Source organism: Tachysurus fulvidraco, chromosome 1 (genome assembly GCF_022655615.1).
Source record: "Tachysurus fulvidraco isolate hzauxx_2018 chromosome 1, HZAU_PFXX_2.0, whole genome shotgun sequence".
NCBI classification, from domain to species: Eukaryota; Metazoa; Chordata; class Actinopteri; order Siluriformes; family Bagridae; genus Tachysurus; species Tachysurus fulvidraco.
Genome location: NC_062518.1, coordinates 32,500,504 through 32,572,592, shown reverse-complemented (window position 1 = coordinate 32,572,592; position 72,089 = coordinate 32,500,504). Strand labels below are relative to the sequence as shown.

General features: G+C 38.3%; 2 protein-coding genes across 5 annotated transcripts in view; both read left to right on the top strand.

The window, feature by feature from the left end:
* exoc6b (exocyst complex component 6B) overlaps positions 1-8,738 on the top strand; it is an 83,401-nt gene extending 74,663 nt beyond the window's left edge. For 2 of the 4 annotated variants that reach the window (XM_047811254.1, XM_047811247.1), the window contains 3 exons: positions 5,250-5,362; positions 5,530-5,541; positions 7,413-8,738. In XM_047811254.1, coding sequence (XP_047667210.1) covers positions 5,250-5,362; positions 5,530-5,541; positions 7,413-7,539 — 252 coding nt within the window. In that variant the 3' untranslated portion in view covers positions 7,540-8,738. The remainder of the gene's footprint in view (positions 1-5,249; positions 5,363-5,529; positions 5,542-7,412) is intronic. The other 2 variants (XM_047811256.1, XM_047811253.1) reach the window with 1 other exon arrangement.
* A 17,653-nt stretch (positions 8,739-26,391) lies between these two features.
* LOC113635190 (cytochrome P450 26B1) lies at positions 26,392-45,184 on the top strand. The gene is made up of 6 exons (XM_027134475.2): positions 26,392-27,295; positions 36,117-36,341; positions 39,646-39,921; positions 40,066-40,221; positions 41,101-41,382; positions 42,798-45,184. The coding sequence occupies exons 1-6, from the start codon at positions 27,092-27,094 to the stop codon at positions 43,188-43,190; spliced, it is 1,536 nt and encodes a 511-aa protein (XP_026990276.1). The 5' UTR covers positions 26,392-27,091; the 3' UTR covers positions 43,191-45,184.
* The last annotated feature ends 26,905 nt before the right edge of the window (positions 45,185-72,089 follow it).

Sequence of the window (72,089 nt, the reverse complement as noted above, 5' to 3'; positions counted from 1 at the left end):
GAGTTCTTTGAACATACCACCAGAAGACAGGAGCTTAAACTCTGTCAGTCTTGATAACCTCAAAAGATAACCTTTGACCATTTGGGTCTGCTATTCAAACTGAAATATGGCCATCAACATTGGGACCCACTTTCCCTCTGCTTCAAAAGCTGATAAATCTTGTTATCTCCATCATACTCAGCCTTTATGTTGAGTGAAGTTTCTGTACTTTTTCTTTTGCCCCCCCCCCCCCCCCCCATTCGTTTTCCCCGTGCTCACATGGCCCACACACACATAGGCATGCTGAGTGCTTCCACTTAGCAAAGACTTTTGGTGGAGTCGGGGGGAGTTGTTGCAGGAGCTGAAGCTGTCAATCCAGGTCAGTGTTCAGATAAAGCATCAGCGTTATTTAGGCAGCAGGAAAGAGGTTTGAATTGGAGATGACCTTGTTGACTGAAAGGGTTATGAGATTGACTCATCTGGTGTCAGTCACTGACATTCATCCCTAAAGCTGACAGCAGAAATGGCAACCATTTACTACTTGCTGCTTAAATCCATTTTTAAGGGCACATACAGTGCCTTGCAAAAGTATTCATACCCACTGAACTTTTTCACATTTTGACGCGTTACAACCACAAACAAAAATTTATTTTATTAGGATTTTATGTGACAGACCAACACAAATTGGCACATAATTGTAATTTTTTTTTTTTTTTTTTTTTTTTTTTTTTTACAAATAAATATCTGAAGTGTGTGGTGTTCAGTATGTGTAGTATTTGTATTCAGCCCCACTGAGTCAATACTTTTTAGAACCACCTTTCGCTGCAATTACAGCTGCAAGTCTTTTGGGGTATGTCTCTACCAGCTTTGCACATCTAGAGAATGACATTTTTGCCCATTCTTCGTTGCAAAATAGCTCAAGATCAGTCAGGTTGGATGGCGAGCGTCTGTGAACAGCGATTTTCAAGTCTCGCCACAGATTCTCAATTGGTTTTAGGTCTGAACTTTAAATGGGCCATTCTAACACATGAATATGCTTTGATCTAAACCACTCCGTTGTAGCTCTGACTGTATGTTTAGGGTCATTGTCTTGCTGGAAGGTGAACCTCCGCCCCAGGTTTTCATCTAAGATTGCCCTGTATTTGGCTCCATCCATCTTCCCATCAACTATGACCAGCTTCCCTGTCTGTGCTGAAGAAAAGCATCCCCACAACATGATGCTGCCACCACCATATTTCACATTAGGGATGGGGTGTGCAGGGTGATGTGCAGTGTTAGGTTTCCGCCACACATAACGTTTTGAATTTTGGCCAAGAATTTCAGTTTTGGTCTCCTCTGACGAGAGCACCTTCTTCCACATGCTTATTGTGTCCCCCACTTGGCTTGTCGCAAACAGCAAACAAGATTGTTTGTGGCTTTCTTTCAACAATGGCTTTCTTCTTGCCACTCTTCCATAAAGACCATATTTGTGGAGTGCATGACTAATAGTTGTCCTGTGGACAGATTCTCCCACCTGAGCTGTGGATCTCTGCAGCTCCTCCAGAGTTACCATGGGCCTCTTGGCTGCTTCTCTGATTAATGCTTTCCTTGCACTGCCTGTCAGTTTAGGTGGACAGCCATGTCTTGGTAGGCTTGCAGTTGTGCCATACTTTTTCCATTGTTGGATGATGGATTGTACAGTGCTCCGTGAGATGTTTAAGGCTTAGGATATTAATTTATAACCTAACCCTGCTTTAAAATTCTCCACAGCTTTATCCCTGACCTGTCTGGTATGTTCTTTGGTCGTGATGATGCTGTTTGTTCACTAATGTTCTCTAACACATGTCTGAGGGCTTCACAGAACAGCTGTATTTATACTGAGATTAAATTACACCCATGTGCAATTACACCCATTTACTAATTAGGTGACTTCTGAAGGCAATTGGTTTCACTGGATTTTAGTTGGGGGTATCAGAGTAAAGGGGGCTGAATACAAACGCACGCTCCACTTTTCAGATATTTATTTTTGGACACCATTTATAATTTTCATTCCACTTCACAATTATGTGCCACTTTCTTTCAGTCTATTTCATAAAATCCCAATACAATACATTTTTCTTTGTGGTTGTAACATGTCAAAATGTGGAAAAGTTCAGTGGGTATGAATACTTTTGCAAGGCACTGTACTGTCAAAACATATATTTGGTTGCCCCAGAAAAATCACATAAGACACGTACCAGGATTTGTATGGATTCACTCAGTTCCTTTTATGCCCTAGTGAGGGAATATGTTCTATTTTTGAAGTCTTTGATTTAGACAAATGATACGTACATACCTAAGGTGATACCGAAAATGGAAAATGTGAAATCATATGGAGGTCACATTTACAATTTTTACTTTTTATTTATTTATTTTACAATTCACAAGACAGGATCTGCTGCTAATGTCTTGGTGTGAGATTCCACAGCACACCTTTAGAGGTCTTGTGGAGTTCATGCCTCGATGACTCGGAGCTGTTTTGGTGGCAGGGAAACAATAGAAGTTTAAGTGGATACTTTCTTGCTTCTTACATCATAGGAAAAAAAAAAAGTGATGTACTGCAACTGGGAAGAAAGTGTGCAGGTAGCTTTTCTAGTGTCTAAATTTAACAAAAACATTTCTGTCAAACATAGAACATGCACATAGGCAACCTCCTCTTTTTGTTCCAATGGGTTTGAGTGCACGTCTGTGCTGAATGTTGCAGGAGAGCACACCAGGTTTTTTAAATGACTCTAACTCTATCGGTAAAGTGTTGAAATGTAGTTCAAATATGGTTCAAATGTCAGGTATGAGAACACACTGAACGAGACGCATCAATATTTCTTTGTGCCGGTTGATTGACAGCTTAGACTCTATTTGAATGGCAGTATTCGTACTTTGTAGTAGAGGTATTCTGTACCAAGTATCTGGATTTGCATATTGTTCTGTCTTATAGTTTTGCTCTAAGAACCTAATCTCTTGTTCAGTTCACACTGCTCATGATTCAGCCAATTAATTTAACAGACATCTTAAGTAGGTTGTATGAGCTTTGTTTAAGGGCCTTTTAGCATTACCAGCACAATATGGCATTATAACACCTGTTTGATTATTTTCAAAGCTATTCGTTATCTTTCTCCGAGAGGGTTCCTGAAGTTGGTTTATAGTGGAAAAGGGGTTTGTTATTGTTTGCTTGTATGGGCCAATCATTCTATTCTATGGCACTTTATTATTATTATTGTTCAAGATTAGGTTCAGCTGAACTTGGCCTGTGAATTCCCTCCGGCTGCTGGCCGAATGCCAGAGAATGCACCAAACAATGCTAAAATCGAGAGGCCAGCCAGAGGTGAGAAACAAAGCGCAGGAGATGAAAGCAGAGATAACGGCAAAATTAATGGAAAGAAAGTGTGATTGTAGGGAGGACAGAGGAATGGACGGTTGAACGGAGGGACGATCAGAGGAGAAATTGAGAACAATAGGTATGCATGTTTAGTTGTAGAGGCAGCATTATTACAATAACAACGTCCGACAGGTTATCTTAATTTAGCCACTGACGATGGAATAAATGCTGACTAGTCAAATTTGTTTGATGGATATAGTTACAAGTGCATATGTATTTATCCTGCATCATTTTCTGTTCATTTCAAAATGTGTTCTGTGATTTAGAACATGCATTATGCTGCAAATCAAATCATGTGTTTTCAAAGTACTGTCCAAAGGGCAACAAATCTGGGAGAATAAAAACAGAGGGTCAGTTTACCAGCCCCTCTAGACTATTAACAAGATTGGTAATTCCCCTAGCGTTCCAAACAAATAAATACGGCAGTCAGAATAACCATTAAGAGCCTTTAACCAAATGCCCACTTCGCAGTGAGTGAGAGGGAGAGTGTATATGAGGTAGGGGTGAAAATGAGGGCACGAGGGAAACAAGGTCAACACTTCTGTGTGCCACGTCATGTTTTATTTTGTCTTTTTTTTTTCCCCTCTCTCTCTCTCCATCATTCTTTCTTTGGGAAGAATGAGAGGAAGTGATAATCCAGTGCCTGTCTCATCCACCACCACCATCCCCCCCTCCCCAACCCAGCTCACTGTTTGTTCAGCAAGCAAGGAAAGTGGGGCCGATAACACCGCCACAGGGTCACGCTGAGGTGAGAGAGAGAGAGAGACGTGTAGAGATACCGAATGGAAGTTCATAAGGAGGTGAAGGCGGAGGGAGGGAGCTCAGTCGAGAGTTGAAACCCAGGTCATGAGCGCAGTCAGTGCTGTATGGAATGCACACATTTTTGTTTGTGTATATGCAGGGTTATGGATGACGGGAAAGCCTGATCTCCCTGCTGCTTCTTTTCCTTCTACTTCTCATTCTCAATTGTGAATATTATTTTTTGATGGATTTACAGCTCATGCATGTAGGAGGAGCTAAAAGAAATGAATCCGAGATTTGTGCATGTAAATCTGACTTATCACACTCGGACATGCTGGTGTACGTGTGTTATCGTGTCTGTGCGATTGAGGTGAGGCTGTGTGAGTAAGGAAACAGACGGAGATGTTTGGAGATTGCCTTTTTATGTTGTGTACTTGATCAGACAGATTTGTGGTGATTTATCTTTGCCTGTCACACATGCATAAACAAGAATGTTTTCAGTTCAGGACATGGACCTTTTTCCATCTGTGGTGGAATAAATATGTCTTTAATTGTCTGCATGTATGTACATCTGATCAGTATCAGTGTGTGGAGAGGGCTGAGTTGTTGGTGCTGGTAGTGTACTGAAAGTCATCGGGTTTGTAAATGACCGTAGATTTTAGCTCAATCCTGGGTCATTATCGGGTCAGGCCTGGGTCACAGGCAGACCAAAACACCTCCACTCACAAGGTGAAAAAGCGTAAATGGCTTTTCTCTCTTTAACCGCTCTCCATTCTTCAGTAATCCGCTGTTTTGTCATGTTTGTCTCCCTTGTGCCTTCTCAGTAATCTCATTTAAGAGGCCCAGCTCACTTATGTAACACTGGGAAAACTGAACTGCTTGCTTCAGTAAGGGGCGACTGAATGGAGTCGGAATGAACTCGATCTGCTTTGATGCACTCAAATATTTAAAAACATTTTTTAAATTAAATTCCAATCTTTCTGCACTTTATAGCCCTGTAATTGTGTCCAAACAGACCCAATAGTTTTTTATCTATCTGTTGATATCACAGTAATAAAAAGTAAAAATAAAGAATGGTTAATAATGCTCTATGAACACATTCACTCTTTCTAAATTTCCCTTTTTGTTTTTCTAGCTGTTGGATCTCTTTACGCAGTGGGATTGGTCTACATACCTCGCAGACTATGGACGTCCAACCTGCAAGTACCTGAGGGTCAGCCCTCATACCGCTCTGGCCCTCCTGGAGAAGTAAGTCACATATAGAGCCATGTTGCCATCACAGAGTACTTTTTGATGAAATATCTTCCACATGTTCCATATGTTATTCTTTTCTTATTTCTTATATCTCTCTGACAACATCTTTTCCCCCTCTCACATCACATCACATCCCTCGCTGCTCTTCTGGTTGTGTGCAGGATTTCTCGAGCGTGAGTACTCTGGTGTCTGCACATTGTGTGTGAGAAAGATTGCGGTGTGCAATTCAGACGTGTTGATTCTAAAATATTTGTGTGTGTGTATGCATTGTTATGCCCATGGTGTTTATTGTGCACAATGGTGAGTCAACATTTGTTTTTGCATGTTTATAGAACAGTTTGTTTGTTGGAGTGCGATTTCCTTTGTAACTGTCTAGACCTTCTCATGATCATGCTTACTCCCCCCTTTTCTCTTTCACCCCTTCCTTTTCTGGGACCATCGTGAATTCTCTGGTTACAGCATTACACACGCTGATCTTGATCCCATTTGAGCTGTACTTACCCTGGCCAAACCCTCTTGACCCTAAAGCTCAGTGTAAATGATCTGTATTACTAAACCCTGAGCTGGCCACTAACCAGGCAGAAACAGTGAGCCTTGCTGGTTCAAAGGAGCTTTGGAGAAAAAAAAATCTTTACTCGTGAATGTAGTTTTGGAATTATTTATTCATGTTTGTTTTTACGCGGTCAGGCTTGAGCTGTACAGTTTTTCAGTATTATGCATACAAATTTGATGTTTCTTTATATGAAACACAGTAGTCATTTCATATTAATGCCATTAAGTAAATGAATAAATTAGAAGATATTCTAACCACAGTGGCGTCGATGGTTGTTTTAACATGAATGTTACGCTTTGGAACATTGTGTATGAGCACAGTGCACAGATGAGGAGGTGGGTCAGGTGAATAGACTAGGAAGAGCTGCAGGATCTTTCTCTAGGTAGAAATAGAGAGGCTACAGCTCACTGCACCATTATTGGAAGGTAGATGAACAGCAAGTGTTTTTTCCTTTAACGATGGTATGGTAGCTGTCATGGTTTTGGTATAAACAACTAAAAAAAAACCCACACAACTAAAAACGATGACACTATATATTACAGCTACCTTGGATTCCATGGCCAGGATTGTGTGTGAAGATTTTAATGATACAAATCAAGGCTCTTAACACACACTGTTCACTTGTCCCTCTTCACACTGCTTTCAGCAAACTATGATACACATCTTGCCTGCTTCCTCGTCATCCATATTTGGAAACACAGATCGCTATCCACATTTTTACACACTCCCAAACGCAAACATCCTGTGCTACGTGATGGTAGTGGCAGAGATAAGAGGCAGATATTTGTACATGTCCTGGGGCCACAGATACGCGAGGTCTGACACGATGTCCATCTCATCTAATAAGCCACAGTGAAGTAAAAGATAAGTGATGTGTGAATGAGATCAGGACAATTGAGCAGACCTAAAAAGGCTTTGTTACTGAACATAACTCTGCTTGTGTCCGTTATGAACTGTTTGAAGACCAAAAAACATGAAACTAATTGATTCTATAAAGCTAAGTATCATCTGTCATGCTGGATGTAGATGAGATGTGAAATGGTTTAAAATCGTGGGTCCGATTGGCTGACTGAAACCTCACTGTGAGTTCAGTGATCCACGAAGAAGCCATTTGTTGAAGTGCCAGGCAGAAAGGATTGTGCTGATGATCCAATTTTTACTTCCACTCTCCATGAAGCTCCAGTCTGTGCCTCACCTTTGAGGTCTTTTTGGGACTCGAGTCTTAATTGAAATGCATCTTTACCGAGCTTAACATTTTATTCTATTTTGTCTGTTTATATAATCTCTCTCTGTCTCTGTCTGTCTGTCTGTCTGTCTGTCTGTCTGTCTGTCTGTCTGTCTGTCTGTCTCTCTCTCTCTCTCTCTCTCTCTCTCTCTCTCTCTCTCTCTCTCTCTCTCTCTCTCTCACTCTCTCTCTCTCTCTCTCTCTCTCTCTCTCTCTCTCTCACTCTCTCTCTCTCTCCCACTGTTTTCCTGTCTCATTCTCTGTAGGATGAAGGACACTAGTCGGAAAAACAACATGTTTGCTCAGTTCCGTAAGAATGAGCGTGACAAGCAGAAGCTCATTGACACCGTTGTGAAGCAGCTGCGGAACCTTATTGCCAGCCACCAGTCCTGAGTCCAGTGGCATATTAGCTGATTTTCCCGAGAATTCCTTGACTAGTCACTACCAGTAACTGCACCTACACCAAACACTGTTTTTGCGTTGTAAAAGAGCAGAAAGAATAGAAGCAAAGCAAATGTAAAAGGCAATTGAAAAATAGGGTGCCATAATTTTTTTCAAATTAAGTATTTGTTTTACCCAAATGGTTCCAGCTAATCCAAGTTCTGCAGTCTTTTGTCTCAGACTTACAATGTCTTCCTGACAGCATCTCACTGGCCTCAGTATTAATGAACCTTCAGTCTGCTCTCCTGTCCTCCTACAGTTAAGCACTAAATGTTTTATGCCTGTCTCTATGAGACTTTGGTTATTACCTTCACATATCTGTACGTTTGACAATAGGGACTTTTAGGGACAGCAAAACCCTGTAGTTTATTAGGGAGCTCATTTAACCCATCTAGCATGAGTTCAATTGAAATGTTGCAAAATAAAAACGATGACACTATCATTAGCATTTCTGCAGTAGTGCAATGCTGAAAGTCCCTAGTTTATTTTTAACCATCCTCAGCAGAGAGAAGTAAACTGATGTATCGGAACATGCTGTATTTTGTAGCCTTACGCCACTGTGCTGTTAAGGTTGCTAACTGAGCAGAAACACCGTCATTGTTCTCATTTCTGACAACACTGATTCTGTAATTTCCTTTAAATAGATAAAAAGAAAAAGGAAGAATCAAGCTGCAAATGATTTCTGTTATGGCCTTAACCTCCTGCAGAATCTCTTATCAGCTGCTGTTATTCTGTACAGGCTAATTATCATATCTAGATAGAGCTCCTAAAAGGAAAAGCTCAGTGTTCTTGCCTGTATAACGAGTGTGTTTGTGTGTGCGCGCGCTCCTTCTTTTGGGCTGTGGGTTATTGTGGGTCTTTATTTAACTGATGGGTTGTTCTCATCAATTGGGTGCAATATGACTATTTTTCAAAGAGGGAAGAAATCATAAAATTTTAGGAATGTAAGTAAAGTTTTTTTTTATTTTATTGTTAACAAAGGAGTTTATGGTGTTAGTTTTATTCTAGATTTATGTGCTCTGTGTGTGTGTGTGAGTGTGTGTGTGTGTGTGAGAGAGAGAGAGAGAGAATCATTCCTACCCCATTTTGTGTGTGCGTGTGCATAAACCCCAGCAAATAGTGAAGGGATAGAAAATAATCAGAACCTAAAGGGAATCATTCTTCCCAAACCATCCGTGTGTGTGTGTGTGTACAGAATTTGTGGGGATTTATAGAGCAACTTTATTCATTTTGTTGTCTATTCATTTTGTTGATGGAGACAGGTGCACTGTACAGAATGTAATGTTAAACCACTAATGAATGACCTTCCTGTACTAATAAAGTCTAAAACAAATGCCAAACAATATCAAATAAACCATTAAAAAAAACACAGCTGAGTAAAGGCTCTTTTTTCTGCTTTTTAGTGGTATTTAAATAACATTTGTTTATGCATGTATCTTAATACGCATGTCTATAATTTTGATGTCAATTCACAATCAGGAACCTGTGTCACTTATGGTTCAGCTGAAGAGAGGATAAAAATGGTCAGAGACTCAGTGATGAGCTCATGTACATAAGATCCCTAAGTGGAAAATGATTCATGACTTTTTAATAAACTTCTTCTTACCTATAGTCTGATTTCTTGCTTATAATATTTTGGACTTCAGTTTTAAATGCAGTATTTTTTTTAACCTGTTGTAGTTCAACCCTAAGCTGAAAAATGCTGATTCTTTCAAAGTAATGAGCACACGAGTTGAATAAGTGTCATGCAGCTGAACGATGATGTCTTTATAAACTATTTTGTCAATCAAAGCTTTAACTTCAATCAGTTGCATCGAGTCTGTATTTATTACTGATTAGAGAGCTGTACTCTGATACATTGTCCCACCTTTTAGCATACTGTTATTTTATATAATTGAAAATTATTTTGTGATGGAATAAAAATGAAACCAAAAAAATTCATTCTTTTTTTTTATTTTTATTTTTATCTTTATTGTGATACAACAGCCAACAAAATTCAGGTAGAAAAAACTCGTTTTGGAGAAAAAAATGCAAACACAAGTAAATACATACAAGTGTATATACTCTTTAACTAACGCCTTTTTAAAACACCTTTTGGATTACAGCACTTCTATTTCACACTCTACCATCACAACACATCCAGATTTTGCAATTTTATTCCACTCTTCATTTCAGTAATGCTTCATAGCTACCAAATAGTGAGAGGATCTCCGTGTACAGCTCTCAAATGTATCGCATGTGTATAAATAGGACTTCGAGCAGGACTGAGCCATTCCAATGATCATCGTCTATAGAAACTATTCCTTTGTTGATCTGGATTTGTGCTTTGAATCAATGCTGTGCTCCCAGGTGAAAATTTTTCATCAGTTTCATTTGTGTAAAAGTGGCACACAGTTTACTAGATTGTTAAATATAGATGTAGATGTCCAATATACAGTAGATGTCCAATAGGAATATAGATTGCTGTTAGGGGCTATCCATGAGCCCCTTATTCATAAATACAGCAACATTCCCAGCTGAAGAGAAATGGGCCATAGCATGATACTGCCACTGCCTTGCTTCACCTTTGGTTATTGTATTAATTAGGTGATATCCTGTCTTGTTTTTTATCAAACATCTTTTATAAACCTTTTTAGAAACTTTTTATGCTCAAACACCTTGAACAGTGGTGGCTCAAGTTTTTTAGGTTTTAATTCAATTTTTTTAATTGTTGTTTGGGCCCTTGATCAAGGCCCTTAACCCTCTCTGCTCTAGGGTCACTGTGTCAGCTGCCTCTGCATTCTGACCCCAAATTCCTAAGCTGGGACATTTGTAGAAAAGTTTTCCAGTGTGCTGTAAAGTATGTGTGGCAATAATAAAGGCCTTCTTAAATAAAAGCTCAGGTCTCACATTTTGTCCCATGGTTTGGGGTGATTTAGCCCCTGGATATGTATGGAATACAAGATATTGTCACAGGCAGAGAGGAGCTAATATTTGTCAGACATTCCAGCTGTTCTGTTAATGGTCTGTAAAGGTTTCTTGGCATTCTCCTGCAGAGTTTTTATCTTGTCCTTTTCTCTACTTTGGAAAGACGTCCTGTTCTTTGAAAGAATGTCCTTCTTAATTTGGGGTTAATCAGAAGCATTTAATTGATGCCAGCTGTATGATCAGTGCTTTTTGAACATGAGTTTGAATATGATTGTTTTTTTGTTTGCATTTTGTTCAGTCACTTGCTCTAGTATTATATTCTGTATTCTGTATGTATTGTGCAGCCAGAGGTATGTCTACAGTTTTATTTGTTTTGTTTTTTTTACTTCCCTTTTTCATTTTTGCTGCATAACATTAAAGGTAAAAGCTGACACAATTCTTGGTTTATTTATTTATTATTTTTTCAAATCATATACCAACTTATTAATATCTACTAGGAGTTCTCAAAACTTTTAGCGCCAGGGACCTCTTACACTTAAAAAATAAATAAATAAATCATAGATTCCCTTAAAAAAATAATTTTATGAACAAATTATGTTCAAAAAATTAGCCCCAGTATTCATGTACATTATTTTGTACATCATTTATAGTATATTTAACTACAGATAGTGGGTTGTAGTTTACACAAATGTAATCACACACCCTTTGATTGTCCACTATGAGCCAAGGGAGTTCAGATGGCTCATATGTGACAAACTTGCCTTTGTGGTTCAGTATAGTTTTTAAGTAGTTCAGTTTTGTGTATTTCCCAGTGTAAAAGTGGAGACTTGCCTGTTAAACAAAAACAAACTGCACCTATAAAATTGTTAACATTGTAGTTGCGTTGGTGAAAGACTAAAAATAGAAGTTCCCTTTAAAGCATCTATGTACAGTACTTAAGTGCCAAATTAGGTGAAAAGTTAAACCTAGAGTGGGTTTTCTTTGTTAAGTAAAAGCTTTTGAATTGTGAACAAAATCTTCCAGTCTGACATCTTTGTGCCAAACAGTAGCATGCAGCTATAATAGTATAACTACTAACAGTACATAAAACCCTTAATATACCCATGAAAGCACAAGCCATTTTGAAGATGCATAACTCTGTATCATGCCTGTGTGTTCTACAGCAGTAGGTAAAACAAAGATAAGTAAGAGGAAAAAGCTGCTAGTCACACATCCAAGTGTCATTAATTCTTGGTAATAATTTTAAAAGTCTACTAAAAAGCATTTAACTGGAACCCAGTAGAAAAGGGAACAGATCTGTTTTCAGTGCACTGGGAAATGGCTTGTGGAAGCAGGAGAGCCAATGGAGTGTGGATAAGATAAGGGTGATGTGGTCATATTTTTTCTGGTTCTAGTAACTGGAGCTTGTTTATGCACATACTGGAACATCCAGACAGCAAGGCATTACAATAATCCAACCCAGACGTAATAAAAGCAAGAACAAATTTTTCTGCATCATGTAGTGACATTGTTCATCTTAGCGATATTTCTGAGATGAAAGAAGGCTACCTCAGTATGATTATCTACATGAGCTTCAAATGAGACACCGGGGTTAATTATGCCTAAGTCTTTTACTGCTGCACATGATGCAACTGAAAGGCCATCCAGAGTTACTATGTACTCATAAAGCTTAATTCTAACTGCATGTTGTCCCAGCAGAAGTACTTCTGTTTTCTCAAATTTAAGTAGGAGTAAAAGTAAGAAAGAAGTTAATAAGCAACAACTGTCTAATGTCCTTTACACATTCCTCAAATGTAAGACTTTAAGGGATGGTTTTGCTGAAACACTGTTCCATGTGTTATCAGCAAAACAGTTAATACCAATACCACATATAATACCACATATACAAATACATATACCCAGAGTTAACATATATACGGAAAAGAGCAGTGGGCCAAGAACAGAGACTTATGGAACACCAAACATAGACAACGTACCATTTACACCTATAAACTGATAATGATCAATCAAATAAGCCATGAGTTGAAATTATTTGTGCTATATAAATAAATTGTCATTGTCATGAGAGGTCAAACTACATTATGTAGTTTATTTAAAAGAATGTTATGATCTGTGGTGTCAAAAGCTATACTATGCTCAAGCAACACAAGCAAGGAGTCAGAGGCCAGTAGCAGCCCATTTACCACTTTAGTCAGTCCTATCTCAGTACTCTGAAATCTCAGCCTAAATCCTCACTCAAATGATTTAATAAATTTTACTGCATTGTATGTATCAGTAATATCTGCTGTGCTACAACATTTTCTTGGATATTGGATGTTGAGGTTTGATATTGGCCTCTTGTTGGATAGCTGACAGGGAGGCCAGGATTTTTAATCAATCTGTGATTTGATAAATGCTAGTTTAAAGAATTTAGGTTTATTTTTTAAAAATGGACTTGATTGCTTCTGACAGTATATTTGAAGAAATGTGTTGAAATGTACAGTTGAACTCATTCATTCATCTTCAGTAAATGATTAATCCTGTATGGACTTGTTTTGGGTCCATGCTAAACTGGGCACAAGGTGTAAAAATTCACCACTGATGGGATGCCAGTACATTGCAGAACACCATGCACATCCACTCACACACATTCACACCTAAATGCAATTTGCCATTTCCAATCCGCTTCAGATGTGCAAATTCCTGCTGAATTACAGCAGAGTATTGGGTTAAATGATAAACATGGGGGCAAAAAACCTGCATCTGAATTCTCCGCCATTTGTAATATGAAACTCCTGGTTTATAGTAGTTTATTTTATTTATTTATTTAATTTTGTTTACTACTTTTGTCAATAGACACGTCACAAAACACCTCCACAGAAATCACTTAACAGAGTACGTATATTTAAATTTGGATTCATAATGTGCAAGCCAGTGGCAGAAAAGAAACTGTGATGGCATGAGGATGAAACTTTCAGAAGATCAAGAGTCAAAAGAGAACCTGTTCTTTTCTGTCAGTGGATAAACTGAATCTGAAGAACAGTGAAGTTATCTGCATGGTTACTGTATTTTTGGTCTCACAACCATGTGTTTATTAATGAATATTAATGGTAAAACTGCTTCTGTTAGCTGCTAGCTACTTATACACAATACCCACTAAACTGTATATATAGAGCACATAGAATGGAAAGGATATTTATTTGATGTTATAACTGAAAAATATGCACCAGTGTAGAAGTGAATGGGCAAGTTAAAAAAGTTTCTTAGCACTGGAACTTATTACACACACATACACACGCACACACACGATATAATCAATAGATGCAGTCATCAAAACTCAATGGAATGAGATGAACTTGGATCACGTCCACAGTTTCACTGAACTTAGAAATGAGTTCCTGCTCTTGCCCCCCAGCCTCAACACTTTGGGTTGTTTTCCACATTTTGAATAGCTGAGTGCTTTATCATGCACATCGCATTCTGCTCTGCTTTGGTTGTTTGTATATGGAGAGCATCACTGGACTGTAACTAGTACAAAAACAAACCATTGTCTCTTGCACTTGTCTTGTTGTGCAGAAGCGATAGCGCAGTCCAAAACAGTGGTGGTAGTATTGCGTACTGTGGGTGAGTCAGGCTAAACTATTCTATTCGGACTCATTTGAGCACATCATCCTTTTTTGTGAGAGATCAGTGAGAGAACAGCACCAGCAAAGTAGTGGTGGATGAACTCTGTGCTCTTCCTTCAGTTCTGTGACTGAAGTAGGATTCTAGCTTAGTCGTTTTTGAGACCTTTAAATCAAACACTTGACAAATGTAATTGGATTCAGTGTTGACTTGGACAAGATTTATTGCATTTGAAAACACCTGGTGTTGCATTAAATTTCTCTGTTTTACAAACCTTTGATTATGTACATGGGGAAATTAGTCTTTCAGTTTAATATAGGTTTAGAAGGTCTGTATTCAAGTCATGGCCTGTTTCAGGTGATTTGCAACAAAAGTGAAAATTCCATGTAACTGTTCTGAAGAAGAAATTAGTGTGAAAATATTTATTCTCAGGAAAGAATGTGTTCTCTAAAAGTACTCTCGTCAGCTTTGCGCTTCCTATGAATCTCAATTTTTGGGGACACATTTTTGAAGAATAAGATATTTCTAGATATTAATGAAGTTAATGAAGGTTAATTCAACTGTTTAATATTCATGGCAAATCAACAGACAGTTCAGAATTTTTCAGAGAATTCCGAGAATTCCAGTGTCTTCTTTCTATTATAGAGATGTTACATTTATCTTAATACAAATTTAATGTCTAATATTTACATTGTTAAAGTGTTTCAAATGCAACACCATTAAACAGTTTAGAGACAGTGACACAGTATATTTGTAATTTTGCCTGTATACCACAACAGTGGAACTGAAATAATGCAATCAAAAGTGTAAATTTTCAGCTTTAAATCAAGGAATTTAACAAAAATACTGCATGTAGGGACACAAAAGGATGTGAAATGCATATTCCATTGGGTTGAGGTCAGGTATCATTTAAGAATGTTCAATTTCTTTGTCTGAAGAAGCTATAAGAAGCTCTTGGGTTAGTTTTGTGGTATGTTTTGGTTCAGTATCTTTCCTTCCTCCAGTTTTCAGTATTTGACTGAAACTAAGCAGAACGTAAGTACAGCTCTATACATTTCAGAATTTATCCTTCTACTTCTATAAGCACCAGTTAATTAATCACCAGTGTCCAAGCTCTATTATCAGCTATACATGCTCATACCATCACACTGCATCCACCAGGTTTGACCGATGATGTAGTGTGCTCTAGATCATGAGCCATTCCTCTCCATTGTCTTCTGTTACCTCAATCTGCTACAGGTTAATCTTGGTTTCATCTGTTCAAACAATCTTGTTCAAGACCTGTACAGGCTTTTACAAACTTGATTTCTAGTAAAGTATAATTTCTCTGTGGCCTTTTAGACCATTTGGTGTTGCTGAGCTTAATTTTTTTTTTTTTTTAACGTTCTGTACATATTCTAAAAAATATGTAAAAAAAATTAAAATGTAGCTGTGAAAAGATTGGTTTGTCAATCCTTATTAAATAACTATTTATCATCCACATCACTGTTTAAGGTTTTATGATGTGTCATTATTTATTTCTTTTTTGATTTATAATTGTTGCTATTTTCTTTAAACACTATGCCCCATTATACCTTAAATATGCTGCTCAAAGGAGAATTGTTCACGAATGACAGTATGGATAGTTACTGCTCCCTTCACATACTGTATGTAACCTGCCTACAGTCAACATGTTCACCTCAGTGACAAAGCACCCAGTGTAAGTTTTGATCCTCTGTTATGAAGAGGCTTTTCATGGTGTACATAGATAACTGTTTTGATAATCTCTATCAGTGTCTCTGAGCCCAACATTTGCATGCTATTTTTAAGTACAGTACAGAAATGTGTCTGGGTTTATGTCCTCAGGTTTACCTCCACTCTTTCACTATACTTATGAAAATTACAGGCACATACCAGCCTTAATGATCCTTTTTGTTTCTCAAATAGAAATGGGTTAAAAATAAATTTGAGGCAAATCACAGATTTCACTGAAACTCAAATCATACAATCAGTCATTCAACATTTAAATTCATGTGACTCATTCATGTCCTATACCTGGTTAGGATCTTATGAATGTTTAGTTGTTGGATGAAATTTGGCACATGTGCTGCTTTTTAATTTTCCTGCAAATAAATCATTTCCTCTCGATTTTTTACTGTTTTTGTTCAATCTAATGCTACTCTGATGCTTAAAACATGCAAGAAATCCGTCACTGTAAGAAAACAAGTTCGCCGTACATCACATCCTTCAGAGAAGTAAAACATGTCTTTGAAATGTTTTTACAGTAATTTAAAAACAGAAATTACCCCAAAGATTTGTTGGATTTCCCAATGACATGTTAAGGCATGAGACTGTCATGTTGCTTAAAGTGAAAAAGAAATCTCATGTTAATTTTTTTTTAGCAGATACTATACTTCTTTCCCTTACAGTTTCATTCTAACATTTATGAAGCTCTATTTCTGAGAAATGATTTGACACATGAGCTCACAGAAATTTCCCCATGCATTTCATTTCAGGCTAAAATACTGTTTATTCTGCACTTCCTGGCTGAGTGACACTCTTGAAAGAACTTGCACATGTTCCTGAGCTAACACTCTTTTCTCGTTATGTGACCTCTCTCTGACTCAGAGGCGCTGTTTACAAACACACATCCTTCATTGTTTAAGAGGAAAACTGCCTTCTGCCTTTTTCCCCCTGTATGTTAACCCACACATGTTCCTGACTTGGACCTTTCTCAGCATGTGACCCCTCTCTGACTCAGAGGCACTGTTTACAAATGCAGTTCTGGCTGTTGTATAAGGATGCTGGCATTGCCAAAGCTGTATAAGACAAGCAGGAAGAAAGAGAGGAACTTTTCCATTCTAGAGGTGAAGTCGGACAGTTCCTAACAGTCCCTAAAAACAGAAATGGTAAACTGTTGAATTTATTTCGTTAGCAGCTCTGTATATTTATTTCTGGACTGGTGTTATACTCTGGGCTTTGGCAGTGTGAGTAAAACAGATGAGTTTCCATCACAGTAGCGAAGCTCTCAGAGGTCAGAAGAGGTCATCGTCAGTGACGATTGCATTAGTGTCCTTGACATAAGAAAATGTGCAACACAAATAACATTGCGTGCAGAAGAATGCTGAACACACACTTAACTATCGGCTCAGATCCTCAAACAGATGTAGATACGAACACACTTTTTTCAGTGATGGCAAGAGCAGATAGTGTGTTCTCTCGCAAATCCTTGTCTCAATAGGAAGAGGGTTAAAAATAACCATAGGTGTGTTTGTGTGTTCATAAGCTGGCGACGGAAGTACCTGGTGTAGGAGTGTGTGTGTGTGTGTGTGTGTGTGTGTGTGTGTGTCTGTGTGTGTGTCTGTGTGTGTGTGTGTCTGTGTGTGTGTGTGTGTGTGTGTGTGTGTGTGTGTGTGTGTGTGTGTGTGTGTGTGTGGGTCAGATGAAAGACCAGACAGTTGTGGATTAGACAGTTTTTGCATACGGCTTGCTGCAAGAGATAACAGATAAAGGCTCAAAGGCTCAGCAGTATGCAGTTTATGTACCTACTAAAGGCCCTGTGGCTTATAGTGAGTGCTGTGGCGGCTTCAGCTCAGAGTATTAGTATGTGATTTGAATCTTGTCTGACTTTGGTCTACATGCAGTGCAATGAAGTGGATGTGTTCTGTTTAGTAATATGCTTTGAAATCATGGTGAGAATTACACAACTAAGTTTGTAGCACATCAACTGTATATGCTGGCAAGTGGCTCCTAAAGGGAGCAACCTTTTCTTCATTTCTAAAATAAATCTCAAAAACTCATTCAGAACATAGTCCTCATATGTAAAACCTTAGGCTCATTATTTCATGCTCAGAGATTTTTTTTTTTCCTGAAATTTCTGTTCTGGTCTTTTCTGTTTACTCACCAAATTGTTTTTGGGTTATTGAGGTTGTATTAAATTAATTCAGTTCAAGAGACAAGACAACTAAACTCAATAATAAAAAAAATAATAATAAAAAAAATTGTGGTGATTTTAACCACAATAACACAAACAAACAAACAAACAAACAAATATTTTCCTCATTTTAAGAATTTATTTGAGGCAGGACACCGAGGATGAATAAGGTTACGGGTAAAACAACAACAACAACAACAACAACAACAACAACAACAACAACAACAACAACAACAACAACAACAATTCACAATCAATATATGCAGTATGCATTGTGGCATTTTTTTTACCCTATAACCTAGTATTAAATTTTCCATATTAATGTCACTGTGAAAATGCTCTCAAGAAAAACTTAAAAATCTTTTTACTGAAACTTTACAAACAAACAAAAACGTATATTTTTGACAAATTTATTTCCATAGTTTCAGAATATGCAATTTATCCAAAAAGATGAAAAATAATTAATATGCCCGAAATTGTAGTATCTTGCATTGTAGCCCTCTTTCTGAAGCTGTTGAACCTGCTCTGTGACTCCCAACTTATTTTTTTAACATAGAAATTAAACCTAAGAACATATCATTAGAACACTAAGAACATTATTTCTTCTTTTCTTCACTTTGTCCAAATATCTGACCTGGTACCAGTTTCTACATCAGATTAAAAGAAAAATCATTTTTAAAAACCCACGCATTTAAGTTCCAGGTTAGTTTTCCTGAAGGATTTTCTCAAGCAACAGAGTCTGTATAAACTTTACACGTACTAGTCGTATAGATGACATCTGATTGGCTTTAGTCAAGAATATAAAGAGACACTCGGAGCTGAAACTCTGGAAGGAGACATGACAGGTGAGATGGATGAGAGGGAGGGAGAAGAAAGGTGAAAGTGCAGCGAGGGAGAAGATGGAGTGATAAGGGAAGAGAGGAAAGACAGCGAACGCACGTTCTCCTCTCTTCAAATGAAGATGGATGAGTAAGGCCACCCTCCCTCTCCCACTGCTCCTCCCAGGTTATTGATGGACCTCAGGGGTCAAAGGGTACAGAAACAAAACGTTGGTTTCCTCTGTGTGCTCTGTATGTGTCTCCCTTTCTCAGTCAAGGTGCTTGGGAGATTGAGAAGAAGAAGGGGGAGATGGGGGAGGTGGTGGTGGGAGTCCAATAATCATGGGCTGTGTGTGTGTATATATATTCAGAATATTTGAACACACACAGCCTCAGATGCATACCAGAAGCATATATGAGACCATGTGTTTGTGTGTGTGTGTGTGTGTGTGTGTGTGTGTGTGTGTGTGTGTGTGTGTGTGTGTGTGTGTGTATGCCTCTGCCCAAATCCTTGGTTATGCTAATAGGCCCCACATAAAGTCAGTAGTCAGTAGGGGTTATCATTGAGCAATCCATCTCCATCCTTCAGATCAATGAGCCGTTCAATTACTCTCAGATTTACTGGTCTCCTAGTGTTCTGCTTTGACTGGAACAGTCTGCAGAGTCAATTACTATCAATCACATGGAATGCTGCAAAAAATATATTTTCTTTCTTTCTTTCTTCCTTTTTTTTTTTTTTTTTTTTTTTTTTAAATAAATACATTACAAAATTCCCAAATTCCACTTGCACATATCTACCTCATTTGGTGCAGCAAACTCTTCTCTGATCGTTTAAGGGGAATATTTTCCTTATGTCTTCTTAGCTGCAATGCTAATGACTACCTTTTAAATGTCACTGACTGATTATATCTCCTTACAGAAAGCAGGTGCAGCAGTCATTTATCACTGTAGATGACTTACACAGTTGCATGCTTTTTGGAGATTAAACTGTTATTAGAGTAATGAGAGTGTGCTGTTCTGACAGCAGCTTGATACAATAAAAAAACTTCATCTACTATAAAGTGATGTGGAGAAAGTAGTAGAGTTGAAAGTTTTAGACTTTTTCTCCACTTCCGTTGCAGACACAGTATAACATACAGTATATTGAATTACTGTACTGGAATGTAGTTGCTCGGAATTTTGTTAGATTAGATTTGAACTTGCTCAGTTTTCAGATTCTTTTGGATCCTGTTACGCTCCATGCGCCAATATCTGTATTATCGTCATTTGGCCTGAAATTAAAACCACCAGTCTGTTTTTTATAGTTCTAGTAACAGCTTTGATTAACAACTTTGATTTTGGTCCCCACTGCTAAGGTTTAAAGGGCAAACAGTCAAAATTCCAGGAGTAATAGATGTTCATGACACATTTTACAAATGTTGCGAAATACACTATTAATAGTTTCTTTTTTCCCCTGGAGAAACCGGTTTATCTCCAAAGTAACTCCACATGTTTCTGCTTCTGTCTCTTTCCAGTAAACCTTCCCTCTGTTTTGGAGAACACCCAAGTGTGTAAAGGAGTCTAAAACAAAATAAAATGATAATGGTTTTTATAAGGGGAAAAAGGTTTGACTTTGATTTTCTGATCTCATTTCCAAGTGGAATTAAAGTGTCTGATGATATTAGAGTAATTGCTATGAACATGGCTTTTTGATTGAGTGAAGTAGAAGGGTTCCATATGGGTCAGGATTTGGGTTTGCTCTGTGCTCTGAGTACGAGAGAGAAAGAGAGAGAGAGAGAGAGAGAGAGAGAGAGAGAGAGAGAGAGAGAGAGAGAGAGAGAGAGAGAGAGAGAGAGAGAGAGTGAGTGAGTGAGAGAGAGAGAGAGAGAGACAGAGAGAGAGAGACAGAGAGAGAGAGACAGAGAGAGAGAGACAGAGAGAGAGAGACAGAGAGATAGAATCATGTTTAAGATTTGCCACGGTCAAGGTCATATCAAGTGTGAAGACATTTCAGACATTTTCAAATAATTTTCCAGAAGAATAACTGAATTTTAAACAGACAAAAGAGCTATTATGGAGGGGAACAAATGATCAGATTGTGTTGTGTCTTGCAATTTTGTAGGAAAAAGCTTACAGTCATTATTCTGCTGTTATGATGTATTACTTATATTTTATTCCAATTATTCAGAGGACAAAATGGAATGGAATAAGATTTTTCGGTGGTAATAAAGGCCAAGTAACATATCTTGGTTTCAAAATATAAAGAGCTGACACGCAATATGATGCTTCATATTCATTTAAATATCTAATCTGTTTCCTTTTCTATTGTTCACTGTCATATTAGACTGATTACCCTGCTCATACTCATATAATATAGTTATACACAAACATTATAAATTGTTATCATATAATGTAGTCACAGATTTTTATTATTTTACCTCTATAAGGCTGTACAGTAATAAATAATAAAAAAATAATAATAATGCAACATACATAACTTTATCCTGTGGTAGCGGTCGATATTTAATTTGTGATCTATATATAATAATTTTTTTATATATAATAATTAATTTGTGATATATATATAATAAGTATAATGAGTTATTTATTATATAATAAGTTATTATAAGACAATTCCCATCTCCGTGATCCTCGATCCTTTTCATAAGCACAGGAACACAAATGTGTGCAAGACACTAACTTGGTAAAATAAAGTGTGTTTTCACTTAAGAGTCTTTTATGTGTGCCCATTAAGTGTTATATACACAATAATTCTAGTGTTAAAGTTAGCAACAGATCTTACAGATAGAATTCTGAATGGCTAATTAGGGTAATCTTGCCTAAGCTAATTTGGACTATTTGTGTCTAATTTACACTTGGCTCATTTAAAAAAAAAACAACAGAAGACTATTTGTGGTATTGGCAGGTGAACAATCTGGCATCAGTTTATTAATATTAAAAACATGTGATTACTTTCTAGGAAAATTCTAACTTTGTATTTAGTTCTAGGACAAGGGCTACCTATTGAAAAACATAACCCAGCTACATAATGTATAAGATATGTGAAGTGTGTTATTAGTCAAACTGATATTTATTTCAGAACTCAATGTTAATCTGCAAGTACATGGAGAAGTTTGATTCTGGGAATCATTGCCTGAGTAATATAATTTAATGCCAATAAGGCTTATTACTTTCCCATCCATCCAGGTATTCAGTGATCTATCAGATTTTTGGTTGAGTTACAACTATGCATTTCATCAAGTACATGGTTAGTTTGTGAGAACAAAATGACTTGATGAAATAAATCATGGAGCCCCATTAAATATGGTAAGAAACGATTTCAGTCTACTACAGAAAACTAAGAAGATTTTTTTTTCCAAGTTCCATAATTAGGTGGTCACTGAGTACTGGAAGGAAATGCCATCTTTATGTGTTTTAATATTTTACTGTGAGGCTTCATTCAGTTGCCAGTAAATGGCTTGGCTTGAAGCGCATGTCCTTTCATAGGTGCCAGTTGTGGAGGCTGCAGTAGATAATTTGGAGAAAAAGGACAGAATTCTGGGATTTGGCATTAGACATATGAGCAGAGGTAACAGACTATAGGTGTTATTTTCTATTTCATTTACCTCCTGTATGTTCTTCTAAATGGGTGTATCATAAGACAGTGAAAGTCCTCATTATTAACCAGAGTTGCTTTAGGGTGAACACACACCCAGACATGGAAGGAGTATTTACACTTGTAGAAAGAAGTGGGAAGCCAAGTTCCTATGTTTGTGTCATGACCTCTTGGAAAAACAAATCAAAATGCTTCACACCCTTCACAACTGGAACAGTTGAATTTTACTCTGATCGTGTCTGTGCTTGACTTAAGACTTTATTAATACAACCTGTAGCTCAACTCTGATCTAAGTGACACTCAGTTTTTTCAGTTTTTTTTATTTTTTTATTTTAAACTTACGGCAAAAAAAGATATTGCTGTGAATTACCTGCTGACTGAACCAGACTGAAGTTCATCCCTGGGTGGAGGAAGGAAATTTTCCTGTTAATTGAAATTGATTTACTATGAAATATAATCATTTTGATATTTCATACAAGCTTAATTTAAAGCATATTAAAATTTGATATTGAGTACTGCATCCTGATCCTTATCCTTCATGTTTTATGTATGCACTGGCACCCTAATGAACATGTTCATTTGACTTTCATTACTGCAGCTTGGTTTGGTAACATTTTCCAATCCTTAGGGATTTCAAGATTTTAAACACCCGGGAAATGTCCACGTTTTATTTATATGAGAAAATCAGTGTGACTCAGCCACTGTTCCCAGTAATTACCATGTCCGCTAAAGCTTTTATAGGGAAACGATAAACATCTGTGGAATATTAAACTAATCAGAGACGCTGATAATGACGCCTATGTTCAAAGGAATCACTCATGATGACTATGTAAGTGAACATGTACCAGTCTAAAACCAGCAAGCATTTTTGTGGTGTTTTGATGGATGTAAATAGATGAGCAATACTAATGGAAAATATGAATTGGTACTGAAAGAGATGCTTATAATGTCTTGGTATTGTTAAGCTGTTGATTGGTTTAAGGTCATTCTGCCTGCTGTCTTCTTTCATTCATTACTATTTCATGCTTCTGGGTTAGTTTGTTTCAGCCAAAGACATTTTTGCTGTCTCTAAATGAGTGTGTGGTACAAACAGCCACCCAAAATTCTATCTTTGTAGATTACATAGATTACTTTTGCACATTTTGTACAGAGTCAGCTGTGTTTTAACTAGAGATGTGTTATGGAGTCACACCAAACCATTAAAACTCTTCAGCTGCATTACCTTAAACCAGATGGAGGAAGTGAGGGTAGCTTGCCCATGGGGTGACACAAGGAGCCTTACATGTAGCTGCATGTGTGCTGCTGGGGTTTTTCCCTTCTTACAGCTGTTAAATTCCTTTGGACTGTCCCAGGAAAAAGGTGTTGGTCGTGATTTGGTGACTAACGTATCTGCTTGAGAGGTTAACATCGTTGTGTTCTTCTAGACCTATGCAGACAATGGTGCCAGAATGGTCCATGTGGTCTATTTAGTTATTTAAGAGTAAACTTTAAAACAATTAACAAACAACTAATTACAAAAGTAATTTGTAAACAATTAACCTGCACCAACCTCAATGACACCTAACATCCCACTACTTCATATAAACCTGCACTGAGTGTTCACATTAAGACCTAAGTGATCTTAATCACAATTAGTTTAACTAATTTAACACATTTTCCAGGAATATGACTAAATAATTTAACAAGCTTATTGATGATACTTTTACAACAGACAAATCAACATAAATAATAAACCCTGGTTATGATGTTCACAACTTATAATAATAATAATAATAATAATAATAATAATAATAATAATAATAATAATATACTGAACTGGAGTGGTAAACTCAACTCCCGAATATATTCAAATATTTAATCTTCATAAACTATTTAATATAACTCAAATATTTAATCTTCATAAAGTAAAAATAAAATAGATTAAGATTAATAGTTTTATACTTACATTGGATATAAACACAACTATATGTGGGGATGTGGTAGCTCAGTGGTTAAGGTGTTGGGCTACTGATCGGAAGGTCATGGGTTTAAACACCAGGTCCACCAAGCTGTCACTGCTGGGCCCCTGAGCAAGGCCCTTGATGCTCAGTTGTAAGTAAGGGTGTCTGCTAAATGCCATAAATGTAAACTATATTAATATCAATTTATTTGTAGAAATAAACGCTCAAACCTTATATATATAAGTATAAAGTATAAATATGTGAAACAAATGAAAATATTACGCAGTTTTTTAAAATAAATTATAAACTAATGCATTCCCTATAGAACTGGCTATTCTTCTAACCCAAAAATTCAGTATGAGGGCCTGATATGTTGGTGTGTGAGAGATAAACCCTAGTGCGCTGTACACATATTTTTTTATGATTTTGATTCCAACATATCAGTTCTGAGTAGTAAACACTATCTTGTCTGTAAATCAGCCAGGCTCCCAGAGTTCCAGGTGTGTCGGTGGTTTAACTTTCCAGAGGCTAAACTGATCTCAGTAAGTAGCCGCTAGGCGGCGCTGCGGCGCTTCAGCACGCTCTCAGACAGAGGCGCACTGACGAGCGCAAACACACTACCGTGGAAAAATATCATTAACAAACTGCGTGTACAAGTGACCCTGATGCTTGATTAACAGAGAAAATAAATTTCTACAAATTTGGATGAAGAGAGAGCTTGAAGGCTTAAAGGCCAACGGGCAGCCTGATATGTCCCTGTACCTGCACTGTGTCCTTCTGCATCCTGTCACTCACGCGCCTGTTATTGCGCACTAATCCAAATGGTTCATAGTTCCCTTTAATGGTTAACTAATTAAATGATTCTCTCTCTCTCTCTCTCTCTCTCTCTCTCTCTCTCTCTCTCTCTCTCTCTCTCTCTCTCACACACACACACACACACACACACACACACACACACACACACACACACACACACACGCATACACACACACGCATACACGCGCGCGCGCGCACACACACACACACACACGCACGCACGCACGCACGCACGCACACACACACACACACACACACACACACACACACACACACACACACACACACAGAGTTATTACATAACTGACCGCGCTGCGTAATGATGCTCCTGAGCTCACTCTAATTGAAACCATATCCCCGCTCACACAGGCGACATTGGAACCTGACTGGCTTTCTGTTATACGTTTGTTCTTTAAAAGGGAACGACGGATGAATATAATCACAAGTTAACACAGTTATTTATTTCATTTTTTATTTGTATATATAATATATAATATATATATATATTACACATTTTGCGTTAGTCTCCATGCTGTTGTGCGCGTTCTTCAAGGCTTTCTTGGATTTATGGACTGATTCGTTTAGGAATCATTTTACATGTGAATCACCATTTGTGTCTCATTCAGCCTGGTGTTATGACCAGAGTCGACTCTCAACCTGCTGCCCGTTTGCCTGAACCTTTAAGGCTTTATGGTGTTAATTCACGACCATAACAAATCATTCTTAATGACACCATTTCTAACGTGACACAGCAGTAAACATGATCCTGGAGATGAAAACGACTAAGCATTGCGAATGCCCAGAAGTTAACACACTCGTCCCTACAGGTTTTATTCATTACTGACGCCAAATGAAGTTATCTGTGTAAAATGTTGAGCTCCGCAGCAGCAGAAGCGCTTCGGGCTCCGTGGCTCTGACCTCTGCGAACAGCGCGCGCGCACATTACCGGCTCGCAGGTGGAAAGTTCATACTAGTGGGGGACATGAAATTAAAGACTTAGAAAACTTTTAACCTCTCTCTCTCTCTCTCTCTCTCTCTCTCTCTCTCTCTCTCTCTCTCTCTCTCTCTCTCTCTCTCTCTCTCTCTCGGCATGTATCCAGACCTCGCACGCTCCAGCGCGCTCCGCCTCGCTCCGGTGGGGGGGGCTAAAGGCCGCGCGCGCTCTGGCCCACCGCCTCGCTGCCTCCGCTATATAAACACACATTGGGAGCTCGTTTAGCGACTCGAACTCACATTGAGAAACTATGTGAAAAGAGAGTGAGAGAGTGAGCGAGAGAGAGAGAGAGAGAGAGAGAGAGCATCAGAAAAAAGGTAGACAGACGCTCTACAGTCATTTGAAGATTTTCTAGCGTTCTGTAGACATCAGCATCTGTGCACAAGCCGCTGAGGATTATTCATTTTTCTTTTATTTAACCTTATGACCAGAACTTGAATTTAAATCCAAAAAAAAAAAAAAACTTTACAGGTGTATAAGAGATAAAAGATTTTGGGGGTGTGAGGGAAGTTTTGAGGACTTTTGGTTTTCCTATTTTTCTCACTTAGATACTTTTAAGACGAGTTTGTGGTTGTCATCAGCTTTCCCACGTGCTTCTGATAGTCTGACAAGTTCACGGCAATTTGTCATACTTCCAAAAAATAATAATAATAATCCAACATCCACAGAGGGATGTGGTTTTTAAAATGATGTGCCAAAGCCTTACTTCGACTTATTTTTATTTGGATACAATCAATTAAGATCCCAACTTTTCCTACCTTTATTGAACTTTTATCATTATACGAGAGATAAACTTTTTTGGTCATTTATTTAGCTTATAATTTATTGAAATACCTGTAGAAAAAAAAGTCTGTGCAGCGCACGTTCCATTGTAAAGAAAGGCTGAATCGGCTCCAGCTCTCCCGGACACTCGCTGCAATGCTCTTCGGGAGTTTGGACCTGGTGTCTGCTCTGGCCACGCTGGCCGCATGCTTGGCCTCAGTAGCGCTCCTCATCGCCGTGTCCCAGCAGCTGTGGCAGCTCCGATGGACCGCCACTCGGGACAAGAACTGCAAGTTGCCCATGCCAAAGGGCTCCATGGGCTTCCCTGTCATCGGCGAGACGTGCCACTGGCTGGTCCAGGTAAGCGCAACTCTATTCTGTTGTGTCTACATCTACCTCACATGTCCGAGCGCAACAGGCGCTCCACACTTACCCCTAACCACAACGCTCTTCTTTCTATCTCGTTATTTCTGCTCAGCTCACTTTTACTGACAGTTTATATATATTACCATATTACTGATACAATTAATCAATCAATAAATGCGATTTAAGGTCATTTTACTGAATACAAAATTAGGCATTTTTATAATTGTGTCTATAACGGAGTGCCATGCTCTAGTTTTTACTGTAAAGCCTGATTTCCTTCTGTCGCTTTGCGTCATGTGTTTTGCAAATCGGTGCAGATACGCAATGAGGATGCCCAAGTAAAACCCCTTCACGTGCGCACCGTGTCACAAGCGTTCCAAGAGTGCACATGAAGGTGCACTTTCTCGGTTCCCGTCGTGTTTCAGGATTATCGCTTCGGTATTTGTCCGGGAAAAAATTGTCCGGTTAGTGCTTAGTCCACGTGGAATACGCTATTTTCCGCTGTCAGAAGAGAAGCAAACTATTCCGACAATGTGGTGTCTAATTACCGTCTTCCACCGCGCGCCAAAGCTCCGTATCGATGACTCAGCGAAGCGTAAAGCAGAGGTGAATTCTGGCACTGTTTGGTGATGTTACTGCTCTAAAACTCCGTAAATCAAATGAAGTGAATCGTCGACTTTGGGCAGAGAAATCACCAAACTCCCTACACTTTGCCACCACTGGCATTTGCTCCTGCGTAATTGCGCTCCCGGTACGCGGTTTGTGCATCACAGCATAACAGGAAGACTTGAATGAGCCAGACTCGACGTTGTCTTGTGTAAAGCAGTGTGTTGATGCATTTCAGCACTACTGAAGAAGTCTAGGCTGCTGTAGAAAGGGGAATCCGAATAAAGCAGCTGAGTGCCACGTTTCTGCGTTCAGCTGGGTGTTTTCCAGTGATGGCCAACTGCCCGAGACCGCTGCAAAATAAGCACCCGTTAGAGCGTAAAGGTTTAATCCCATTGTTTGCTACCGAAAAAAGAAACCGAATAGTTATGAAACATTTTTTTCCTGCCAAAGTCTAATTCTCGCGGTAGATGCAGTATTTACTCCCATGTACAGCTCAATGAAACAATTCCCATGAAAAGTGCGGACTCATGATCACACACGTAGATGCTTGCTTCTTTGTAATACATTCCCAATCCCAGTGCGTGCCTCCAAATCCAGTTAAGAATTATTCCCTGGACGTAAAACTCTCCTAAACCTGGCGGAATCTGTGCAAAAAAAAAAAGCCTGTCTCTGAGCAGTATATTTAGTCAATCAGATATACATCCCTGCACACATGCCAAACGTTTGTCAGGTTCTATTTTTTATTAGAACTGTGCGTATTATGTTTTCAGAACAAACGTTCCACTATGCACACGTGAAACTCGTCACGTTTTGGTGTGTTATTTAAAGTGCAATGTTTCCACACACGGCGCTGCAGACAGATTTTTATATTAAGGCTCTCCATGCAAAACACACACTTTTGGCCACTACCTCGAAAGCGCAACACTAGAGCTAGGAGTAAAGCCTTCGGATGTAGACTGATGTATTCATATACTGCACATGTGTACGTGATCAGGTTTTACACGTTTACAGAAAGTATGATATCATATTGTTGTTGTAGCCCGCTAGAGTCATGTAGTGAAATGTGTTCTTAATGTATGGTTAAAAAGGCAGACGCACACACACCCACACACCTGTTGTTTAGTTTTGCTATCTGTTTATCTCTTGTTTTTGGACAAAATCCTCTGAAATATAAAAAAAATCATGAGCATGTTACATATACTCTTCTCATTCTACTCTTCATTTTACATGAATAATGTACAATAAGCAAACGCACAACCATTTTCTTATATATTCAATATTTTCTTCCATACACACGTATAAAGACGTGCATGTTACTTTTTGCTATACACTGCTGAGTGATTGAAGCATGCCACAGGGAGTCCTTACTTACTGACATATCTTTTGTACAAAATAGCACACAAATTAGGCAACATTACTTAAAATTTAATAGCTTTTAGAGATTATTGCTGATTATATCCAAAAGGGAGAGACCTGCTGCCATGATGCACAGGTCACCCAGCGGGCACCGGGAATCAGCCCTTTATGCCACTCACCCAGCTCAGAACCCCTCCTACACCATGACCCAGATCACTTTGGGTTGTGGTGGGGGCCACAAAGCTTTCTATGAAGGGGTCACAGTGCTCTCAGCCCCCCTGCTGGGATAAAGGGCACAAGGCCTGGGGCCTGATAAGCATTCCCAAGACATACATAAATTCATACTCTCTCTGCCTCTCATTCACTCAATCGCTCGTTCACTCCTACTCTTACCACAGAAAGAGCGATGCTCACTCAGTCGACCATTCCCTCCTTCACTCCCCTGCTTTCTCTCCCAGCTCATCCGGGATTACTGGGCATGAAACAGGAGTGAGTGGCAGCACCGCAGCATGGCCCCTCTTTCACCCCTGGAACACACCACCAACCCTTCAAACAGCCTCTTGTCTTTAGGGTGGATTGGGGTGGGGGTAGAGAGAAAGAAAGAAGCTGGTGGCAAGGGGCTTGGCAGCGCCCGCAGGAGGTGGCAATGGGGAGGGTGAAAGTGAGAATAAAAGAGGTCCCGGGGTGAATGCTCACACTGCAATGAACAACCGTAATCTCTCTCTGCATACTGTTTCCAGGTCAAAGGGGAGTCCATTCTCCTGGCCCAGCCTTGTTCAGCCAACTTCAGACTCTTTTCTGGTGAATTCTGGCACCTATTTAAAGCTCCCTTTTTTTGGCGATTTCTACCTGTTACACACCAGCCTGCCTTCAGCTTTGCATGCAAGGCTTCCCATATCACATTTCCATTACAGTATTGCCCCTTGCTTTCTTTTAGCCCTTGGCCCACCCCAGGATCCACTTTGGCAGTCGGGTACAAGGGCTCTTTCTAGATGATGGAACGATGAATAATGGGTCCTCCACTTCTCCCTCCTTTATCTACTTCCTATAATCTCTCGCTCTTTCTCTCTGTCTATCTGTCATACTCTCCCTCTTGTATTTTTGTTACCTCAATGCACAGAGACATTCCAGTTGGCTATTTCAGTACATGGATATATTATGTGTATTTATAGTGAAGGTGCAGATTAGCATGGAGGACCTGCCATCCCACACAATGTTGTTACATGCAACACTAAATCAATAAATATGGCAGCTTCTAGCCACTGAAACACGTAATCACCTCCTAGGGGATGGAGATGGGGAGAGAGAGAGAATGGATGCCAAAAAATAAAGGGAAAGCCAAGGAGGTGGAGATAAATGGAGCCTATGTGAGCGCCAATCTAAACAGGGATTACGTTTTTCAAATCCCTTTGCTTTGTCTGTCATTCTCCTTTTCTTATGTGACTCTTTCCATGTCTTTCTGATGTGCTTCAAATAGCATACAAAAAAAAAAAATCTTTCTCCTCTCTTCCTTAAACCCCCATGACCACTAAGCAGCCCAGTTTTGGGTCACCCCCTTGCTGATCTGAATAAATATAATTAAAAGAGTTTTTGTGGTTGTAATAAAGGGGTCATTTGTATAACATTTCCACAGCCATACAAAGAGTACATTTATGGAGCAGGAGACTCGACCGGTGTCCAATTTACACAGAAATTTGTATTTTTAGTTTGTATTTTAGGCTGCATAGTGTTTGAAAGGGGCCAGTGGAAAAAAGCAGTTCCCTTTATTGCACCCCTTGTAAAATATCTGATAAATTTCTTTTCATACGTAAAAGAAACTATTGAGAATGGCACGTTAACCTCTTCATGACTAGCACAGGCTACACTAGTACAGGCATGTATCCTGTGTTTTTTTAACATGTACACACACACACACACACACACACACACACACACACACACACACACACACACACACACACACACACACACACACACACACACACACACATACACACACACACACACACACACACACCTCATACCTTCTACTATTTCAATATCCAGTGCGTCGGAGTCCATCTCTGTTTGCTCTTCCATCTATCCTTTTTACATGACTCTCTTTCCAAACACATTCTCAATCTGGCCAGTTCCTCATTCCTCCACTTTACCACCACTACTAACCCTTCATTCCTTTGAGTGAAGCAGGGTTTAGGCTTTCTGCATAAATAAGCTTGACAGCCTAAATACATGTGGGTTAAGAGGGGGGAAACAAAAGAACAAAACCTGAACTCAGCGATGAAATTTTTCTTTTCCCCGTGAGCCTACTAATATCATTCACTTAATCTTTTCTCTTTGGAATTGGAAAAAGTTCTTGCACTGATGCAGCACTTGTACAAAATACAATATGAAAGTTTTTGACCTGTTGCAACAGTCTATGTGTAATTATACATAAAATAAGCCTCTTTATATATATATATATATATATGCAAAAGACACGGCAAAGTGAATATTGCTCTGTGTGTGTGCATATGAGAGCACCAGTACACAACAGAGAGTGTGTGTATCTAAGTGAGCAAGAGAGAGAAAGCGAGAGAGAGAGAAAGTGAACTGCAGATTATTACCTCATTGCTTTTCCAGGGTGTGTGGCACTTTCGTGCGTCAGTCGCCCTTTTGGGGTTTTCCTTCTCTTTTTTTTCGTCTTCTTTCTCCGCACGTCGGTGGCTTCGTGAGAAGGGGGCGGACATTTCTCACCTTCTAGCCAAATGTCATCTGGGCTGCCACACCTCGCTCTCTTTCCCTCAACGTTTTGTCTCACAGACTGCTCTGCTATTTCTAGAGAAAGACTCATCCGGCTTTTAAGCTGCAATCATTGTGCAGCCCATTTTGCACCATCCCTTGCCATCATTAATCATATTGTCGGTTTTAAATGTGTGCAAGTTTGTGCTTGTCAGTCTGCAATTTCCACTTGGGCATTACCTGTGGATTGCAGAGTTATTTAAGTTACTATGAAACACAGATTATGAGGTTTCGGTATTTGTGTATGTATGTAGGTGTGTGAGAGGGCTCCCATGCTGCTTGTGTGTGAAAGACAGCCTTGTCCTTACCCTATAGTACTGCTCTGAAAACGGCTCCTTTCTCTTGCAGTGCACAGTCCAGGAGCTGACAGGAGTGTAGACATGAACACACACAAACTTATGGAGGGTGTGATGATGAGATTTAGGTGTCAGCAAGAGGCTAAACTGCATCCGAGGGGAAAAATAAATGTACACCCAAACACTCAGGTTTCACAACATGGTGACATTTGTTTCTCCTTGTAATCTTTTTTTGGATGAATTTGGACTCATGCGTCTTTGCATGTATGTGTGTGTGCTAGTGTTACCTCCTGCCCTCACACTCACTTGATAGGTTCACATCTCAGTCACATTACTTTAACAGTGGATGTGGTGACCATCTAACCTTCACACACATGCACGCAAATATTTTTTTACCCACACATTGACAGTGACACCGTCTCAATCCCATCACTACATGCTCTGTGTAGTAGAGGGCTAGTGTTACACACTGGCCAAATATCAGTCTTGCTGTTCGAAGACAGAGCAGTTGCCAAGGATATCTGCCATTTATTCTCGTCAGTGTCCACTGCTACCTACAGATACATCAACCACAATTCAGCCACTTGGCAAAAATCACTGAATCTACTGTTACACTGATCATTCATTTTCCTTTAAATGAGATAAGATAGCGATTGCTGTAGGAAAGTCCTGAATACAGAAAAAGTCTAATATGAAAACAACATATTTACAAAGTTAAAGGGAGGTGTTTAACCTGAGGCAGCTGTAGCCACAGAGCACTTATTCATTTATGTGTTTATACTGTATCTTAAAGATGCTTGTCATTACAGAGGTGAAGCAGAGGTGAATGGAAGGAGTATAATTTATAACACCCGGCATTGAGAACAACATTAAGCCATGTTCTCCTGTACGATCCAGAATATAGATAGACTAACTTTTACAGCAGTTTTGGCTCACCCATTTTTATGCACTGTGCAATGAAAGAAGCTTTTTTGCGGTTTGTTGACACTGAGCGATGATATAAAAATAATAATAATAATTCATTTACATTTACATTAATTATTGCTAATTTTCTCCCTCAGCACATTCACATGAATAGGATCAATTTCCAGTAATAATACACCTTCTTATCTGCCAAACTTATTATTTATTTTTCACATTGGGATGTCTTTGGAACATCAGGATTTCTGGATATGGACTTTTCTGGAATGACAACTTTAACACTGTGGCTAATTAAACCTACTTTGATAACAAAAATGTTTATTTAAAAGCTGTCAATCAACCTCATAAGGACAAGAACTGTCATGGCATGTATGTATTTTAAATATTCCACTGAATCTAGGAAACAGTAACTTAAATGTTGTTAGGCCAACCCTCTTTATCAGCCAAACAAGCAGGAAAAAGCCCCTCATGCAGCTATAATTATACCTCCAAAAGACGCGTCTGTGTGCTGCGTGCTATGAGAAACAGGTCACAAATCTTGCATTAGTAATGGAGGAGGGGGCAAGGTCAGCAAACAGCTCCTGCTAAGCTCCCTGCTATTGGACCAGTATGAGAGTGTGCATGTGTGTACTAGATTGTGAGGTTACAGTGGGTCTTTATGTGCATTGCAGTAGTCCCAAGGGCTGCAGTCAATTACTGTATATTATAAAGAGCACAAGGCGTAGGTACTAAGAGTTCTGTGATAGATCCTTACTTCAGTGCTTCAGATAAAATGTTTGTCTAGCAAGAGTAACATCATACTCCATGTTTCCAATGAAGCATCAAGAAGGAATTTTTTTCTTGTTTGTGTTGTCTCATTTTTCAAAAGTAAATCTTATGTACATGTACTGTACAAACGGGATGTTTTCTGGATATATATTTGTTGAGTCATTTTGCTAGAGGTTGTCTGTAATTACACGTAATAACAAATTTGCAAAGGATAATCAATCTCAGCATAAATCACTAAGATGGGACTGTCACATGCTTGTTACATCGATGCTACACATTTCATATTAATGCACGCTGATTTATTTGACTTTTTTTATTATAATATATATTTAATCAATTATATGGTTTTATTACAGTTAATAGGTCACATTCGAATAGAATATATTTGGGCTATATAATGTTTTAAATGTTATGGCATACATATATTATTTTCTGCTTTAAACTCATACACAAATGCCCAGTCTGTAAAAACTACTAAAATGACAAATAAGCATGTGACAAATAAGCATTACCCAACCTTCCAATCTCAAACTAACCCTGTGCGAATAGGGCTTGGGCTCGTCTGTGTGCAGGACTGTTCTGCTTCACGTTACTGTAGCTGTTTCAATAAGCCTTAATTGCACCACGATTACTCCCCTCCGGCCGCACCCTGCACTGAGCGTTAGCTATTACCCTGATTAGGAGGGTCATTCAAGCCAAGCTGGCCCTTAGCCATAAAGTTCTTTTCTGTTTTACCTCCTTGCCAGTGCCATATTCTAATCTCTCTATTTGGGATCCCCCTTGATTAGTTGTCTGTGCAATACCTAATAACTGCAATTAACTGATGTACACTGAGTTGGCAGTTTTGTCACTTGTATCAAGAAGTCTAGACATTCAAACATCAGTTATTGTTAAAAAATATATGTAAATAATAAAATAAAATATATATTTTTTACTGCATTCACTTGTTATATGGCTCTAGGTTGTAAGATTTCCCAAACAGCTGTCATCGTAAAATCGAGGATTCATGAGTTCACCAAAAATGGTGCAAAAGAAAGAAAGAAAAAAGCTATTTCAGCTATTTCAGTTTCTGTCAGTGGGGTAACTGTGTATAGTGAGAACAGTGTAGGTCTGGGACTAGCAGTTAATTTCATTTCAGCACAATATATCCAAAATCTTGAAAATACTTCATCAGGTGAACTGAAGCCATTCGAGTCCACAAACGTTCAACATGATGAGTTTATCTAATAAACCGGCATATGGCGGTATATAAAAATTTGTTCTGAACTAATCCAAAAGTAATTCCAGAGCCAGATTACATAAGACTTTTAAAGGGATCTAATGATTATGTAGTTGTTATTTGTAACCTGTACTGGATTAAATTTCCTTAGCAGACTGAATCTACTTAATGTACAATAACTTTAAGACTGTAGTAAAGCTGGGAGGGCAGAATGGTCTGGTCTAATATGAAGGTGGTAAGTTTTGAATGGGATTATATGTGTAATGATAAAGAGACCTAGAAAAGCCATGTGCCCCCAGAAGTTAGCCTGTGGTTTTAAAGTCTTGATATTTACAGCTGTGAACCCTGACTCCCATATTCTTGTAACCGGGGTATCTGTGCTGAAATATTTCACAGTATATATTGGATCAACTCAATCACTGACACATTAGCCCTTAGATCACGGGGGAGAAGTGATCTAAACTACTTACAGAATGTCTTCCACAAACTGGACCTTTGCAACCTTGCATAAGAGAATCAAAAGCATGGGGTAATCCCTTGGGGTTAACACTACTTTGTTCTGAATAGGTATTAGTGGTAACACCTAATCTGTGCAGTAATAACATGCTAACATCTCCAAAAGCCCACCAGCTTACATTAAGGTGGGGATCACAGGGACTATGAACACTTTCTGTATTAAGAGACCTTAGTACACAGTAAAAGGTTTCCCATGCTGTGGAAATAAATGGGAATTCCATCAAACCTTTCTAGCTCCCACCATAAACTAATCTTTTAGGTCTTAGCTTTTAGAATTGAATGTTTCATATAATGTACTGTCCATTTATCCAACATAATTATTCCTAACCCTCCTTTCCCCTCTTTCATGAAGGGTGCAGGGTTCCATGCTTCAAGAAGGCAGAAATATGGTAACGTGTTTAAAACTCACTTGCTGGGCCGTCCAGTGATCCGGGTGACAGGAGCAGAGAATGTGCGGAAGGTACTGATGGGGGAACACAGTCTAGTGAGTGTGGACTGGCCCCAGAGCACTAGCACTCTTCTAGGACCACACAGCCTCGCCAACTCCATTGGAGACATCCACCGCAAGAAGAGAAAGGTGAGAGACTTTAGATTTTAGCAGAAATATCAAGGGCGGATACAAACAAAAGTTGTGTAGGAACATTTAGAACATCAGTGATTCTATTTTTATACACATTGTAAAGATGTATAGAAACATCCACATTCTCTCAAATACAAACACCCTTGTTGGCTTCAAGGTAATAAAAGCCTTAATGAAACTCGTTCATTCTCTTTCTTACAAGTGACTGAGAGATAGCAATACAGAAGGCCACAGTGCAGAGTAAGCAATCTGGGACAAAGCCTGTAGAAAGAGAGAAAGAGATAGTAGGCCAGATTTGACAGAGAAGTAAATTTCATTCTTTCTGCCTTGTCCCATCCCACTTTGGCCCCAGATATCAGCTCACTAGCAGGATATTATAAATCCTCTGTCCTCAGGTCTGACCTATTGTCCTGGGCCAAAATGGCTCTTTTGCTCCGTCTGATCCCATCCAGGCTGACATGGGCTCGGGTTTCCCTCACACACCTGTCCCATTAAGGGGTCAGAGAAGTGTAATCAGTCTGCTTAATCCTGCAGGCCTGGGGCCTCATGCAAGCCCCACTAATGATCACTAATTAGTAAGTCTGCCTCAGACACACAAAGACGGCCTTATCTGCTCTGAGGCCTGTGGCAGGCTGGAGCTGTGGTAGCCACATTACACAGACTGCAGTGTCATATGTATACACATTTGTATTCAAATATGGAGCAAAGTTTAATACTTTAATATTTATTTAATAGTTTCTGAGCTCATATACATGATATGGAGCTGAAAAGCTGACTAGCCATCAAATGCTGGTAAACATATTCATCACCTTTCTGGACAAATGTATCATTGATGAATTCCTTGCTTATGTGTCCATTATGTCTGTGATGGAAATTTCCCCCTCAGCACACTTGGAAGCTGTTCTAGGATTTATGCCAATAAGACTCAGCTCTTGAACTAATCCATCACTAAAGCTACATGAGGAGAGCCTTGTGCTGGCCTGGGGCTTCTAACACTAAAACAACACTCACAACAATAACACAAACACAAGCCAGGGCAAAACCCTAATTCTTCCTGCTTCCCTAAGACCTTTGGGATAGCTTCCCCCAGGCATGCCCTGGAAGCAAATCTGCTTCTGGAAATCCCATGTAGAATTTAGCTATAAATAGCATTTGATGGTTTGGAGTAATTGGACAATTCCTTAAGGTGCACACTTCTTAAAGTCTTAAAGATTTAACTGAACCAAATGTCAATAAATGCAAATCTTATTTATCTTATGATATATTTTCATTTTAAATGTCTTGCTTTGTTCTGGTTGTGTCTTGCTTATGCTGCTTGAACTACTGTCTTCTTCACCTGAATTCATTGTACTTTTGGCACATTTTAAGCACATTATCGAAGTAAAAGCAGGTAGAGAGAGAGAAAGAGATTGAGGAGCACTGTAGAGTTTAGTTATCATGCTGGGAAGATGATGAGGTGATGAGGTGTCATTCAATTATTATTTAAAAAAGGGAAACTGTTGCATCCACTGCATTGGCCAGTAGAGGTCAGAGTCATTTAATCCTACAGTTTCCTGGCTTTTCAGCAGATTTAACCATCTGAATGAGGGATTGTGTTTTAGTTCTGGAGAGTTAGAGTGGGAGGAGCATGGATCATAGCATAGTAAGAGTCAAAGAGAGGGGGTGAGAAAAGAAAAAAGAAGAAAGAAGCCTTTACATTCTGCTCAAACCAGCAGCTTCGAGCTGTTTCGTATAATTTAAGACATATGGAAATGATTATGGCCGGGAAGTTTCAGAAGGGGTGTGTGTGTCAGTGTATATGTAAAAGAGAACACAAGAAGCCCCTCTTTTTGTAATGAAGACAGAGGAGTGGCTTGACGTGTCTCCAGCAATATGTGGAGTGCCCCAAAATAATGTGTGTTGGAAAAAGGTGTATTTTACTTACTACTCTACTGTAGAGTACAGACATAGTGCTATCCTCTAGTGAAAAGCAAAGCTCTCAAGCACACGAATAAACACGGAATAGCAATGAATTACACATGTGTGCTCTTCAGTGTACAGGCCTTAACTAAACAGGAGCTAATAGAGGTTTGGTTATGTTTACCATACCCTTGCTTGAGTACACTCATCACACACCCTTTTGCCTGGAAAGAAGGTGACTGATAATTTAGACAGTGACTGAATGCACAGTGACTGTGTGTGGGGAAAGGAGGGACAGATGTAATCGAGGTAAGCAAAGCAAATAGGGAAAATAGTGAGAAATACTTCATTTTTTCACAGGCTGTGATCTCATTGCCATTACATATTGTATGAGCTCTTGATGTGAATCTTGATAGTCACTGCCCTTCATTCAGAGCAAAGAAGGAAAGAGACACAATGTGATCTTAAAGTAGACCAGCACAATAAAGGCTGGATTTAAGAGAGTAAGGAGAGGAGAAAAAGCATGATGCATGGAGACAGTGAGATAAAGTAAGGGATGTAAGGAGGACCTAAGTGTTTTGTCACCAGCTCCAACCTGTCATCTTTACAACTCTGGAAAACCAGGTTAGAGCCAAAGTATTTGGGGGTGAGATGGCATATAAAAAGTACTATTGTTAGTTGGCAGAGCTGGAGTTTTTAAGGGGGGAACATAGATGTTATTTCACCAAACAAACCTGCACGAATGAGGCACATTCAAAATGCACTGCTGTAGCCAGGAAAATCTTACCTTCCCTGCTCACTCTCTCTCTCTGCTGATGGAGAAGGAAACTCTCTCTGTCCAGGTCCACTATAATGGAGGGATGCGAAGAGGGAGGCAATTAAAAGCAAAAGGTCAGAAATAGTGGGGACTTGTAAGTTAATAAAAATGTTCCATGTCCTTTGATAAAAGGAAAATAATCCAGTGCTACATCTGCTGTTTTGTGGCTTCAGGATAATATTTAGATGACATTTCTACCCTTATTTCTTTTGAGCTTGGTCTCAGTTGTTTTGGGCTCAGGGAAACATGGAACATGGAGTTCTGAAAAGAGAATCCATGCACCTGATTCTTGGTTACAGAATCCTAGACTTCATGAGTGAATTTATGGCATGACTGAGCTGAGATGCTGGCAGTTTAGCATTTCTGTGGAGTTTGTGCATAATCTAAAGAACTGCCAGTCAAGGTTTCACTAGGTTTCATGCTAGGTTTCACTTACAGCACAAACTGAGTTCCTTAGTCTGACACTTGTGTACTGATGAGCATTACTGAGACATACAGACATGTATACAGACTTATATGCATAATTGTAATATTTGTATGTATATAGTGCAATAGTAACCAATTAAACTTTACCTTTCTGGACAGATCTTTGCTAAAGTCTTCAGCCATGAGGCACTAGAGAGCTACTTGCCTAAGATCCAGCAGGTGATCCAGGAGACTCTACGTTTATGGAGCTCCAACCCAAGGCCCATCAATGTGTACCGTGAGTCTCAGTACCTGTCCTTTCAGATGGCTGTCCGTGTGCTCCTTGGGTTCCGCATTTCAGATGAAGAGATGCACTTCCTTTTCCAAACCTTCCAGGAGTTTGTGGACAATGTTTTTTCATTGCCCATTGACTTGCCCTTCAGTGGTTATAGAAAGGTAAGTGTCTATAGCATCACATCATTCACTGTGTACCCAAATTAGTGAAGAAAAAAAAAATTAAACACTAAACTACATTGGCAGTCTACCATAATTTCAGTCAATCATGATTACAGTCTGATATGTGTCATTATCTTTGTCTAGGGCATTCGTGCAAGAGATAGCCTTCAGAAGGCCATAGAGAAAGCCATCAGGGAGAAGCCACTGTGTACACAGGGAAAGGACTATGCTGATGCCTTGGATGTGCTTCTGGAGAGTGCCAAAGAGAATGGGACAGAGCTCAGCATGCAGGAGCTAAAGGTTCTTACCACTCCTTGTTAATCCTCAGTTTTAGATGGAGCACATGTTGTCTATACTCTTTGTTTAAAGCAGGCTGTTTCATTATCCTCTTCCTGGGAGCCACTGTGTGACTAAGCATGAAGAACTTGAGATTAAACTTACATATAATCCCTTTGAATAGAAAAGGGCGGATTTTAAGAATAATTACACCGAGCCAAACACTGAGCCATACATGGCTGTTCAAACTCTTTTTGCCTTAAATTCTTCTTCTCACACTCAGATGTTCTTCTAAAACAGGGATTTCTATTATTTCAGTTCATTTAAAAACTTTCAAGATATTACACTTACAGTTACTCTTTGCGGAACTATACATCTGTAATTTTAAACATAACCTTTTTATGTATATGAAACCACAAAATCCACACCTGCACAGGGGTATTCAGAGAAGCCAAAAGACGAGAGGTCAAATATACACTCCTTGATTCCCATACTCTGACACAAATGATAGCCAACAGTTGATTTCTTTGCTCTTAATAATTTGTTAACAGCATGGGTTAGAGAGGCATGCTTCTTGCTTTTCACACAGGAAAAGATGGGTGGATCCCCTCGTGCCTGTCAGCACTAGCTCACTGTCGTACCATTTGCACAAATTAAAGTAAAAACCTGACCTCTGCAATATGGCTGCCAAGCCAAAGAGTTTAATGTGCTTCCTCTCTCCTCCACAAAACATACAAAGCAGGAAAACACACCAAAGTTGTGGTCACAGGATTGCTGCACTGTAGGCCATGTTCATTTTGAGAAGTTAAGAATCCAATTACTGTGCTAATTTTGGTGGTTCAACAGATTTTCCTGTAGGTCTGTGTGGTTGACATCTCTCATCTCTATTTTTTTGGTCTCCAGGAGTGCACCATTGAGATGATTTTTGCTGCCTTTGCCACCACGGCCAGTGCCAGCACCTCTCTGATCATGCAGTTACTGCGACACCCAGCAGTGTTGGAGAAGCTGCGTGAGGAGCTGCGCAACTGCGGCCTTCTGCATGATGGCTGTTTGTGCCAGGGTGAACTGCGGCTTGACAGCATCTGCAGCCTCAAGTACCTTGACTGCGTCATCAAGGAGGTGTTGCGCCTCTATGCACCAGTGTCAGGAGGCTACCGTACTGCCATGCAGACCTTCGAGCTTGACGTAAGTTACAGACATGACACGCTGTTAACTGCTCAGAATGATTGACAAAATTGACAAGGTTGGGGTTCACTTGTCCCTTTAAGAGGGAAGCTTCAATTCAAATCAGTAAAAAGTTCTGAAATGTTCTCCTATAGCATTGGATGAAACATTTCTTTCATAATGGAAGTAATATCTTCTAGGATCACTCCACACTGTCCACAGGGCATGAGACATATTTGAGGAATATGAAAATGGTGTATTTTCATTTGCTAAGGCCTTTGCAGTCACCATAACTCAGACCAGAAAATTTGTTTTATTGGCACAACAGTGTGCCAAGACAATTTAGATTGTCTAAATTATCGAAATTATTATTTATGTAAATAAATATGATTGTATAAAATATCTCCCCTAAAATTAAATCACAGATCTGTACATACAAGACACTTCAACATTAGCTTTTACAGTACAACATATGCCAAAGTAAGAAATGTGTCAATTAAAGTGAATTAGTCATCAGAGGTACAGTGGTCAGCATTTAGTGCTGATCCAGCTGTGAAATGTCCAATATATGCAGTCAAACAAAACAAGAATTACATTCAACTGGAAAAAATGCTAATTCATTTGAATGGAAAAGATACGAGATACAGTATGAATAAAGATTTTGCTCCCCATAGTGGTTCGTTAATTTAAAGCTAATCTAGCGGAACTTTATTCCCACAAATTTGCAAACCTTGGATGTGTGAGCTAAGAGAAAACAAGAGCTCAGTTACATTGGACTGTAGCCTTATTATTTCCTGAGCCTCTTAATTCAGTGATTATATCCTTGTACTCTGTATGTCAATTACATACAGAGTATATAATCACAAAACCGTAGTAAAATTTCAAATTGTAAACCGAATCAACTCACAGTTTTACTATTCCAGAGCTGACAAAAAATGGCTGAAATTTTCACACTTCAAAATAATACCCTCTGACTGGCTGTAATATGACCTCTCAAAGCCAAAAATAAAAAATAAAAAAAAATCACCAGTTACATCACCGACAATGATGGCAGTCAAAAACTGACTTTATACAGTACCACATGGCAGTGTGAGCAAAGAACCAGGCAGCTAGACAGAACATCTGTTTTATATACATGGCAGGTTTTGACAGAAAGATACTGTCTACGCAGACAAACTGACATTTGCTCATTCGCTCAATGCCTCTAGTTGTAGAGAAAAAAATGTACTAAGAACAGAGCAGCATTGATGAACAGCAGTGAGCTGTCTTTAGAGCAGCAGTACTGTAGAATAACTGTTGCTTGTATTTTACAATTATTTAAAAAACTGAACTAAGTTAGCGAGCTAATAATAATTTTAGATCATAGGTTTTAGATTATGTTGACATTTTCTGCTCATTGTGTTTTCTTTTGCTGTTTCTCTGCCTATCATACACAGGGTGTACAAATTCCTAAGGGTTGGGGTGTTATGTACAGCATCCGAGACACTCATGACACATCAGCTGTTTTTAAGGACGTGGCAGCCTTCGACCCTGATCGCTTCAGTGCAGAGCGCAGCGAGGATCGTGAGGGCCGCTTTCACTACCTACCGTTTGGAGGTGGTGTGCGCTCATGCCTGGGGAAAAAGCTGGCCACACTCTTCCTCAAGCTGTTGGCTGTAGAGCTGGCTGGGGGGAGCCGCTTTGAGCTGGCCACGCGGACGTTCCCACGTCTGATCTCCGTCCCTGTGGTCCACCCTACTGATGGCCTCCGAGTCAAGTTCTTTGGCCTAGACTCCAACCAGAACCAGATAATGTCCAAGACAGATGAGATGCTTGGTGCCGCTGTGTGAGTGGGAAAGGTGGAGGAAGTGGATGAGAGAGACAATTACGGATAATGTTATTTTTCCAGCGGCAAAAATCTAGTGAGTTGAAAGAGACACTCTTCTTTGTCAGTTACAAGATGTCATTTTTGTTTGCCAAAAATGTACAGTCTATCTTTTTCTATAAAAATGTAAAAGGCATAATTAAAAAAAATACAAAACAAAACAAAAACATAATACAAAGACCATTAAGTGATGCTAAGACCATTAAGTGATGCTGTGAGAAGGAGGGCACAGGATGAACGAATGTTAAAATTACGACTGGAAGTTTTAAAAAGAAAGAGGGATGTAATTTAGTGTCCAGCTAAGTAGATATCACAGGGTATGGGCAAGTGTGTGCTCACAGTGAAGCGAGGACATGAAGAATCATTCTTATTATAGCTTGAGGTCTAGTACAGGGGTATCTTTCAGGGTTTGTGTGTGTTGTTTGTTTTCATTTTTGTATGTCTGTTAAACAAATACTTATCTACATGTACATGTGGTTTTGGTCATATATGTATGTGTGCCTATCTGGAGGGCTGGGGTGGCTTCAGGCATTTAGGAATGTAGAAAACAGTGTAAGCTAGAACGAATATGAGGAGGGTGTAATTACTCAGGTGTGTAAGTAGAATAGGAGGACTGTGTAGACTAACCCAATACTACGTTGTTTCTGTACCTGCACATAAGTGACAATTTATTATCATATTATTACTTCAGCGTGTGTGCGTATGTTTGTCTGTCTGAAACAATGAGAAAGAGAGAAAGATAGAAAGTAAAAAAATGCTCAACCTGTGTGTTGTTATAAGTGTTTTGTGTTTTTTTTTTCATTGATGTCATTGTTGAATTCTCTGTGTTGTCTCCGGGATGTCAGTTTGCATCAGGTGTATGTGTGTCTGAAAAAACATGAGACTCTCGAAACAAGCTGGGGACAGAGAACATTCATACTGCAAAGTGTATATTCAGAAACGATCACTACAGTACACACAGTTTGCAGGCCACCATATTTGCTGCTTGAGAGTCAGGATGTAATTAGCGTGTCGGAGCAGAGCACTGTCTGGCCTCTGCTGAGAGGGACTGTTCTTTTTCCTGCTGCTCCACCTTGCAACACTATGATGCAAATGGAAAAAAAGGTCATTTGACGAAGAAAACAGATTTGCCGATCATTAGTGTTGTTTTTTTTGGCAAATGGAAACTTCAATGCCACTTCACACAAACTATTTATGTGAGTGACTTGCAGTGAGATTAAAAAAAAAATGGGGGCACTAGGACCTTTGGTGGGAAAAAACCCTATGGAAGACCTTTATCACTTCTTTCACACAGTCATGCATTTTTTGATAAAACATGCCACTGATCTTTCTATTAATAATGATTGAATGAAATGAAAAAAAAAAAACCTGCTGCTTCAAATGTACCGCTTTCTAACAGGAAGTAGATAGCTACAATAGTGTGCAAGTGAGGTTTGCCTGTTCCACATGCAAATGATGATTGTGTAGCCAAATAGCGATTGCGAAATCATTGCATTGTCTAATATTGTAACATTATTACTATTAATATTATTGTAATAAATATTATTTTAAGCTGTATTTTTGTTATATTTCAGAATAGAGTTCTAGTATAAATAAAGTTTGTTGGTAAATATTGTTATATTTAGAATGACATGAATGGCAGTTATATTGTAAACAGTGTTTAAATGTTAATATGGTTTTATGTTATTTTAATTATTCTTTTATCATTATTACCATCATTGCATTTAGTTAATATTAATAAACACAGAAGCACTTGTGGGGTATGTTTATATTGAGTGCCATGCGACTACATGTTGATTATTGAGTTTGTCTGTACATAATATTTTATTTTCTTTTTACAAATCCACATTTCACTTAGTTTAAAAATGAATGTTTTATCTTCCTTTTTGTTACAATGGTTCCTTAAATGTACTTGGCAATTTTATAAACCCCTGTAATAAACTATAATGTGAAAAGCCACTACATGTGACTTTTATTTGCTGGTGTAACTCATGTTGGGTGGCACAACAGAATAGCGGGTAGTGTTGCTGCATCTGATCCTGGGTCCCTGGGTCAGTTCTAAGTTTGGGTTGGGTTACTGTCTGTGTGGAGTTTCACATCTCTCTGTGTCCACTTGGGTTTCCCCCCACGATAAAAAAAACATGCCAGTAAGATACTCTAAACAGCCTGCAGCCGTGAATGACTGTATGAATGTGAATGCGTACATGCATTGTGCCCTGTAAAGGAAAGTAAAGACAATTGACATTATTTAGCCGACATCCTTATCCAGAGTGACTTACAATTTATACTACTGAGCAATTGAGGGTTAAGGGCTTGCTCAGGGGCCCAGCAGTGGCATCTTGGTGGACCTGGGATTTGAACTCATGACCTTCTGGTCAGTAGTCCAACACCTTAACCACTAGGCTACAACATCCCCAAACAATGATTAATATTACTTTTTAAAAAAACAAAACAAAACAAAAAACAACACACAAATATACAACTTATTTCGAAAACAAGAAATCTGCTGCATCAGCGGAAGAATGAGGTTCTTCTGAGAAGTTTTTTCAGCATGTAACACAAGTTTTTGATTATGATTAAACACATTTCATTTGTCAACCACAGTTATTTGTCATTGTCCCACATTAAGCGAAAGACCACAGAACACTCTTTTGATGATCTGTGGTAAAACCTTGCCTTCGGTTAATGCTTGTTTTTTGACAAGGAAAGAAGTGATTAATTATATTGCATTGCTTTCTTTCATGCTTTGTCATATTGATGAACCAGGGTCATTCATGCACATGAAGGTACATTTTTCAGCATATAGACTGTCTGCAGTTGAATGACATCATATTTCCTCCATAATGATCTGTTTAATCGTCACTGCAGGCACACACAAACACCGACTTCCTCTCTCTTTCAAGTGGAGCGGTGCAGGGAACAGCCATAGAGCACAGTTCAGCACACAACAGCCAAATCCAATAGAAGCAAGATGTGCCGACTGGCACGTTCGCATCCGAATTGGTACACAGACATGTTTGGAAATACACCCACACAGCCACAATTTGTTGACATTCTCTCTTTTTTCTCTGTACAGAGCGTACTACAGGCTACTTAGTTATGTAAAGGTTATACAAATACAGTAGTATGTGAATGGAAATGGTGATATTAGCATTTCTTGTAAATTATATCAATCAATATTATACTACTTAATGTAATTCCTGTATTGCTTTATTAAACTTTACTGGATAATGATGAAGTGATAGAGGACATAACCTAAACCACATGTTAGCTATACGAATTTGAGAACTGATGATTGATCTCCTGTGTAAAGTATGACTATTGTAGGCGTATAAGTAGTCAAAAAATAGGTGGGCCTGGGGGAGTGATAATGACCTCAAGGGGCCAAGGACTAACAGGAAGGCTTTGGCAAAAGAAAGTGGAAACAGTTGGAAGTTGTGTTCTAAGTCTCAGATTTCAATCAGATCAATGATGATGGTGATTATAATAGAATCATCTATTATAATATAATATAATTTCTGCTGATACTGGCAGAGGACACAAAACAGAGAAGAAATGTTCTGTGCAGAACAATTTTCACACTTGGATGTTGGATGTACAAAACTTGGATGCACCCTTGAATGTACAAAACAAGAAGAAAACATTGGGCACACACATGGATGCGGTAGCTCGGGGGATGTGGTAGCTCAGTGGTTGAAGTGATAGACTATTGACCGGAAGGTCATGAGTTTGAATTCTAGATCTACCAAGCTGCCACTTCTGGGTCTCTTAACCTTAATTGCTCAGCTGTATAAATTTAAATAAAATCTAAGTCATTCTGTATAAGGGTGTCTGCTAAATAATGTAAAGTGTAGATGTAAAAATGTAAAGTCCTCTATGTTTCAAGGTGGGGCATTCCACAAATGATAAATTTACCTTATCCAGAGCGACGTATATAAGTGCTTAAATCTCTATCATTGAATAAATTAATGCTGGTTCACTAGGTTACATACTTAAGATACCATGAGTTTAAAACATTTGTTTAAATCAGATTCCAAATCAACACTATTGTCATGTTCCTCAGATCTATTCCTGAACAATTTTTGCAGTGTGGCAAAGAGCATTAGGGAACATCCTTGCATGAAATGGTATATCTGCAGCAATGACTGAATAGTTTGTAAGTGTTAAAGTAACATCAATAGGATCCAGAGTTTCTCAGTAGAACAATGCTCAGAGCATCATACTCCGTCCACTGGCTTGCCTTCTTCTTATAGTGCATCATGGTGCCATCACTTCCCCAGATAATCATTGCACATGCACCTGGCCATCCCCATTAGGTAAAAGAAATGTGATCACCTTTTTCATTGCACCATGGTCCAGTTCTGATGCTCACTTGCTCATCACAGATGCATTTGGTGGTGGTCAGGGATCAGCATGAAAATTCTGAACAGTCTGCAGCTACACAGCTAGCTGTGTTGCACTGTGTGTACTGACACGTGTTGTATAGTATGTATGCTACAATGCTAGTCTTCTGTGGGATTGGACTATATGGGCTAGCTTTAACTCCCCAGGAGAATCAGTGAGTGTTGGGAGCCCATGACACTGTTGCTAGTTCATGTTCACAAAAGCTGCTTTTTTGGAGTTGCGCTGAGCTCAATGTCAAGCCATCAAATTTTGGCCATTGTCAGTCACTCAGATCTTTATGCTTGCCCATTTTTCATGCTTGGAACACATGAGGACTAAATTTTCACTTGTTGCTTAGTATATATACCAGTGGTAAGGTGAGGACTGAGATATATCAGTATATAGTATATATATAATCTATTCATCAAAGACAACTTTTATACCCAATCAACGATCTCTGCATCAGTCTCATTATTCAGTTTTCCTCAGTGACTCCACTTGCGCTATTCCTCTTATCAGCTCATATAAAGAACAATGGACTCCTTTCAGCTTCCAACCCCCACAAACCTCCACCTCCAAGCCAGGAATTCTGATTTCCGACCGCAGTGTGCCTGGGAGCAGATATTTGGACAACGTGGAGATGTGTTAAGGGTGATTGGATTCTTTCATTGTTCTCTGAGGAAAACGCTCAATAAGGGAGCCACAGTCCCTGTTGGACCTCGACCTCTCAGAGCCAGCAAGTCCCTCATCTCCACAACATTCTTGAGAAGGTTTCAAATGTTTGTATTTCTGCTGCAGACATTTTGCCAATTTTCCTCAATTAGGCACACAAAGGTTTCATTGAGAAGATATAGAGATCCTTGGGCATGCTAGGCTCACGTTTTTAAGTGCAGAGCTATGATGAGGAAATAATGTAGTGTTTTGTTATTCATGGATGTATCAGTTGAAATGAGATACAGGCAAAGAGTGGTGTATTGTGTAGGGGAGATTAGTCCAAAAATAAGTCGATTTTTTTGTGTCAAACTATCAGAGTTTAAAGAACAAATACATCTAACAAATGTTGTTTTACTTAAGGCAATAAAGCAACATAATAAAATCTCAGATACGGTTTAATCTTAAAAAGAGCTGGCTCCAACAAAACAGCAAAACAAATGAACTTAAAATGGATGTAATCATTTATACTATTTAATACAAAACATGAATTGCTGAACTGTTGGATTTTAATGCTGAAATCCCTTTTCTTTTATTTGTAAATGAGAGTCCATTTATAGAATATCTATAATTTCCCAATTTTGCAGTTGTTCATCAGGGCACCAGTGATATAGGCATGTTTGGTTTGGCAAAAAAGTTCTAATATTGGAACATGCATCAACACAAATCTTTAGCAATGCACATTTTCTGTCTGGAAGTAATTTCTACAAGCTGAGGTGGGCTTTAAGCCTTCAGCTGTACAGGCAGATGAGAGTGTTGACAAGACGTTAAGATGTGAATCCATGTTTGAACCAAGTCTGAACTATGACTATTCCCTGAGGAAGTACTATTAAAGTAAATGTGATTCCATAAGTAGTGAAGAACATCTTGTGTAATGATGCATTGACCAGCAATATTCTAAACCAGTATAGAAAATGAACCGATTTACACAATGCTCTTACTGGATATTACTCAGCTGTTTCACAGGTCTGAAGTTCTGAATCTTCTTTATATGTGCATAAACTGAAAGAGTAGTGTTGATATACATATACAGCACACTAACAGTTTCAACATGCTCCTTAGACAACGATAAAAATGATCCCTTTCTGCTTCACTTTCTTTTCTCTCTAAATTCACAATCCTCCCATTGTGCTTCAGATCTGGCAGACTGTGCACAGCCTCTTACTCCTGATTGTATTTTGACAGTGATCGGGCTTGAGACTGTAAGTGTGTGTGTTTCTGTATGTTCGGGTGTGTGTGTTCATGTATGTGTATATGTATTCAATGTTGTTTATGAAAAAAAAACTTTCAGAGGAAAGGAAGCAGAGTTCTGTTAATCGCCTGTGGTCTGCCTCTTAAAAAATGATTCAATCTGGGATCGTTTTTGGGATTAATAGTTGGAAACCAACTACATGATTCATAAACACTCACCAGGAAAGACTTGGACACAAAACTCCAGTCAAATATTGAGGAGAGAAATCACACTACTACTTACAATGAATTATTTTTCCTATTTGTTAAGTACATGGTGAACATGTTGCTTTGCAGTTTTTTTAATGCAAATAGACACATCATCACAGGGCCATAGAAATAACTAAATTCATAGGGGAAAAACCTAATCAATATGCCTTGCTAACTGTTTCTAAACAACAAACACTCATGTTGTATAATGTTACACAGAAAATTAAAATGTTTCCTCAGTGGAATAAACTAAAGGGCTTAAGGGTTCTAGATTGAACTCTTCTATTTCAAGAGGCCCAGTACACTGGCTGCTCTGTCTTCTGCTTATGCTTTCACTCACACAGGGCGGTGGTACGGCTTTGCTTATGTCTCAGAGATGGTGCATCACACCTCTTGCATTGTCTCATCCCGTTTCTTCTGATCCTTTTAACTGTTAGTATCATCATCTCTTCAGTCAATTCACATTATTGTTATCTTTTGCCCTCCCTTGGAAACGTCACTGTCAAACATCCTCCAGTAGGAAAGTACCTTTCGTACTGATGTCACCTCTCTCACTCGCCTTGGGGACTTTAACTTCCCTTCTGACAAGCTCCAGTCTTCCTGCCTTGTCTCTCTTTTTCATATTTTAACCTGACATTCAACAGCAACACTCCGACATATAAGGGAGTAAATGTCCTGTACCTGGTCTTTAGCCAGCTCTCCAGCTGTAAACATCGACATTACCCAACTCCACCTTCCAGATGACCAGTTTGTTTACTTCACACTCATCCTCTCTGCACTGCATGACAACAACTATTGATATCTCTTCCCCACTTTCCAAAACCTCCAACTGATCTCCATCAAATGATCTCCCATACAGCATCATAACAACCCTTCTACACCGAGACACCCAACAACACTACTTCATCCACTGACTTCGTTGATCTTTTATCTTCCAAACCTATCAAGACTTTTTTGGCTCTTAGATGTGTAGAGCAGCAATCCTAGAGAATTAAGAGAAAGTGGATGAAATCTTAACTTCATGCACATCCCTATCAAGCTGCTCTCTTCTGTTACAATTCTGAACTGATATATACAGTCAGTTGGCTCTCTATGTTACCAAGAACAACTTTAAAGATCCTAACCAGTAGCTGTTGCTGAGAAGCTTCATGTCTCTGGATCAAAGTGTCATCAAGTCTCATTCTCCTTTACCCTTCTCTTGTTCACCAAAATGAGTTTTGGAATTTGTGACACAACATAGTTGTTGGTTTGATTTAGACAGGAGTCTGGCAAGGCTTAGTGCTTTGTTTTCTTCTCTTCTCCCTCTGCACCTTGCTCTCTTAGTGAGGTCATACCCTTACAAGAGTTTTCATACAACAAGTATTATATATTGCATGTGAACAGGGAAGTGCTGCAGCTGGTAAACTTGCTGCTTTATCCTGTATATATATATATACCTTCGAGATACAGTTGCTTATTCTGCCACTTTCTGAAGAAGATACAAAGAGAAAATTCCTATTCAAGTCTTGCTTAGGGCCTTCAAAATTCTACTCCTCACCCTATTGGTTAGGATAGACTCCTTAAGATCTAAGTTTCATAGGATTTGCTCAAATATAAAATGAGTTGATACAGCTGCTTGAGCTTTCTGTCTCAAATTAGCATGAAACTTGCACCAGAAATCACACTCTCAATAGATGGCCAATATCTTCACCTCATTAACAATAAAAATGTAAAATAGTATTGAGCCAATTGTAAAATGATGACACAAAAAGGCTTAGTGGCTTTACTCTCCATCTCCATTAGTCCCCTATCTCTCTCTCTCTCTCTCTCTCTCTCTCTCTCTCTCTCTCTCTCTCTCTCTCTCTCTCTCTCTCTCTCTCTCTCTCTCTCACACACACACACACACACACCCACACACACACACACACACACACACACACACACACACACACACACACACACACACACACACACACACACACACACACACACACACACACACACACACACACACACACACACACACATATACACCCCTCTCACTCACATCAGCAAACATTTTCAACAGAAGTTTGTCTTTTTTCTTTTTTGAGTGAACTTGTATACTGTACCTTCTTCATCTGCATCCCCCCAACCCCCATCCCTCACTCATCAGAAGAATTTTACTCTTTCAGCCCAGAGATTTAAATTTGTTTGCTATTCCATGACTTATAGTATTAACTGTACATTAAAAATATAAAATGTAATTCAGAACATTAAGCACAGTATAGAAACTACTTACTTTTTCTTTCACCTCCTTTCTGTGAGAGAAACACTTGTTCATATACAACTCAATTAGCTGCAATGAAGCTGCTACTCTTGGTTCAAAAGTTCATGTCTAGTAGCATCAAGTCAGGTCACAGTCCAGACCAAAATCAGCAAGGATTTCTGGAAAAGATTTACACTAAATAAACATCAGATGTTCATACCTCTTCTGCTTCCTCACAGCCTCAAATTAATGACTGGATACACAAAAATTTGCTATCAACAAGAGACCGAATTCCCAGAATAATGGGAAAAAAATATGTAATGACCTTCGAGTTCAGACATGTTTCTGGACAAACACTGAGTAGGTGTCACTAATCTAAACTGGTGCAGAGGGGCAGCCAAACTTTCCCTTGCTTGTGTTTTCATATTCTCTCCCCACAGCTCTGGAAACATGCTAAGCTAATTAGTTTTTCATCTCCGGTATTTTCCTTTTCTAATGAATCGTTCATAATCTGGCTGAAGCTGTGTTCATCCAAATCAACATAAACACTGTAACATTTTACATTAATGTTCCCTTTTCAAAAGCAAATTTTAGTTTGTTTTAAGCTTGTCCCCCTTCAGGATGTGAAAACAATCACATAAACGCCATGGTACATGGACACTCAAGATAAAGACAATCCCAAATCGAATTTTAATTCAAAGAAAAAAAAACATTATATTGGATTAAAAATGATGTAAAAATCTGCGAGCGAGTGAAAAATGTGCGAGAAAGTGAAATAATTTCAATTTGGGATCAGGGAATAATCAGCAAATCATCTGCAGCTCTTAATAATCACTCTGGTAGCATGTGTCTATTATTTGTAATTAACCAATGATATGTGATATTCTAAAGGCATTTCTATATTACACTAGTGAAAGATTTGTTTCGATCAAAAAAAGAAAAAAAAGAAAAAAATCCATCAGAACTAACAATCCATCCAGGCCAAACAAAAAATCTTGAAACTGTTACTGATTTTAAAATAATAGAACAAAAACAACCAACCTCCTTAAATTAAGAATAAACTCCAGCCATTATGTGCTTATCAGGTCCTGTGTTTAAGAAACTGTGATTAAAAGAGACTTCAAACAGTCCAGCTATGGGACATTCAAAGTGAATCGCCAACAAGTCTGGAATCTAGCCTTGTCTGCTCTCTCGAAAAGCAATCTGATGACTCATTCCAGGCCTTTGGCTTTAAAAGTGGTCCTGATTGTTAAAAATAAACTCTCCTGGGCTTATGAAATCTGATTGATTAATACAGTTTTAAAGGCAGCACTAAAGCCTTGGCTGAATTAAGTTTTCATTAATGTGGTTGCCTCCTTTGCTGGCAGGTGTCTCTCTGTACTGGAAACACATGTTTTATATTTAAGCTCCCCAATGAAGTTATGAAATATTCTGTGGTTGTGAGAGGGAGCAAAACTATTGTTGAGATGAGGGAGTGAAACGAGTGCTGGGTCTACATATTGTAAACTGAAAGATGAGAAGACAGTAGGATGGGAGGTGGAAGAAGAAAAATAACAACAGTAGAAAAGATGGGAAAGGATGGCAAAGAAAAAGAAGGGAGGCTGAAAAGAAACTGTAATGTAAAAGAATAATAACAGATTGAGGGAAGCAAGTATATGGGAGGAAATGGCAAAGTAGAAAACCCAGCTCAGTAATTCCATTCAGTAAACTTCAATCTACAGTAAATCCTGTAATTGGTTTCATATTTGGGTGCATACGAAACACCAGTATGGATCTGCAGGGAGCTGCCAGGCAGACCAGACAGCCAAGGGGGCTTTTGTAAAGAGGAAGAAGTGAAGAACAGGCAAGGAAGAAAAGGAGGACTAGGAGGAAGTAAGGGGGGGGGGTGTGTGTGTTAACCTGAGAAAGTGCTCTTGATCTTTGCTGGGCTCCTGATACTGGAGACCTCCCAAGGGTCACTACAGGAACTCTCCTTCACCTCTGTGTAGCTTCCACCTTCACTGATCCTGTCTAGTGATGCACGCACACTCAATAGCTTGTAGCCTTCCACTAAAAAAAAAAAAAAAAAGACAACCAGCAGGATTGGATCCATATGATCCAGACAGTGACAGAAGGAGACATATTGAATACTCAACTGAACTCATCTGTGTCTCTTTTGTTCATCTGTGATCTTTTATAGGGTCACTACATTGTAGAAACATGTGAAAAGCTCCATGCTATGGTCTTGGACTGTTAAAAATGTACTGTTGCAATATTTGAAAGAATACAGATTACATGTGTTCACTGCATTCAGTTAATATAATATAATGTAATTATTATAATCCCACACTGGAAATCTAATTTATATTAACATAAATTATTTTTTGTAAATCGATTCTTGTCATTGTGAGATGTTGTACACACAACAAGCAGAATTGAGATGTGCTTGCACTGCAACGGGTTAACTGATTTTTTTTGTAGGTTAGAGGTTGTGAACATTAAAATAATGTAGTGTACACTATGAAGATAAATATAGCACTAAATAAAGACTTAATATACACAATAGTATAGAATAATTCTATCAAATTTAAAACCTATTAAAATCCACATTCAAATAATATTACTTGCTTACACCGTAATACTATATCAAGGTGACTCCAAGATCATCATGGACACACACTATCATGGAAACACCCATTTTACACACAAAGTTCTAAACCATATTAGTTCATTAGTGTATTGTGCTCATTGTCAGTGAACCGGTTTATTAATACTCATGACTATACTTAAATAGAACATTGCATAATGTAACTTAAGATCCATTCTGGAAAACTACACTCAATACTGTGTATAAACATTTATCATATGGCATTTGTTTTTAAATATTACAATATATTATAACAATGAATGTACAGCTAGCAGGGAGCTACCTGAATAAGGTATGTCCTCTGTATAACTTGTTGCAGGGCTTTTCCTGCTGTCTGTGATAACTGTTTTGTTTTCCACTGCATAACACATGACCTCCTTCTGCTCTTTGCACTAACACACACACACACACACACACACACACACACACACACACACACACACACACACACACACACACACACACACACACACACACACACACACACACACACGTACACACACACATTACATCACCTATTTCCACTGCAGAAAAAAGATCAGAAATGTCTCATGACATATAAGTAGAACATTAATAATAAAATACAAGCGGCATGTCAAATGTGATGTGACAGTGAACTTTTCCACTGCAGGCATATGTGTGGACATGACAGCTTTAGTATTATACTACTCGAACTGTTACCATTAAGTTTTCTTTTTTGTTATTAGATGGCTTTATTAGTCAACATTGTGCTAACTATTTGTGTAATAGAGAGCAAATGAAAACATTTAAATCCCTGAGGTCATTCACAGATGTATTTTGAATGATAGTCACCTATTTAAAAATGTATGTCTGCTAACAAAATAATAAAATTTTTTTATTCAGTATATATGGATATATAGATGCAAAAGATGTAAATTAAAAGATATAAATATAATTTCTGCATCCTTCTGTCAGCTTAATATGGGACAGATTTTTCCGTTCATTGAAACAAAACGCAGAAAAGCTCCAGTAGCCCCTGACCTTCACTCATCAGTCATTTTCTGCCCTGTCTTTTGCGTGCAAATGTATATAAACATAACTGCCAGATATACACGTATTTGAACTCTGTAATAACTCAAGGAAAGAGCTTAAATGCTTAGATGTCTCTTTCTAACAATCAGGAAATGCAATATTACAAAACCAAACAGAAGGTTTAATCAATAGCAGCATACACTTGGGCAAAAAATATGTTCCAATATTTGTGGTCCCTTGAAAAATAGGTTGGGTCAAACCGCCATGTTTTAAGCTTTTTAACATTTTTAAATGTAAATATCAGGAAATCTGTCATATTCATCCTTTGATCCTAAATACAAATGTCTTGAGTGTATAGCAAAAAAAAAATAATTGGCCTTGGTGTCCAGGACTGCATATTCCTAAATGTAGTAAACTAATCATTAACTTAAGTCTCTCTACATAATCTCTTTGTGCTCATCTGACAAATATTTTTATGAAGTGGAGGCTATAACCGGTTCCCATCTCTACCCCAATCCTACACTAACTACCAGTTGCAGCAGATGTTTCACAAAAAAAGAGCTTCCAAAGCTTTATATCCTGTTTGCATGTTTTCAATTACCAGATAAATAAATATATTATCTGCCCATGTCCCAAGCACAATGGATCAGCAAACGTCTTGGACGTTTTCCAATCTGATGTTTCTCAAACTGATGCAAGATGTGCATCATGTCTCCATGTCTTCATGAAGGTCTATGACTGGAAGCAAGCCTGGACAGGGAGACTGCTATTGCATGGTAAGATATGCCATCTCTATCAGAGAGTGGGAACCAAATGTTGGTCTAACGCCTATTGTAGTTCTTTAAAGTCTGCAGTTAGATTTTGCATCAATATTAAATATTGTGTAGTCCATAGACAACACAGTCAGGAATAAATTGAGAGCACTGAGAGAAAGAGGGGAGAGACAGAAGGAAAGATTTGTGAAGAATTCTGAGCTGATCTGTAAGTAATTTGGTGGTGGTGCTGGTTTGGTTTATTCATGTCTCTCTGAGCCCTAAGGGGGTTTACATCCAGTCAAGCCACTGTGAGGCAGAGCCGAGAGGAGGGATTTCTCAGAACTGAGAAGCAACTAGGGACTAGGAGAGCACGGGAGGGGTAGAGAGAACAGAGGGAAGAGAGAGGAAGAGAATTCATATTCCATACAAGCATATCTGCATATTTGTATACACAGACTTCTGGATTATGTTCAGTTATACTTCACCGACACTCCTGAAAATGTAAACAATTTTTTCTCGTATTGCTGTTGAATGATGAGCTTTGAACCTGTGTTTCACCTTACACTTTGTAATATTAAAAAAATCATTTCAACATAGCGTTGTTCAAATAAAAACAAAATTACTGTCAAATGCTCCTAAAATTAATACCAGACACACATACGAGAAGAAAAGGAAAGAGGAGCAAAACATGTTATTTTCCAATAGCAAATGGTAAACATGGCTTTTCCAATATTAAATATTTCATACAAAAAAAAAAGGACGATATGATTTTCAGCGTATGGTGTCTCTCTTTTTTTCCTGCTACATTTGGGATTAATGTTTATTTAGGGTTAATCCTAGCTTTATTGATGACAGTCTGAACATGGCCACAACTCAGTTTTTTTAATTGTTGTAATTATTTTCCCAAAAATGTTTCTGAATATTTTTCAATCAATTTTACATTGTAAATTCACGTTGATTGTGGAAAAAATTCTGATATGATTGCCTTGGTTGAATTTTTATATCAATTTTGTGGATATACACACATAGATTATGTAACATTAGGGCTTTTCACACATGGAAGAGTTAAACTTGGATCATTGTAAACTTTGGGTAAAACAGAATCTTTGGTTATCTTGTTTCACATTGCTCAAACTTATCTGGGATTAACAATCAAAACCCTGGGTTAAAGTTCTTTGATAAGTGTTTGTTGATATCCTTCTTCTTTCCCCTATGGCGCATACTTCTTTGTTGTTGAGTGTTTTGCTGACTGACGCCACAGTCCCAGGTATGTAAAGGTTGCTATATCTGGTTTTTCAAGTAATATAAGTCACGCTTTACACATGTTTGACACCGCAATCTAAGGGAAACCCTGCAAGCCATGCTAGGGCTTCATAACCCTGGGTAAGAAGCGGTGATAATTGCTAATAAGTGTTAAACGTTCCTCTATCAGGAGTTAAGCTCAGTGTGAAAAGACATTAAGACTAATGTTATTGTACCAATCCAGAAGTTTCCATTTATCTGACTTTTAGATTTAATTCTTGACAGGTTCTTCTGGTCAAAAGAATTAGCTTCAGAAATCTTTTTTTTAAAAATGACGGTCACATTAGCATTGTCTGCTATTTCATCCCTAGCTAGAATTAGCTAGCTAGACATATAAACAAATTTCAGAAATGAATATAAATAATTAAATAGAACTATTCTTACAGTTTATTTACAGTAATTCAAAATTACACCTAGAGCACGGTTCAAGAGCCTTCAACTGGCAGGGTTACGTTTAAATCTGAGCCCCTTTAAGAGGTCAACAGTACCAGTCATGAAAAGGAAAAGACATACGTGAAAGCGAAGAGAAGATTGGAACCGTCCAATGAACGTTTCTTGCTCAAAAACACTCCCACCCACACCCATGAGTGGCGGGGCAAATTAAAAACCCTATGTCCAGTGAGTGTTAACCTTTCGTCTCCTAAAACAGTAATTGATGCACAAATAGTGTGTATTAGCTCAGTGCTGCCAGCTTCAGATGAGAGTTTCACACGTCTCTGTTCGAGGATAATAAATGAAGTAAAGTGAGATAATTTGATTGGCTAAAATATTAAACTCTTAAAACGTCTATAAAAAATAAATCAATAAAGTCCTTGCTGCATTTTGCTGAAATTTTAGGGGTTAGTCTTAAAGCAGTCTCCAGTGTTACATTGGTACAGTATTGCCAAATCCTGAACAGCGCTCCTGTGCTTTTCTGTAATGCACCAGTTAAAATCAACATGTCTGTACACATCACTACACATGTCTGTACACTACATAGATTTCCCTCTTTCATATTACTATAGTCACTCATAATTTGCACATATGTTTTTTACAGGGTCAATACAAATGGTGTCTCATTATAGCTACTTTTGCAGGAATGACTCTTATTTTACTGTAACCATTCCGAAACGGCTTTACTATGCAACTATCAGGAACCTCTTTAGCATTTGCAAAATTTCCAGAACTTAAGTACAGTTAAAATAAACACATGGTTAAGGCCTGTGGTTAGAGTTAGACTTGCTGTATTTTTGCCTAAAAGCTCCTTCATCCTTTCATTTTCATCTAAAAACCATTAATCATATGTTGAGTATACAATAAGGAAATAAATATAGTCATGGTTAAATTTCATCTCGGTTTATGTGGTACAGGATTCCAAAGAAATATGTCAAACACTCATTCGTGATTCAGACATCATAAGTGAAAACCCAAAGGGTGGAGAATTTGAACATGATAATGTTCATAATGGTCACAGTTGTCAAATTAGGTAATTAATTGCTGTGACAAGGTGTTAAAATTTAGGGTTAGGGTTAAAAAAGTACTGTGATCCATGATGTCACTTGTGCAGTTGTCATACTTTAGGAGGACCTTGAGACACAAAAATGATTTGAACTTTAAATCATTGACATTTAGTGGAGCTTTTAAACATTATGTTCATAGGGTATGAAAATCTAAATTGACATTCTCCATGATGAGAGCTGATTATAAGGACAAGGCATTGTCTCGCCTTGATGACGTAATCGATGATGCCTGTGACAACAGTGACCTCTGATGTCATGACTGCAGTGACTTAGGCTACAGATCAAGGCTTAAAAGCAAAGCCACCCAGGCACACACAGAGACAGAAAGTATGAAATATAGAATGGTGAGAGAAAAATTCAACAAAGAATAATTTCCAAGTGAATTTACAGACATTTTTATTTCATGCAGTCAGGATACAAAAGCAAAGGAAAGAAATTGTGTGGGTCAGGTGTTCTTGGAAGGTACCGTGGAAACCTTCCTGGCCTGGAGAGACGTTCACTTAAAGGTTGTGAAATATGGTGGTGAGGTCAGGGAAGGGGTGCGGACTCGGGTCAGCAGAATCAGACTGACCCTAAACACACTCAATTACTCGTATTACCTTGAACAGCAACTCTCTCTCACTGCCTGCTCACACCTCAAGGCCAACTGCATGCCTCTCTCCTAACCTAGTTTTAAAAAAACATTCTAAATCTCAGGGGAGGTTTCTCAGTGCAGTGCTTTAGTGCTTGAAAGCTGAGACTTTTTTTGTCCTCTGTTTTTGCATCATGCAGATGGTTAAGGTTAAGGGCAATAATAATAATAATAATAATAATAATAATAATAATAATAATAATAATAATAATAATAATAATAATAATAGTCTTTATATAACACTTTGTGCTTCCTCAGGTACATAAATGATGTATTAAAAAGTATATTTAGCAATCGATTTAATAATGTTTTCAAAAATATTGTGACCTAACATACAACACACACACACACACACACACACACACACACACACACACACACACACACACACACACACACACACACACACACAAACACACACTTTTTTGTTTAGATTTTTCTATATTGTGTTGACATAGTTATTTAATGCCGAATTCGCTTTCACCTAATACCAAGCCTAATATTAATGTTGGTAATCAGAAGGAAGAAAGTTGGGAAACATGATTTGTTCACTTGGTAAATTTTTTACTAAAGTGTGAAATTATTATGTTTGTGGGGATATTTGGTTTCGCCTGCTGGACACTGTCACAGGTAAAGACTGCACACACACACACACAGACACACACACACACACACACACACACACACACACACACACACACACACACACACACACACACACACACACACACACACACACACACACACACACTTACACACAGAGGAATGCACGCACACACGCACGCACACACACAGGAAATCTCTGTGTTTAACCTTACAAGCAGTGTGGGATTTAGTAAACCCACTGTTAACCCCCATCAGGGACATATAAATCCTATTCTCACCTCTTCTAGCCAGTGATGCAGCACCTTTAGTTTGTCTACATGTCTAAGTTCTGCTTTCAAACCTTTATCTGACCCTGCTTAAATAGGGAGGGGTTAACTCTCCAGGTCCTGTGGAGGTTTGAGGGACTTGGGCAATGGTCTTTTCCAACACCCTGGCCTCTAGCCCAGCGTTGTCTTACAGCACTGCCTGAGCAAGGCATACATGCTAGTACCATATGCTAACAATGAACAATAAGAAATCCTGTGGTTGTCATTAAATAGTCATATGGCTGTATACAACATACACACACACACACACACACACACACACACACACACACACACACACACACACACACACACACACACACACACACACACACACGCACACACATGTGGTGAGGAGTTATGCTGGGCGAGCTGTAGTGGAGTGTGCCAGTACGGTTCAGTGCAATCTGCTGATGTGAATTTCCGATTTTAAACTTTGTTTCCATGAGGAAAGAACATAAAGAATTATGACTGGAAACCACTGTGCTACACATTGCACATTGTATTTATCATTTGAAACATAAGCTGTGCTAGGGATTTATTATTTGACTGCAATGACTACACTCTGCCTGTAGGGGTAGTATTGTAATTAGATGAAAGGGAATGCAATTGGATCATATGTTCCCATGAAGTCTGAGCAATAATACAGTATGAAAGAGTGGTTTCTTTTTTTAAAAACAGCTGCTGAGTCAAAGTGGAACTTGACTTCAGCTGTTTTGTTACACTCAGTGTGGTCGGGATAGAAAGTGTGATCTAGTGCCACAGCTGAACTCTGAAACCAGAAAGCAGAATGTATTAAGGTAATACTCTCAACTTTGACCTCGTCTTCTTTTCATGACCTTTTGTCAGCTTTGTGACACCATGGGAAAGTTTGTTTTGTTGCCCTCTTTCCAACCTCTCCTCCTCTGGCCTTTCTCCTTCACTTGGCTTGTTCTCTGGCCAATTGTGCCTCTGCTTTCACTCTTTCACATTTGTTTACATTCCCTCTGTTTTTCTTTCCAACAGGAAAACAATAATAATGTTCAGACAGCACTTGCATATGTCTGTGTGTGTGTGTGTGTGTGTGTGTGTGTGTGTGTGTGTGTGTGTGTGTGTGTGTGTGTGTGCGTGCACGCGCGTTTGTGCATGTGTGTGTGAACAAGTGCCAAACCTCAAACACACTGTTGGTGACTGAAAGGGTGTTACATACCCTTGCGACCTTCCTGAACTCTAAACATGGTAAGCAAGAGCCATAATGGGGTCCAGTTGTGGCATTCCGCTTGTTTTGTTTTTCCCCTGAAATATTTACTTCAGTACATGTAAGAAACTCCATCTCTGTTTCTGTCAATATTTTGCAGAGAGGCAACAGAGACACAACGCAGCTAACAGGGAAGCTGCCACCCTAATAAATCAAAGTCATTACTTTGAAGTTAAACTTTAAAATTTATTTCCACAGTGTGTTTTGCATACATCAACTGACACGGTATGAAATAATACCATCAGCTAATGAAAACTATGTGCATGTTTCCTATCACTTTGTCTGTGCCTATAATGAAAAAATAGTCACTTTGAGTTCTCTTACATAAGAGCTGCACAAGATGGGTTTAGAAGAAACTGAGCATCAACTTTGAGTATAACAGATCTACAACTTGACACAGTGGGAAGAAGAAGACAAACTTCCGCACAAATATACACAGTAAACTGAAGCCTAGTTCACTCCAATCTAATCTGAGACATGTGTAAGTTATACGTTTTCACTATAAAACATATGGGTTGTATAGAGATACTTTTAAATATTAAATAATAGAGAATCTTTTTGAAACATAGGGATAGCCATTTCAGAAACTGCATGATGGGATGTGTGTGTGTGTGTTCAGTAGCCATTCCCTCTGTGCTTGGCATGGTGTAATATACTGTAAGACAAAGAATGTTTCATTTTATTATTCTCTATTTCTTTTCACATATAGTCAGCTGACATAAACATTTGGCCACTGACCTACTAAACCAGATTTGTTCTCAAATGTCACAATAAAGTACCATAAATCCAGTCTCTCCAGTATCTTTGCCTCACAGTCTACATCTAGTGAAATGCCTAATATGTTCTCCTGCCCACAGCTTTCAACTAAGTGTTGAAATGGTGGAATGTGGACTGACTGGTAAACAGGCATTTGTCAGAAAACTGAGCTCCTTCTTCACTACCACAGACTGACCCACACACTGTAGTGACCGACACACCTCTCCAAAATCCACAAAACCTTGTAAACTGGATTAACATACTCCGATGACCTCTCCACAAAAGGTACAAAAAAGGACAAGTGTTCCCTTCCCATTAAGGGTTACTAGAACCCCACCTTAAGAGCAAGGTTTGAGGGTTGTGTCTGCAAGCGAGTCAGATTTGGCTGAATAGCAGCATGTCATGTTGTAGGGAATGGTGAAAATGATGCAAGATGAGGATGATACAAGACGAATGGCTCTGATCAGGTGGATTAAGCTGCCATGTGATATATGGTTTTATATAAATTAGACCTTTGCAGTGAAAATTGACTTATTGATTAGTAACCTTTTTACGCACAATATACAGTAAGTAACAATATAAGCTGGGCATTAAAAAGCATAGATTTTAATGGACTCTTATTTTCTGTTAATGAAATGGGAGATATAAACTTGTACATGTGTACCTTCAGGTAGTATCTATTTTTCTTATACTGTGAAAAAAATGCTGCACAGAATAACACTTGATAAGTCATTATGAGTCAGCTCTGACTGAATAATTGCAACTAGCTCCAACTAATAAATAAACATATCAAAAAATAGAAACTCTATACCTGAATGTTCACCTATCCTTTGCCATTCTAGTATATTTAAGTTCAAAATCTGTAACAAAAAGGTCTACAGTTACAAAGGAAAATATTAACACTGTTTTTGTATGAAATGTATACTCTGAAGTTTATGCACTGCTCCTAAAGATTATATTTCAGCTAACGATTAATACACAAGGCCTCTGCTTTATTTTAGTAATATGAGTTCCAACCATTGTCAAAGATTAGATCTCTAGAACTATTTAATAGTCCAAATAAGTAAGTATTTTAATTATTTTAATATCTTTAGCATTCTTAAATCAGAATATATCAATACTTTACCGTCCCAGAATGGTGTGATATTCTAATCCTGGCACAGTGTTATTTATAGTATTTCTATCTTCAAATATGATATAAAAAACTTGTTAAAGACTTATTTAACCTAAAAGTGTACCTTGGTAATTTAATTTCTCCATGACCTCAAGACCACCTGAGATTTTGGATGAACTAAAATCACCTAAAACACACTGAACATCCATTTGAGCAACATATCCATCAAGTACTGTTAGGTCCAGTCAAGTCAAGTCAAGTCTAGTTCAGACCAGTCCAGTACAGTCCAGTGAAATCTAGCTGAGTTACTGAGTTAAGTCAAATCAAGTCAAGTCAAATTAAATCAAATAAAGTTTTTATGAGAAGATTGAGGTGTCTTATCACAGACATATGTAGTGATAGAATTAACATCTAGTTTCACCAGACTCAACATGCTGCAATCAACATCACACAAGAGTAAAAGTAGCACATTGACAAAAATACAAAGTCCATAAATAAAATAAATACTGACAACAAGACAATTTGCTAAACTGTAATACAATAAACAAACTACACAGTAAACAATAAACACTAAATAAAAACAAGCTCTATTACACACTGGTCTTAATAGTATCATGCCTGTTAATAGTCTGGAGCAAAAGTAAAAGAAGACTTGGATATGGATTTGTTAAATATTAGGTCTCTCTTGTAAAGTGACTGAACTGTGTAGCTTTCAAATAGTTTATTTTTAACTTGGTTTGTGTTTATTGGATCATGTTCATGCCACACTGCCTCCCAATAATCCTGAGCCCCACAGCTCAGCATCTTCTGATCCATGTGGGTTATGTTCACCCTTTTGCACTCTCCACACACTAATCCCAGTTCTCACATTTCTGTCATATTTAGCATGATTATAGAGCAGAAGTAATGCTCAGGAACTTGCACATTGTCTTGTGTTATTAACTTTACAGGACAGCTTTACAAGGACTGACACTAATAGTGAGTAGCCTAACAGTAATATTTGGAAAATATTGGTGTGTTAGGAGCCAGTTGGACAAGTGGTATTGTAGTTGTCATTACTTTGTAATAGCGGTGATGTTCTTGATGTTCAGCATGTTCAGATGTTCAGCAAGTTAAAAAAAAATTCTCTTGCATATGTAATGAGCTACTGGAAATGCATAAAGAATACTGTGCAGTGGATTTATGCTGTTAATCTTTTTCTTAGATGTTCTACAGAAAAGAATAAACCTTTGGATTCCAAAAAATGACCAAACTTGTGATAAGTGGGCTTATGGGAGGTTAAAGCAAGGTATGTGTGCTATTTGAGATGTTTATCAGTGTATTTTTTTTTTTACCACTCTTTTATGTTAATATTATCACTGAAAAATCAGAATTTCAGATATACAGTAGATAGATTCGGCCATGAGGAAGCAATTTGGTGTATAAATAAGCCAACTTTTCTGCTTCTCACTTTGCATTGCTATCTATGGCTTTATAGTTAATAATAGATTTAATAGATTTAATGTTGTTTGGGATGCCTTTGCATTTAAAGGTTCAGCTGCACAGATAAATCTCGATGGTCACAAACCAAGAAAAACACTGAAGCGCTCTCCAAGGTGCTGATCTCTCTCACGTCAGCTACCATCGCTATTAAGCATATCCATCTGTGTGGCACATTCCATAGAGTTTTTACACTACTGTTATACTGAATTATTGTTAATTGCTTGCACAAGGAAATCATATATATTACTATTTACTTTCTATATGTTAGTAACAATTCACCTTTTGAACACATGGAGGTATTTATATGTAGATATTTATATGTTATGTGTTGCTTTGCTTTTAAAATCTTCAGCACTAGCTGTTTGTCACTGATTGAAAAATGTCTCTGCTGAGTCTCAGAGCTGTGTTATGACTGCACAGGCTGTGGCAGACATCTTGAAGCATGTATGTGTAATATGGACACTTTGCTTTTAATGTTCCCTTGCGCCATTTAGCACAAGTGAGAATCCTGCCACCCACCTCCTTCCTCACGCTCCCTGACAGATTATTCTTCCCCTTTTTCTCCCTTTTCCTGAACCTGTTTGCACAGCTGTATGAAACGTGTATAGTCTGCTGCCACTGCTCTCTCTGTAAAAGAGAGAAAAGGAAAGTGAGAGAAAGTGAGAGAGAGCGACAATGAAGGGAATGAAGGCTGGAAAATAACAGAAAGTAAGCATGCTTGACAATTACTCCTTTGTTAGCACTGAGGCCATGTTCTTGTTTCACAATAACAGAGACGTGATGGAGAGCGGGAGCGTGTTTGTGGTGATATTTGGAGCAGAGGGTAGAAAGTGCTTAATTCAACCTGCACAGAAAATGGTTTCATCAATCAGCTTGCAACACTGATTTATGAGTTAAAATATGTTTATTCATGTTTCTAGATCAACACAGGATGTGTATAAGTGGGTGAAGGGACCTTGTCTGTTTGTTTCTTCACGCCAGTGTAAACTACATGTGTTTGTTTGCAATTATATGAGAGTACAGAAAAAATATGCTTCAGTACCAGCACAGAGAGCCAGTTGTACTTCCCACTTATTTATAATAATTATATTGCAATAATTCATAATAATTATGACTTTTGGGCTTGTCCTGAAGTCATTGCTTGGGTTTTGACGTTCCCATTCACTTTTCCCTGTATGTGTCTGTCTGTGTGTGTTTATGGCACTCACATTCCTAAACATAACAGAAACTCTTTATGGGTGTGGGTGGCCCACATCAGTCAAACTTTACTTCCTCCTGTGTTCTGCTTTCGGGCCTTGCAGTGAACATATCATAATAACCACCACCATTACTGTTCGATTTTTAAGCACAACCTTACACTTGCACACAAAGGTCTTGATATGGTACTAGAATGGTGTGACCAAGTCTGTCTTTCTTATCCTTAACATTAACCTCAGTAACCAGAAGGATATATTTTGGCTTTAATTTAAATGAATATATTCAAGATTGTTTAGTTTTTGTGACCCATTGTGAAGACATTTTTAATCCTCACATGGTACTAAATATATGTATACAAAACATACACAAACATACATTATGTGTGAGGGCCTTCATTGACATAATTATTGATGTATCTATTTAATGCTGCACCTATTCCTAAATCTGACCCTAACATTAACCTCAGTAACCAAAAGGAAACCATATGTGTCTTTTAGGGTTTATAATTTATCTCTTTGTTTTTTTCATGGGGCTCAGCCAGATCTCCTCTGAATGTCTAAACTGTCAGATATGCCTATCCTTGTGGGAACATTTGATTCTTACCAAGATATTTAAAAATAGCCACACATACTCCAATCTGCAGTTCTGTCATATTTAAGCACTCCTTTAGCCTCTTTAGAAAATATTACACTCTCTTACCATGAAACATGGCAAAAAACCCATAAATGACACATCATTCACTCAGACACACTGACAAAAACGACTCTTCCTTTCCCCTGAACTGCAATGACTGTGAAGGATGTGGTCATTTATGGTATTTGAAAGTATATGTTGGAAAAGTGTGACTCTCTTTCACCCGTACCTGACTGGAGGTGAGTCACTGTGTCTCCTCTGGCTGCTCTCTGTGAGAACGAATGCCTGTGCTCTCATTCTTTCACAAATACACACGTACACACATGCTGCAGACTTTGGCATGTTTACCCATTCCATCCCAGTAAAATAATCACAGCACATGGTAAAATAATCACAGCACACAGAGCATGGTAGCTGAGGGGAGAAGGGGGAGAAAACTGTGAAGTGACTGTTTGGCCTTCTAAACCCCCCCCCACACACACACAGACATATACTCACTCAGTTACACCAGCCAACTTCTGAGACCTGGGTCTTGTTCAAGGTCACAATTGTCTTCCTTCCAGGAAGCCCTTTTTTTCTTCTCTGTTGTTTTTATGAGCTTGTGTTTTCAGCACAAGAGGACAAAACCTCAACATAGCAAGGCTACGACATCATACTGCTGCAGTAGAGGTTTGAAATTAGACTCTGGGTTCAAACAGCCACTCTGCAGAGCTGCCAGAAACTGAACTGAACTGAAGTGAATTGAACTTATGTGGTATCAATAGCGTGAAGTAGCAAGCGGCTGACCAACACAAAACAATAGTTGTGTTTCTCACAAACAGATACTCACAAACTCAGGAAAAAAAAAGCCAGAACCAGGCAGCTTTTAACACTCAATGTGGAAGTACATCATTTTATTCAGACTACAATTCGGTAATCATGGGCTAAAATGACTGGCAGTTAGCACTTTATAAACACTTGTGATTTCTTCCATGCATGCAGTAAATATTTTGCTGACAGACAGTGATGTTGCACAATGTGAATGAGAATTGATTCTGGACACTGGAATCTGGATAGATTGTAGAATTATTTACTAACAGAATATATATATATATATATATATATATATATATATATATATATATATATATATATATATATATATATATATATGTGTGTGTGTGTGTGTGTGTGTGTGTGTGTGTGTGTGTGTGTGTGTGTGTGTGTGTGTGTTCTGAGTGCTCTTGTTCTCAAGGGGGGTCCTGATGAGACAGAGAAGAAGGGTAAAGTGACTGAAACTTAATGCCTAAATGTGCTCCACGCTGAGCCAGCCCACTTTGAGCCACTGCTTCTTATCCAAGTGACCTCAGGCTGACTTTCCCTCTAAGGGTCATCTGGGGAAACGGTTAATGAGAGCCTAATGACCGTGTAGTCAGGACAGATGTATTGAGTAGACCTACCAGGGGAATAGCTCAGAGAGCTGCTAGTGTTACTTTCAGATTGCACAAGGATTACAGTCAAGCTTATTGATGTTACAAGACATATTTCTATTTTGAAGTTAAGATAAAATGAAAACTAAGTATAGAGTTCTTAGAAGAGATTTCTTGTAACTTCACAATGTTGTTCACTGAAATTCCACTGCTACTTTCTTTAACCTTTTCTATTTGTTGGCATTTTAAACAGAAATGAACAAGCTGGAGTGGAAATCCTCTTGCTCCATATGTGTTTGGGTATTGATGATAGAGGATTTAGGGTCAACTTAAGTTGGTTGGCAGCTGTGGCCTTTTTTAGCTGATAGAAAATGAAAATTGAGCAGGAACCCTGTAATTGCATGTTGGAAGCCTGTGGCCCTTGACAGAGTTTAGGCTGACTAAGATAAATTGCTGGAGCTCAGCAGTGAAACCCACCATGAAGTCACCACTGACTGCCTTCAGACTGATCCTGATAAAATACAGTCGCGCCTTAAGTATTTTGACTCAAATTGATTTTTTATTTAAAAAAAATTGAAATAAAGCAATTAAGGTGAGATTAAAGAGCAGATTTTCAGTTTTATTAAGACTATACTGCCTTAACCTTGTAGGAATTACAACCATTTAATTTGTACCAACTCAAAAATAATTAGACAACTGATTCGAAGCTGTTTCTTACAGGTGTACCCTGTTTCCTATTTATTTTATGACAGTTAAGGAGATAAATGTTCTGGAGTTAATTCCAAGTGTTGAATTTACATTTAGTACTGTAGGTGTTCATGGGAAGTCTCAATATGTGCCCAAAGAGTTGTTGATGTAAGTGAAGGTGACCATTATTAAGCTGAAAAAACAAAACAGACCTATCAGAGAGATATCAGAAACTTTATATGATCAATAACTTAGTGGATTTTAAAAAACAAGGAATGAACCTTTAAGCCCAGCAACACTAAAAGGCCCAGAAGAAAATGAAAGAAAACTAAAGTAGATGATTTTAGCATTCTTTCCTTGGTGAACAAAATCCCATTTTATAACATACTGTATAGCCAATTTAAGAAATACTTTTAAGGAAGTCAGTGTATCATTATCATGGTCTACAATCAAGAGACACCTTCGTGAATCTACATACAAAGGGTTTACAGCAAGATGCAAACCATTCGTAATGCTTAAATATTGAAAGTCCAACTTAGACCTTGCTATAAAACACAAAAGCCTGGCATTCTTTGAACAGATGAAACTAAGACGAACTTGTACAAGAATGATGGGAAGAGAACTTCAGGCCGTTTGCAAGGATTTGTTTTGAAGTTTTAAAAATTAAAATGATAGAAATGTACAATTATGTTAGTTTTTCCAATTATTTCTGAGCCTGTGAAAATGGAGGGACTGTGTAAAAAATGGTTGTAATTCCTAATATAAATTATTGTTAAACTCCTTGAATTAAAGCGTAAAGACAGACAGCTTCAACCACATTGGATTGCTTCATTTCAAATCCATTGTGGTGGTGTACAGAGGCAAAATTACAAAAATTGAATCACTGTCCAAATACTTGGACTTGACTATGAATGGAATGATGTTACAGTGGTTTATATATATATATTGTAAACATTTGGTTAAACTACATGTGAACCAACATACTGAATGTATACTGACTACTCAGTTTCCTGGCCTTGCTTTGTTTGTACAGACTGTGTGTTTAGCCCCTTGCCTCCACAAGCCACTGACACATTCATAGATTTTGGTATTGAGACAAGTGCTTCCTTTGTGATACCCTAAAATTTATTTCTAAGGAAGTGAGAAACATTCCTCCTCTAGTCAATGTTTGTTTTAAAGTCTCAGTTACAAATACAAATGCCCAAGTACTGAAAAAGTAGAGGTGTATCCTTTATGTTTTGTACTTTTGATGGTATGTTAGTTTAAAGGACTGTAAAAAATACTAATGGTATCTGAATCCTGACCACTTGTTATTGGGCTGTACTCTAGGGAAGGGGAAATATGCCTGGATGTTTGGATATATGTGGTTGGAAGTGAGCTCTGAACATGGAGGCAGATGTACTGTACTGGCAGAGCTGACCAGAGATGGCACTGAGAAGGGAACTACATAAAACAATTCAAATACATGGCAAGAGAAAATTACAGTAAGTGTGAGGTGCGATGACAGATAAAAACCAAAAAGAACAATCAGCATTGTAAAACAAGCATGATGGTATTTGTTTAAGAAATATGATCTTGTCATAGACAGTATAAATTTTGATTATTGGTGAACTAAATTAGCTTTACAAGCTACCAAATGCACTTTCCCAGCTAAAAATCTCATAAACAAAAATCTGCTTGCTCTCTTTCTCTACTCCATTGGATTAAAAAGGTTTTGTTCTTTGGCAATACCACCTAACCTCAGCATGAGCTATGATGAATAAAACAATTTTATGAGTTTTCAGCTTGGTGTTAAGTCATTTCGCACTGTATTATTGAATTCTGCTGTTTGGAGTTTATGTATATGTTTCTGTTTTTAATGATCTGTTGAATTAATTTCCCATGTGAGGGCAATAAAACGAAAACCTGGAAAAATTATGAATAATTTTTTATGTTCTTATTACTTTCATGAGCAACAAACAATTATAGTACAAATAAAGTGCCATTATTTTGCTTTCCTCATACCATGAAATTGCATTTTTTGTGTTTAGTGAGGAAGAAGTTACTGCCAAGTAGAATTTTACTGTAATATATGTAGCAGTCCAGAAAAATAACAAGGAAGTGTAAGAGATTTAAAATAGGTTTTGGCTAATGTAATACAGTCAGTGGCATACCGTGGACTTTGGGCGGCATTATATGAGCCCACCACATGCTACTGCTTTCCCAACAACTATTACAATTACAATATTTTAAAATGTAACCAGCTGTAATTACATATCCATCTACCCCATATGCACGTCTACATGCTATTAATTATTTTGTACAGCATTCAAATCATAATCGCCCATAAACACTAATATATTACCCTACATTCAGACACCAGTTAAATTCAACACATTATATTTACCTGCCATGCGAATAATTGTTTTACCAAATCTTACCAAGTCTTTTACTTAATGCTTATATGACAACCTGTCACATTCCTGGACCTGAAATAAACTTACATAACACATTTACCTATACAGCTAATTAGATTTTTTTTGTTTGTTTTTGTTTTAATTCTATTCAATTGAAGTTTATTTTCATAACACTTTTAACATGGACATTGTCTCAAAGAGGCTTTACAGAACATAAAAAGCACAATACAAAAATATTAAAATTATACAAAGATCAATATAATACAAAAATTCAAGATTAATATTAGACTCATATTTAAATGTGTTTGTATATAACCTGAGGTGACTGAGGTGACGGTGGCAAGGAAAAACTCCATTAGATGGAAAAGAAAGAAACCTTGAGAGAAACCAGACTGAAAATGGAACCCATCCTCACATGAGTGACACTCGAGGGTGTGATTATAAATATACAGTCAGACAATTGTGTATTGATGAG

Coding starts and splice junctions, on each gene's coding strand:
- LOC113635190 (XM_027134475.2), top strand. CDS start 27,092: ATGCTCTTCGGGAGTTTGGACCTGGTGTCTGCTCTGGCCACGCTGGCC. Junction 27,296..36,116: donor CGTGCCACTGGCTGGTCCAG/GTAAGCGCAACT, acceptor TCTTTCATGAAG/GGTGCAGGGTTCCATGCTTC. Junction 41,383..42,797: donor TGCAGACCTTCGAGCTTGAC/GTAAGTTACAGA, acceptor TATCATACACAG/GGTGTACAAATTCCTAAGGG.